At 42.2% G+C, this 72089-nt stretch overlaps 1 protein-coding gene and 1 pseudogene across 1 annotated transcript; one reads left to right on the top strand and one right to left on the bottom strand.

Annotated features, from left to right (window-relative positions):
• Positions 1–5601: 5601 nt before the first annotated feature.
• LOC137882461 (scavenger receptor cysteine-rich type 1 protein M130-like) lies at positions 5602–13258 on the top strand. Its single transcript, XM_068724771.1, has 6 exons — positions 5602–5635; positions 9379–9702; positions 9796–10080; positions 12023–12352; positions 12953–13035; positions 13136–13258. Exons 1-6 carry the CDS (start codon positions 5617–5619, stop codon positions 13256–13258), a joined length of 1164 nt encoding a protein of 387 aa, XP_068580872.1. The 5' UTR covers positions 5602–5616.
• A 17473-nt stretch (positions 13259–30731) lies between these two features.
• LOC137882465 (NLR family CARD domain-containing protein 3-like) lies at positions 30732–48792 on the bottom strand (annotated as a pseudogene).
• Positions 48793–72089: the final 23297 nt, after the last annotated feature.

Genomic DNA, 72089 nt, shown 5'->3' with positions numbered 1-72089 from the left:
ACATTTCTGGTCTGTGTCTCTGCTGCGTTGGTGCTCAGCCCTCTGGTATCTTCGGACCGGGTAGCCTACCTTTGGACTACTGGAACAACAAAATGAGCTCACTCTCGTTCCGCCTTAGCTAGGCTAACGTTAGCATATGCAGACACCTGTAACGCCTGGAAGGGTGGAGCCAATCGGAGGCAGAGTAGGGGGCGGGTCTTCCCACAAGGCATTGTGGGTAGATGCGCCCAGCAAGTCACGATAGTCTTTGCCATCAAAAACGTGTCAAAGAAACAAGACAGCAGTCATTTTGTTCATGTTGTTGTCAGTGGATTCATTTGAGACTTTGTGGTGAGGAACAGACCGATTACATACAGAGCACATAGAAGTAACACAACCACACTGAGAGACAAAGGTTTTGTGTAGAACCTGTGCTATGGGCGGGAAGCTAGTGGCCCGGCCCATCCACAGTGATCTCTGTGACCCACTTCTGCATCCTGTCCCCTCCATGTACTGCCTGATAATAATCAAAATAATATGTTGTTATAATAAGTAGCAGTTAGCAGCATCGTGTTCCAGCCTTTGGGGGGGAAACACTGGAGACCCCTCACGGATGCAGCAAGCATAAATCACTCTTAAGGTTGTACAAGGAGGAAGCGTTTAGGAGAGGAGACAAGGACAGGTTTAAAGAGTCTAAGCACAGGTTCAGCCATGAGCTGAGAGATGCTAAACAACTGTACTCAGAGAAACTTCAACAGCAGGTCTCAGCTAATGACTGCTTCTGTCTGAAAGCTTCTCACACTGACGTATACTCAAGCAACACAATGCTTGTTGTGATTTTATGTCATGGTGGGTGAGTTGGAAGTGTTTGGATGTGTGCTGCTGTCTTTTTAACTTTGGACATTTCTCTGTTTTAGCCCCTCCCCTCAGGAAGCTCTGCCTTCTGAGGGGAGGGGCTAAATGAGAATTAACACATTATTGTCACAACAAATATGACCCTTTAATCTACTCTTCTGTGATTGGCTGCAAAGGAAGGAGACGTCTAATAAACATTCCTGTTTTTAAATGCAGGTTCAACTGTCTGAATATAAATGTAAAAACATCCAAATAAGTTTTGATGAAAATTGCAAATACATTTAAAAACAAATATTTGTGTATTTTTTTATATTTACTTCAATAAACAAATATGTGTCTATTTCTCCAGGACTCCAGGCTGAAGGAAATCACACATCAACAGGTGAATAGAGAAAGAAAAGAGAAATAAAGATTTAATGAAGCAGAATCAGAAGTCAAGTTTGATATTTTAATAATTATATTTAGTTATTTACTGACGACTCTCTTGTTTCTGTTCAGAACCTGTCAGGTTGGTGGGAGGAGCCAGTCGCTGTGCAGGAACACTGGAGGTGAAACATCAAGGAGAGTGGAGATCAGTAGATTACTATGACTGGAGCCTGAAGACAGCAGCTGTTGCCTGTAGAGATCTGGACTGTGGCTCTGCTGTTTCTATCAGACAGAGAGAGGAGTCCTCAGAGAGATCTGTGTGGAGGATCAACTCTGACTGTGTTGACTCTGGATCTGCTCTGAGAGAGTGTTTAACATCAGGTTCCTCTTCCTTCATCCTGGATCTCACCTGCTCAGGTAAGCCCATCAGTGACATCATCTATGTAGCACCCCAACACTCTATAGAGAGTAGACCTAAGTTACCCTTTAAACTGGAATGATGGGGTGTTTGGTATCCTAAGGTAGCTACCACCAAGGTTTACCTGATTTGGGTGAAATTTAGATTATTTATATTACGCTCTAAATAAACTTAATAAACTGTCAAACTTAATAGATCTAAACACTTAGACCACACTCTATTTTAAATAACTGACCACAGACAACTTTTTGGGATGAAAAGGAAATGAAGGTTTACTGACTGCTTTTTACAATGTTCAAATCATATTTACGATTTCGGGGGACAAGAAACAAAACAGCAATAACTCAAATTAGAAACCTTTTAACATAAGAAATAGTACTTTCTGAAATAATATGAAACCAAAAGTTAATAAGTAAACAAATTGTTTGGACAAATATATAAAAGTGAATTATCTTCTATCAACACAACTTAAATGTCTTCAGCTTTCTTTGTGAAAACCCCTATTCCCTTTATTCACTTCTTCACTACAGCAGAACTCAGTGTATAACAGAATAGTTCAACTTTAAACACACATGGGCCCACACACACTCACTCACACAACAATAAGAAAGCTGCAGGCCTGTGGAGCTCGGGTGCGGTGATGCCTCCTGAATCCTTATCCTCAGCAGAGCAAAGACACAGAAAGTCTAAAGTCACAGTTCAGCTTCAGTCTCGGAGAAAACAGTTTGTGGTCCAAAAAATGAAACACGTTGACAGCGGAGGTGAAGACCACGGCGGTGAAGTCCTCCTCAGGAACACACCAACAGTCCTTTCTGGTCAGCAATGGCGTCCTCTGGTCCAGTGACTCAGCAACTTTTACTCTTCACAGACAGCCTTGAACAAAACTCTCGGCTAAATCAACTGAGATGAAGCAGTAAATGAGCAGTGCTGTCCACAGCTAACAGTTTCCTTATCTAACCTAAACATTCACCAAGCTACCTCCCCTCACATGTGTGAGGAATTTTAAGTTTTAAAGCATTCCTAGTGCTGGATATTATGTGTCACAGTGTGGTTACTTGGGAAGTGTTAAACCAAGGTGTGGTCATTGAATGTATATTGAGTCTGTGATGGGGGTTTGAGGAATGCCAGGAGGTGTCAATCTGCGGGGGAAGAGGGTAGTTCACTGAGGTTTCTGCCCAGGACAATGGGTCAGGATCCAAGGAGGAGCTCATTGGACTTCAGCCAATTGTGGAACTGATCGATAGGTTGAGGAATGTAACTCTGGGGGGACAAAGGAGCTGTTTGTCCCCTGAGAGAATCAGACTTCCTTCATACCATGGGGCAGATACATCTATCTGTCCTGTGGTATGAACGGGGTCTCATATTTCTTGAAATATTTTACTGTCGATAGTGTAATTTGGTTTGTAATTGTATAGCTTCTGTTTGTTATTAAATATCTTTTGATTTGATTGTAAATCGGAACCAGCTGGTTATTTGATACGACTCTGTTGACGAAAAGTACAGTAGAGAGCGTGAGCTGCGGCCTTCCATAGCGAGAGAGGTAGAATCCCAACACATGTCTCTGCATTCCTCCTGTTCTCTATTCATTTCTCTCTCTGCGTTTCTTTTCTCTTCGCCCCGCCCTCTCCTTTACCTACAACCAATTACCGCAGGTGAGGCTGAATGACACCTAGAGTAACCAATCAAACAACAAAGCTCAAACTGAAGGCACTATCGGTGTTTTTTTATTTTTTAACTCTCACTTAGTTTAACCCATTGTTTGCTGTCAAATATTGTTTAGAGCTGTTTATTTCAACTCCTTATTCAACTATTTACATCCTACTTTATTTAGGACTAAATGATCTTAATCCCTCAGTTAACCACTTTCTCTTTATTAAACTAAATTACTTTCAGGTTGATTTCCTTACTGAGTTATTTCATCCAACTTTATTAGGAACTAACTTGTTTTAATAGATAACTTTTACACCAGGGCTTCATCTATGCGACAATCTACTTCCTATGTTGTGGTCCAGTCCCTCCCTGACTACATCCTGGGAATCTGTGTATAAAACACTCTCTGAGGTGCTCTATCCCTTCATGAGTCTTCACCTGTCTCTTCCTTATTCGGTGTACCGTTAAATTCTCCATTGTCTGCTTTCAAACGTGACTTTTCTGCATGTTTAACTCTACTGGCTCAGCACCTGGTGTTGCTGAAGTGGAGACATGTTTCTTCATCAAGTTCAAGGCACATCTTCTGAGGTGTGGATACTTGTGTTCCATCAGTAAGTCCCATAATTCTTCATTCATGCCAGGTGTTTCCCTTGATTTGATCTTAATGTAAATGTGCAGTGAGAGAATCTCTGTCTCAGCAGCAGAGCTGTCCAGGTGGAACACTGATACTATTTAGCTCTCAGTGAAGCTCTTCTGATGTTCTCATGTTGCTCCTCAGAGATGTCAAGCTGCACAATGTCTTTGCCCTGATGTTTCACTTCTGTCTGCATGTGAGGAAAGTTCACAGCGTTGAAGCCTACTTGACAGCAGTTGTGTCTTTTAAACGTGTTTCCTTCACTGATCCTGTTGATGACATGTTCATCAGAATCCTGCAGCTCTAAATCAGCTTCGTTGAACAGTAGAGGGAGATCTGTCACAAACACTGAATCCAGAAGCCACTGGTAGTCCTCTAGCTGTGCATCTTCTGCATGTGATGAAAGATTCAGAAAGTCTCACTGAATGTCAACAACAATGTTCCTCTGCTCAGCATCTTACATCAGTGTGCAGCAGTAGGTCTCTGTGTTCAAAGCCCTTCTCCTCCAAGTGAGTCCAGAAGACCATTCTCTGTAGAGTCCTGGTCCCAACACAACTCACAGTCTTCAAGGCAACATCCCTCCCTTCTTTCATGTTGAACATCTTCACCACAACGCTTGCTGCTGAATTCTACATGATAATAAAGGAAGTAGAGGAACATTCTCTCTGTTAGCACAACATGATGAACCCAGTAGCACTAATCCGTCTCTGAGCTTCTGAGCTCCGTTTCATAATGCAGCTCCAAAGTGTCCTACTTTGGTAAGACCACGCTCACATTGCAGACAAGACAGACGCTGGTTGAATCTCAGTAAACATGAAAAGAATTCTCCTCCAGTCTGACTAAATATGTTAACTTTATGATCTTTGATATTTGTGTTTTGAGCTAACTTAGCTAGCTGGTTATTGCTTATTATCATTATAAATATGATTGACTTATTGTATTATTTAATTGAATCTCTGAATCATTGTTTCATGACATCTTGTTATTTAGTGTCTGGTGTCTTTTCTCTCTCTCTCTTTCATCTTCTATCATCTCTCCAGACTCTGTCAGGCTGGTGAATGGGACTAGTCGGTGCTCAGGCAGACTGGAGGTGAAGTCTAACCAGTCTAACCAGTGGTGGACCTCAGTGTGTGAAGATGACTTTGACCAGCAGGATGCAGAGGTGGTCTGTAGGGAGCTTGGCTGTGGGGCTCCTTCAGTCCTCCAGGGGGCGCTCTATGGAGAAGTGGAGGCTCCAATGTGGACCAAAGAGTTCCAGTGTGGAGGCAATGAGTCTGCTCTGCTGGACTGTAGAAGCTCAGGCTCAGATAGAAACACCTGCTCACCTGGCAAAGCTGTTGGACTCACCTGCTCAGGTAGAAGAGGAGCTGCAGCTTTGATCTGGTTCATTTCTGTTCTACTGAAACTCACTTTGTTCTTTTACTGACGACTCTCTTGTTTCTGTTCAGAACCTGTCAGGTTGGTGGGAGGAGCCAGTCGCTGTGCAGGAACACTGGAGGTGAAACATCAAGGAGACTGGAGACCAGTACATTACTCTCTCTGGACCCTGAAGGAAGCAGCTGTTTTCTGTAGAGATCTGGACTGTGGCTCTGCTGTTTCTATCAGACAGAGAGAGGAGTCCTCAAAGAGATCTGTGTGGAGGATCAACTTTATCTGTGTTCACTCTGGATCTACTCTGAGAAATTGTTTAACATTATATTCCTCTTCCTCCATCATGGATCTCACCTGCTCAGGTAAGCCCATCAGTGACATCATCTATGTAGCACCCCAACACTCTATAGAGAGTAGACCTAAGTTACCCTTTAAACTGGAATGATGGGGTGTTTGGTATCCTAAGGTAGCTACCACCAAGGTTTACCTGATTTGGGTGAAATTTAGATTATTTATATTACGCTCTTAATAAACTTAATAAACTGTCAAACTTAATAGATCTAAACACTTAGACCACACTATTTTAAATAACTGACCACAGACAACTTTTTGGGATGAAAAGGAAATGAAGGTTTACTGACTGCTTTTTACAATGTTCAAATCATATTTACGATTTCGGGGGACAAGAAGCAAAACAGCAATAACTCAAATTAGAAACCTTTTAACATAAGAAATAGTACTTTCTGAAATAATATGAAACCAAAAGTTAATAAGTAAACAAATAGTTTGGACAAGTATATAAAAGTGAATTATCTTCTATCAACACAACTTAAATGTCTTCAGCTTTCTTTGTGAAAACCCCTATTCCCTTTATTCACTTCTTCACTACAGCAGAACTCAGTGTATAACAGAATAGTTCAACTTTAAACACACATGGGCCCACACACACTCACTCACACAACAATAAGAAAGCTGCAGGCCTGTGGAGCTCAGGTGCGGTGATGCCTCCTGAATCCTTATCCTCAGCAGAGCAAAGACACAGAAAGTCTAAAGTCACAGTTCAGCTTCAGTCTCGGAGAAAACAGTTTGTGGTCCAAAAAATGAAACACGTTGACAGCGGAGGTGAAGACCACGGCGGTGAAGTCCTCCTCAGGAACACACCAACAGTCCTTTCTGGTCAGCAATGGCGTCCTCTGGTCCAGTGACTCAGCAACTTTTACTCTTCACAGCAGGGACGTGAGGTCAGGGGACAAGTAAAAAACAAATAATGCTAAAATAAAATAAATATGAATATTTCTCTACTGATCTGTGCTATAAATGTAATTTCTGTATGATTCCAATCATTTCAAGCCTTTTTATAATCTAAATCTCTGAATGATGTCATGTCCTGTTCAAACAGAGGAGACAGTGAGGTGAGACAGTGACCAGCTGTTCCTCACCTCACTGTGAATCCTCACTAACTGGGTTGAGATTGTGTCTTTTTCTGTCTCATTGTTTGTCACCACTGTAATATCTGTAGACTCTTTTATTAGATGTCCTTTCTTTACATAGAATAATGTGTTTCACGTCTGTGTAGAACATGTTTAGTGTTGATCTGACATTAAACCGCAGTGAAAAAGCACAGAGAGGCAAACAGTACCTCTGCCTCACTGAAGGGGGCGAGAGAGAGCCCACGGGTCGGTTTATGTTGTTCTGTCGTTGCTCTTCTTCTACACTTCTCTTCTTCTTCTTCGACACTTCTCTTCTTTTTCTACACTTCTCTTCTTCTACGCTTCTCTTCTTCTACACTTCTCTTCTTATATTTTGCTTTGACCACAAGAACGTAAGATTCAATATCTAAGCTTAAAAATGTCTCAAAAAACAGTGAATTATGACCAAATCAACATCAGTTCATCGCCGGACAGGTAAAGTAACCTTTTATGCGTTTGTTGTTCTCTTTATACATCCTGGTTGTTACGCAGATTTTCGCGGGTGGCGCCCGCGAGCGCTCCGCTTCTGAAACGCTCCCGGTGTAATCAGATATGTTCCTTACCTATGTGTGTGTAAAGAATGCTGATATGAAATATGAAAAACAACCAGTAGTCAATGGTCAAGCTGCCAGTTGAATGGTGATGGAAGCTTCTCTATTGGGTTGATATATTTGTAAATCTGACTTCTGTAGAGTCAGAGCCTCACCAGACACGAACCTCACCGCACGTCACTGCTTCACAGACAGCCTTGAACAAAACTCTCAGCTAAATCAACTGAGATGAAGCAGTAAATGAGCAGTGGTGTCCACAGCTAACAGTTTCCTTATCTAACCTAAACATTCACCAAGCTACCTCCCCTCACATGTCTCTGCATTCCTCCTGTTCTCTCTTTATTTCTCTCTCTGCGTTTCTTTTCTCTTCGCCCCGCCCTCTCCTTTACCTACAACCAATTACCGCAGGTGAGGCTGAATGACACCTAGAGTAACCAATCAAACAACAAAGCTCAAACTGAAGGCACTATCGGTGTTTTTTTATTTTTTAACTCTCACTTAGTTTAACCCATTGTTTGCTGTCAATATTGTTTAGAGCTGTTTATTTCAACTCCTTATTCAACTATTTACATCCTACTTTATTTAGGACTAAATGATCTTAATCCCTCAGTTAACCACTTTTTCTTTATTAAACTAAATTACTTTCAGGTTGATTTCCTTACTGAGTTATTTCATCCAACTTTATTAGGAACTAACTTGTTTTAATAGCTAACTTTTACACCAGGGCTTCATCTATGTGACAATCTACTTCCTATGTTGTGGTCCAGTCCCTCCCTGACTACATCCTGGGAATCTGTGTATAAAACACTCTCTGAGGTGCTCTATCCCTTCATGAGTCTTCACCTGTCTCTTCCTTATTCGGTGTACCGTTAAATTCTCCATTGTCTGCTTTCAAACGTGACTTTTCTGCATGTTTAACTCTACTGGCTCAGCACCTGGTGTTGCTGAAGTGGAGACATGTTTCTTCATCAAGTTCAAGGCACATCTTCTGAGGTGTGGATACTTGTGTTCCATCAGTAAGTCCCATAACTCTTCATTCATGCCAGGTGTTTCCCTTGATTTGATCTTAATGTAAATGTGCAGTGAGAGAATCTCTGTCTCAGCAGCAGAGCTGTCCAGGTGGAACACTGATACTATTTAGCTCTCAGTGAAGCTCTTCTGATGTTCTCATGTTGCTCCTCAGAGATGTCAAGCTGCACAATGTCTTTGTCCTGATGTTTCACTTCTGTCTGCATGTGAGGAAAGTTCACAGCGTTGAAGCCTACTTGACAGCAGTTGTGTCTTTTAAACGTGTTTCCTTCACTGATCCTGTTGATGACATGTTCATCAGAATCCTGCAGCTCTAAATCAGCTTCGTTGAACAGTAGAGGGAGATCTGTCACAAACACTGAATCCAGAAGCCACTGGTAGTCCTCTAGCTGTGCATCTTCTGCATGTGATGAAAGATTCAGAAAGTCTCACTGAATGTCAACAACAATGTTCCTCTGCTCAGCATTTTACATCAGTGTGCAGCAGTAGGTCTCTGTGTTCAAAGCCCTTCTCCTCCAAGTGAGTCCAGAAGACCATTCTCTGTAGAGTCCTGGTCCCAACACAACTCACAGTCTTCAAGGCAACATCCCTCCCTTCTTTCATGTTGAACATCTTCACCACAACGCTTGCTGCTGAATTCTACATGATAATAAAGGAAGTAGAGGAACATTCTCTCTGTTAGCACAACATGATGAACCCAGTAGCACTAATCCGTCTCTGAGCTTCTGAGCTCCGTTTCATAATGCAGCTCCAAAGTGTTCTACTTTGGTCAGACCACGCTCACATTGCAGACAAGACAGACGCTTGTTGAATCTCAGTAAACATGAAAAGAATTCTCCTCCAGTCTGACTAAATATGTTAACTTTATGATCTTTTGATATTTGTGTTTTGAGCTAACTTAGCTAGCTGGTTATTGATTATTATTATTAGTATATAAATATTATTGACTTATTGTGTTATTTAATTGAATCTCTGAATCGTTGTTTCATGACATCTTGTTATTTAGTGTCTGGTGTCTTTTCTCTCTCTCTCTTTCATCTTCTATCATCTCTCCAGACTCTGTCAGGCTGGTGAATGGGACTAGTCTGTGCTCAGGCAGACTGGAGGTGAAGTCTAACCAGTCTAACCAGTCTAACCAGTGGTGGTCCTCAGTGTGTGAAGATGACTTTGACCAGCAGGATGCAGAGGTGGTCTGTAGGGAGCTTGGCTGTGGGGCTCCTTCAGTCCTCCAGGGGGCGCTCTATGGAGAAGTGGAGGCTCCAATGTGGACCAAAGAGTTCCAGTGTGGAGGCCATGAGTCTGCTCTGCTGGACTGTAGAAGCTCAGGCTCAGATAGAAACACCTGCTCACCTGGCAAAGCTGTTGGACTCACCTGCTCAGGTAGAAGAGGAGCTGCAGCTTTGATCTGGTTCATTTCTGTTCTACTGAAACTCACTTTGTTCTTTTACTGACGACTCTCTTGTTTCTGTTCAGAACCTGTCAGGTTGGTGGGAGGAGCCAGTCGCTGTGCAGGAACACTGGAGGTGAAACATCAAGGAGACTGGAGACCAGTAGAAGACTCTTTCTGGAGCCTGAAGACAGCAGCTGTTGTCTGTAGAGATCTGGACTGTGGCTCTGCTATTTCTATCAGACAGAGAAAGGAGTCCTCAGAGAGATCTGTGTGGAGGATCAACTTTATCTGTGTTCACTCTGGATCTACTCTGAGAGGGTGTTTAACATCAGGTTCCTCTTCCTCCATCGTGGATCTCACCTGCTCAGGTAAGCCCATCAGTGACATCATCTATGTAGCACCCCAACACTCTATAGAGAGTAGACCTAAGTTACCCTTTAAACTGGAATGATGGGGTGTTTGGTATCCTAAGGTAGCTACCACCAAGGTTTACCTGATTTGGGTGAAATTTAGATTATTTATATTACGCTCTAAATAAACTTAATAAACTGTCAAACTTAATAGATCTAAACACTTAGACCACACTATTTTAAATAACTGACCACAGACAACTTTTTGGGATGAAAAGGAAATGAAGGTTTACTGACTGCTTTTTACAATGTTCAAATCATATTTACGATTTCGGGGGACAAGAAACAAAACAGCAATAACTCAAATTAGAAACCTTTTAACATAAGAAATAGTACTTTCTGAAATAATATGAAACCAAAAGTTAATAAGTAAACAAATAGTTTGGACAAGTATATAAAAGTGAATTATCTTCTATCAACACAACTTAAATGTCTTCAGCTTTCTTTGTGAAAACCCCTATTCCCTTTATTCACTTCTTCACTACAGCAGAACTCAGTGTATAACAGAATAGTTCAACTTTAAACACACATGGGCCCACACACACTCACTCACACAACAATAAGAAAGCTGCAGGCCTGTGGAGCTCGGGTGCGGTGATGCCTCCTGAATCCTTATCCTCAGCAGAGCAAAGACACAGAAAGTCTAAAGTCACAGTTCAGCTTCAGTCTCGGAGAAAACAGTTTGTGGTCCAAAAAATGAAACACGTTGACAGCGGAGGTGAAGACCACGGCGGTGAAGTCCTCCTCAGGAACACACCAACAGTCCTTTCTGGTCAGCAATGGCGTCCTCTGGTCCAGTGACTCAGCAACTTTTACTCTTCACAGACAGCCTTGAACAAAACTCTCGGCTAAATCAACTGAGATGAAGCAGTAAATGAGCAGTGCTGTCCACTTAGTTTAACCCATCGTTTGCTGTCAATATTGTTTAGAGCTGTTTATTTCAACTCCTTATTCAACTATTTACATCCTACTTTATTTAGGACTAAATGATCTATAATTGTTTCCATAATAAAAGTTATTGAGGGAAATATTGGATCATGGAAAGACAAATCTTTCTCATGAATGAAGAAAGTTGTTTGTGATCCTTTTGTTGTTCAGACTACAATGAACATCAATTTAAACCAGATGAATCAGAAAACATATCAAATATAAACTAGAGTTTAATCTGTGCTCTGTCTTCACTCTGGTGTGAAACTGTAGTCAGTCAGTCCGATCAGCTGCAGCGTCCAATCACATCACTGACGAACAGTAAGGGGCCCTTAAAACACTTCCTGGAAGCCTGTTCTCGTGCGTCCTCGCTCATGGCTCCTCGATTCTCGATCCTCCGAGCAGGAATAAGAGCTTTGGGTCGGCCGTCAATATGGCGGCGCAGAACAACTTCCGGTTCAAGCGAAGAGCGAGGAAATGACAACTAAGAGACTTGGGATGTACCTATTGGTCGCTGTGTTTCTTGCACCGCTGAACAAGTGCCATAAAGGCTGGAAAAGCTGCGCCGGTTAATTCTCAATTATATAACGGTTTTAGGTCCAGGGTCCGGATACAACGACGTCTGGGTCCGGATCCGGTCCGCAGTCCACCTATTAGTGACCCCTGATCTATGACATCATCTCTGACAGCAATGTTTCCAGTATGTTCCTTCCTCTGTCACAGTGACAGTCAGTGGGTTTGCATTGGACTGAACTGTAAAGTTATCCTGGACAACGACATCCTGAAGTGTAGAGAGGTGGGCTTGTTTCTGGAAGCTTCAAAGCCTCCATAGACTACTGAGCTCCACCTGGCAGGACACACCTGTCTGTCTCTCTGTCTGTCTGTCAGACCTGTGACATCACGTCCTCATTCAGGGTCCATCTTGTTCAACGGAGGGTAAACGTGAACTTTTATCATCTCTCTGTGTTTACAGACCTGCTGCTTCAGCCAATCATCTCTGTGTCCTCCTCAATGTACGGGGTCTCTGAGGCCCAGCAGCAGGGGGCTCGGGCGCTCAGGCGCTCCACCTTCACCATCCTCTGCTCCATCCAGCCACAGTACCCACGAGGCTTCTTCCAGCTCACCTTCACCTCCTCCAACTCTGCACACAACTACACCCAGCCAGCTGTCAATCACTCTGCCCACTTCCTGTTTCCTGCTGCAGAGCCCGTCCACCAAGGAAGCTACAGCTGTGTTTATCACCTCTATGTTTTTAATCATACCTTCTCCTCTGAGAGCCGTCTGCTCTCCATCACTGTCTTGGGTAAGCTGACTGTTTACATGCAGGTTTGAAGATGATTGGTCCAAACTGACTGAAGATGATCAGCTGACCACAGAGTCCATGTTGTTTTTGGAGTGACACTGTGACTCCTGTCATTGTGTTACACATGTCATATAGTAACCAAACCTAAACAAAGTCCATCAAAGACAACAGCTAACAATCTACTGTAGGACAGAGCAGGTTTGGTTACCAGGATAACTCTGGTTCTCTGAGAACTGAAGCAGTTTCTGACGTGACCAATCACAAAGCTGCACTGCCACCACATCACTCATAACACCCCTCAGCCCCCAACTCGCCATTTTCAAGTGTAGTTCCTCCACCTATCAGAAGCAAGAAGGGCGGTGTGCTCCGATACCTCACTCAGAGAACCAGGGTGATCCTGGAGACCAAACGTTGAGACGTCGTTAATGATAGCAATTATGTACGATAGGTCCACTTCTTCTCTAACGTCTGTGATTCAAACAGTGAACATGAAGTAAACATGGAGAGTAATACGTGTCAGTGATTGTAGGTTTCAGGGTCAATGGAGCTGTTGGACTCATGATGTCATGTGATGTGATGACTGTCCATGTGTTTCTTCAGATCCTTTACCTCTGATCATCAAATCCATCGTCCTGCTGCTGACTCTGCTGGTGGTGAACGTTGCCCTTTACTTCTACTGTAAGGTACTGACACACGTCTGTTGTTTAGACCAGCGACTGAAATGAAGCTCTCGCTCTGTGTTCAGTGAACTGAAGACAGGACTGTGCTGTCATGTCTCTCCAGGCCAGCAGGGGGCGGATGCCGTGCAGACAGAAGAACACTGAGCTGGATCATTATATCCTGGGTGTTCCTGCAGCTGAAGAAGAAGAAGAAGAAGAAGAAGAAGGAGCTCAGGGAGCAGAGTAGCTCTTCCAAGGAGCTCCTCTCACATCCAGATGATTTCTAACACACAACCACCATCAGCTCCCTTTGATAGCATGTTCCCTTAAACCAGAAGGCTGAATATGATATCTCATTATTACAGCCTGTCTTTGTTACTCTCAACAATGTGTTGGTCTCTCCATACCTTCTGACTTCCTGTCTGTGGCTCTCAGCTCCAAGCCCATTGGTTCTTGCTGAAGACGTGAATCTTTAAAAACACCTCACAGATATAAAGTTTCATTTAAATCTAGACTTGAGAGCAGGTTTACCAGAGTCCAAGCAGAAACCAAAGACTATCAGGATCAATGTTAATGTGATGTATTAGAATAAACATGACCCATTGACTTATATCTTCTACATTCTGTAGAACGATACTCAATGTTGACAATCTGTTGCTGTTTGTCCTTTAAAACATAGAATGAACTTCATGACTTCACTTATTGTAGTGAGCAAGATTTTGGCAGCAGGACAACATTTAGCTAAAAGATATTCATAATAATACAAATATGAACAGCGTCCCGCTGTGATCAGCCCCTAAAACCTAATTTATTTCTCTTTCACAAATGTTACTATTTTGCTCATTGTTGTACTTCATGATTTTACTTCATTGTTGTACTTCATGATTTTACTTCATTGTTGTACTTCATGATTTTACTTCATTTTGTATTTAAGGATTTTACTTATTTTTTTCATAATTAAGGCTTTTCTTATTTCGTTAGAATGTTGTTATTAAGGATTTTGATTATTTTTTATAATTAAGGATTCTGCTTGCATCATAAGACAACTGTAATTTTAGATTTTGCTTGTTTTTTTTATAATTAGAGGGTTTTACTTAAAACATGCATTTTGGTTAATTTTGTAATTTAGGATTTTACTTATTTCATAAGAATTTTGCTTATTTTGTACTTCATGAATGTAAATAATGTTGCAATCAAGGCATTTACAATTTTTGTAATAGTTAAGGATTTTGCTTTTTTCATAAGAACTTTGTCATGGATTTAGCTTGTTTTTATAATTAAGGATTTTGCTTATTTCGCAATAATTTAGCTAATTTTTGTTCCTCATAAATTGAGTTAATTTTGTAATTAAGGAATTCAAAAAAATTATAATAAAGGATTTTGCTTAAATCATGAGCGTTTCGCTTGATTTTGTAATTAACAAAATTACCTTTTTCATAAAAATGTTGCTGATTTCGTACTTCATGAATTTACATTATGTAACTAAATATTTTTCTTATTGATAAGAATGTTGTAATTATGGGTTTTTCTTATTTCATAAGAACTTTGCTTATTTTTTTTTACTTTTTTAAAGATATTTAGTCAAAATAATAAGAGATTAAGTTAAAATGATGTGATAAGTAGTTTTTATTTATATTGTTCCCAACTTTCACAATCTACTTTTTCTATTTTCTTGGAGAAGTTTGTCATGGAAAGCTAAAGTTTTGAGTTAGACGACATCATGCCGGACTTGATGTGAAAATGTTCCTCTTTTAACCTCGCTTAGCAACAAGGGTACGCAGTGGTAGAGCTTGATATCAGAGAACAAAGAGACTCTTAAGTCTGTTTAAAACCTGTATTTATATCTTTAACACCTTTGATTCACTTTACAACAACAGAACAAAGGGACATTTAACAGGTTTTTTTCATCTAGACCACATAAGACCAGGTCTGGGTCAGAACCCTCTTGATGGAGACTTAATAAACCTGGTCTGGATCAACAAAGAGACTCCTAAGTCTGTTTAAAACCTTTGATTCACTTTACAACAACAGAATAAAGGCGGTTTCATGGTCTTTTCTGAATGTAACTGTGAAGCCTGTGAAGCTGCTGTTGCTCCGTCTGTCCACACGATAGCGATGTTCTCCAACACGTGAAGCTGAAGCAGCTGATGAAGAACACAGAGTTCACACAGGTGACATGAGTCACTTCATTCAGTGGTTAACAGCATCCATCAGCCTCAGCTGCTCTCTGCTCACTGATCATGAGTGAAGGTTCAACACATCACACATCAAATCAGTCACTTTGTGGAGGACACTTCACGGTTCATTCTCTTCAAATGTGACGGCTGCTTGTGATGAAATCCTTCTGCACATTAATGTGTGTATCTGTGTTCACTAAGAAACAAGAATCCAATGAAAGTCGTTACAGAATCCTTGATGTACTTCTGGAAACACACCAAACATCTGAAGCTACATCAAGGTCACCAAAGGTCACTTCATCTGTCCAATCATTTTAGTTTTAGGTGGTAGAATTTCAAATAATTCATTGACAGAATATGAATCGGCAACTTCTTGATGATATTACTGATAATAATAAAGTCATTTTTCAAGAAAGAAAATCCAAATATTGCATTGTTTCACCATTTCAAATGTGATCATTTGCTGCTTTTGTCTGAATCAAATATATTTTGGTTTTGGACAAACAGAGTCTGAGGAAACTATAGATTTTCAGTTAAATTTAATTTATTTTGTATTGCCTATATCACAAATCACAAATCTGCCTCAGAGGGCTTTACAATCTGTACACATGTGACATCCTCTGACCTTTGACCCTCACATCAGAACAGGAAGAACTCCCCAAAAAGCCTTTAACAGAGAAAAGAGGAAGAGAGCTTAGAGACAGCACCAGAGGAGGATCCTCTATCAGGATGGACAGAAGTGTGAGAGATGTCATGTGGACACAATGAACAACACAACAGAGTTACAACTCATTCAATGCATATGACAGAACATATTCATATCATGAGAGTAGTGAGTGTAATGATGATGGAGAGATTATGACTACTAATAATAACAGCAGCAGTGGATATAGTAGAATAACTAATAATAAAACCAGTAATGGTATTGGTACAAGAAATAGAAATGTGATAATAATAATAATAATACTGATAGTAGCAGTGGGTGTCAGCAGGACCAGGGTCCAGATAAGACCACGATCCATGGAAACCTGTGAGGAGAGAAAGCACCAAGACTCCAGAGAAGAAGCAAAGTGAGTCATGTGAATTAATGGAGCATGAATTCATACAGAAGGAGAGAGAGAAGAGGAGAGAGGAGCTCAGTGGATCCTAGGAAGTAGTCTGTAGTAGTCTGGGTCTACATGACTCTAAACCTGAGGGCTAGGGTTCATTTTGGTGAAGAGACAGTTTAAGAGAGTTGGGGATCACTAGTTTAGACTTCATCAACTGGCCCGGCCTGAACTTCTTTTCCAGGAGGTTTTGAAGAACTTCTGCTGGGACCGGAGCCTGGCTGGACCGGTCTGCATCTCAGAACATCAGTGGCCACTAAATTCAAAGGTAAGCAGAGCCTTTATTTCAGCTGATTCTGATGGTGTCTGGGTGCACGACTCCACCCAGGTGAGGCAAATCAGAGTGTTCCTTGTATTACTGGGAGGATTCATGTGGACAGCAGTACATGCCTCTATGCAAGGTAAACCACGAGCAACCTTTAGTGTAGAACATCTAGAGGGGTTATGAGGAAAGGTCGTATTTGAAAGCGGTGAAGACAGATGATATTAGAATAGTGGCGTGCGTAGTGTGACGACCCTCCTCCTCCAGACACTAGGTGTCCCTGTTGTGTTTGATTATCTGCTGCAGGTGCTGATTGGAGGCTCGTCAGCAGGATGAGCCTCACCTGAGCCGGCTCGGCCTTAAAAACGTCTTCATTTGGCAGCCTCGCTCTCTGGGAGAGGACCTCCTTTAAGGCACCAGCATCACACTGTTCTTTGGCTTTATAGGATACACTGCCACACACGTCACACACGCACTTCAGAACTGACAACTCATACCTACCTTTAGCATCTGTTTCATTGGTTAATAAGGTCATAAAATGCTTTTGTTAGCAGCCAGCTCGCTCGTCTCTCTGTTTGCTCTCAGTCTGTGAGCCGGGCTGTGACAGCAGATAAAGGTGTGCAGTTGTCAAAATGTGTGAGTTTGTTACAGGGGTGGATTGGCCATAGGGAGTACCGGGAGTTTTCCCGGTGGGCCGGTCAGTAATGGGCCGGCAGTGGCTGACCTTTTTTTTTTTTTTTTGTTGTATGTAAAGACGCATAAGAGGCCCAGTGGCCCTATGATAGGCCCAGTAGTCCCGCCCACGCATTTTCCAGACCCCCCCTCGTCCAATCACCTTTAATGATGAGCTAATGACACATCATTAGCAATCTGTGAGAGAGAAGAAAAAGCAAAAATGGAGAAAAAACGGAAAGGCGGTGAAGAAAAACTGAGGGAAAAGAAAAAAAAAGCTCTCGCAACTGATGCTGCTAAGAGCAGAAATATAATAAACATGTTTTCTGCTGCGGGGGCCGGCGGCGGTGGCGTAGCCTCTGGCTCCGGGGCTTTGGCTGCGCCGGGCGCGCCGGGTCCCTCTCAGGAGGTGTCGTCGGACAGTGAAAGTGAGGCTCCCGCTGCCATGGTGGTACAGGAGGGGGAGGAGGAGATTGGTGGTGGTGATAGCAGGTGTGTGTGCTAGCTAACATGTTGTGGATAAACACTCATTCACTAAATGTTCAGAAACGTTGTCTATGAACTTTACTTGACATAATAGATAGCGTGTGGTGTGAATCTAGTTCTAAAGTGTTGGAAAATGATATACTATCCTGATTAATTAACCACTATTTTATGGTGGTGTGGTTTGAGCATGCAGATCTGCTTTTTCACAATTTTTATCATTACAAATCAGGTCACCAGAGTTAAAGTGTTTTAAGTATCAATACACTTTCTTCAAGCCCACTGTCCAATTTGTTCAAATATGCTTTACCTATTGTTTTCTGTCAGTGTTTATGGTTTATTGTCCTTGCTTTTCTTTTTTTGAACACTTATTTATGGACATTTTCAGATTAAATTACATCAAATAAGAGACAAGCAGACAATGACCCATTTCACATTATACAGTTAAAACTAATGAAACACTGATTAACTACTGTTACAATTAAACATCTGCATACATATTAGGGGTGTTCAAACATATTCCGTACTATTTCTCTACTTTTCACGTCCAGGTTTGTGCCCAGTACATCATCTCTCTCACCAGAGACCCCAAGCCCACCCATTGATTATTTCACCCGTCCCAACCCAGACACCCTTCAGCTATTTTTTAACCATCACCCTCAACAATCAACAAGTAACCCCAAATGGCAGAAAGTTTTCCGCTGCGAGGACACTTCGAAAGTGGCTTTCATACAGTCAGGGACGCCACGCACTGTTTTGCTTCGTTTGCATGGCATTTGCCAAGTCCACTGACAAAAGTCAATTCATTACAGGAATGACAGATTGGAAGCATTATGGGCAGCGCATAGAAGAGCATAATGGCAGTAAGGCACACAAGGATTGTGCAGAAGCCTACATGCTACAGGCTTGCAAAGCTGACATTAGGAGTTTGCTTGCTGGCAACCAGATGTCTGCTCACAGAGAACAAGTGAGAAAAAGGCGGCAGGTTCTGGAGCGTATAGTGGACGTAGTTAAAATAATAGGCAAGAGGGGGCTTAGCTACAGGCACCAAGAGAATGAGGCAGCATACACTCTTGAAGATACCACTCTAGATCACGACAACTTCTTAGAGATTATTCTTCTCCTCGGAAAATATGATGTCATCCTGAAAGAGCATCTCAGCAAATGCATTGAGCAGAGCAAGCAATTACATCAATCTGGGGCAAAAGGTAGAGGGTCCCTTGTCACATTCATGTCCAAAACCACAGTCAATTCGGTCACAGATACAGTCAAGCTACTCATTCAAGAGTCCATTTCTAGTGAGATTCAGGAAGCTGGCATGTTCTCTGTGCAGATTGACACAACACAAGACATAACCTCACAGGATCAATGCTCAGTTATTCTGAGATATGTAACTGATGTTGTTAATGAGAGGCTCATTGCTGTGGTCAAGTGTGAGAAGTCTACTGGACAGCACTTTGTCAATCTGCTGACAGAGGTGATGGACAAACTGAAATTGGACATGACCTGGTGCATTGGGAGTGCGACAGATGGGGCATCTAATATGCAAGGTCCATATAAAGGATTCTCCACTCTGTTGTCCTCACAGTCCCAAAACCATGTGCATGTGTGGTGCTATGCACATATTCTGAATTTGGTGCTCTCTGACACAACTCAGTCTGTAATTGAAAGTGGCTCACTGTTCAGTCTCCTCAACGACATTGCTGTGTTCATCAGAGAGTCATACAAGAGGATGAATCTGTGGGAGATTGAAAGCCAGACCAAGAGACACAGACGGCTCAACACAATTGGAGAGACACGGTGGTGGGCCAAACACAAAGCCCTGAAGAAATTCTTTGGATTCTTTGGCAATGCTGACAATGCTCTCTTCATCGATGTGGTGCTCACACTGTCAGCCATAGAAGAAGATGACACCATGAAGTCACCAGTACGGGTCAAAGCCAGAAGCTACATAGAGGGTCTGCTCAGGTATGAGACCATACTGACAGCTCAGCTATTCCTCAAGATATTTGAGCATTCAACACCCCTGTCAAAATATCTGCAAACAAAAGGGATGGATATCATCAAGGCCCATGCAATGGTTGTGACAACACAGGACAGTTTGAAGGAGATGTCAAGAGACTTCCAGTCAGTTAAGGCAGCTGCAGATGCATTTGTTACATGGGCAAACGAGAGGTTCAAGGAACAGGACAAAGACACAGAGCTCACAGTGGAGGCTGCACTGCCACTGAAGAGGAGAAGAAAGGTGAAAAACATGCGTGGAGAGATGGCTCATGATGAAACATTGTCTAATGCTGAGAGAGCATATGAGGTACATGTGTATAATCAGATCATGGATACAGCAGTTGAGGTCATCCACAGGAGGTTTCTCTCTCATGGCACCCTGTACAATGACCTGGCAATTCTGGACCCCAGAAACTTTCCAGAGATCAGAACCAATGGTCTTCCTCAGTATGCCCTCCAAGAGCTCAGTAAGTGTCTACTCAAGTTTAACAACAAGGCAACTGCAGACAACCTGCAGTGTGAGCTGAAAAATCTAGCTAGACAGTGGGACAGACTGAAGGCTTCACCACTGGAAGAGTACATGTCCAGGACAGCTGATGAAAATGATGAAGAGGAGGTTGAAATACTGCACAAAAGCTGCACTTCCTGCAAAAACTGTCCACTTTGCTGCTACCAGATACTCAGCCAGTTCAACCTCCTAACAGATGCATATCATCTCATCGGACTTGGATACAAGTTTCTGCTCACTCTGTCTATCACCCAGGTGGCCTGTGAACGTACATTTTCAACTCTGAAGTTCATTAAAAGCAGACTCAGGAGCACACTCTCACAGGACCACTTGGAGGCTTTCATGTTGATGGCTACTGAGAAGGACGTCCTCATGCACCTGGACACAGACACTGTGATCAACAGAGTGGCAGAGAAGACTGCACTGCTGACTAAACTGCTCATCTAATAAGGTAAGACAATAATAGTATTACTTTTATTGTTATTAATTGTTCAATTTTTATTATCCAACCATCTCTGATTGAAAATACTGTAAAGTGACTCAATCTTTATGTCCCATGCTCACTCTCTCTCCCTCTCACATAGGCCTTAATTTGTTTGAGGTGTTGTTCTCCCTCTTCTTGTTGGTGTTCAAGGGCCAGGGAGCATTTCTTGATCCAGTGAGTATTAAAATAAACAATGTCAAAGATGGTTCTTCTTTGGGTAGTGTTCCCATTCATTGGAACATGGTGAATATTTACAAAACAGTTGAAAACACCTGTTGTGCTGCCTAGAACCATGTAAACAAAACCTTGGATAGATTTGCACTTTTTATTTTAGATTGAAGATCATGCAATGTCATAATTTCACTCAGTCATTAGCTCTCTCTCTCTCTCTCGCTCTCTCTCTCTCTCTCTCTCTCTCTCTCTCTCTCTCTCTCTCGCACACACAGGTTGCCTATTTGTTTGAGGAGATGTTCCCCGACCTGTTTATGAAAAATCTGTTTAAAGCAGGCAGTTCATCAAGGACCAGAGAGTATTTTATTTCATCTGTGAGTATTGTTGTAAATGAGTATATTAAGTACTGGGTTGTTAATTTACTAATTGTAATCAGTACAAATCACAAAAATAATGTTGTCTGTCTTTCAATTTCATATGACCTTGCTAATCACAGATGGTTTTTGAAGACAGATATCACATTCACTTCAAAGAGGTGCACACCTGGGCAGACAGCCACACAGCCACACAATCACATATGAATCAACCAAGAAGATGGTTGAAACTGGTTGAAACTGGTCCAAACCTTCACTCTACAATGTGAGAAAGCTGTTTGTCACAGTGAATAAAAGACAGCGACTTAGAGTCAGAGCTCTGAGCAGCTACGAGACTCATCACTGATAAAAATAAACTAAGAAATAAATGAAATAAAATAAATATATATATATATCATTTAGTAAAATCAACAAATATAAATGAGGTAAAATGAGGCACAAAGGTGCAAAAACGGTATGATAGAGAAAAACAGGGAACAGGAAAAAAGAGAAAGTGAGAAAAGACGTGAAAATGAAGGAACAAGTAACTTGTATCTCCATGTGAATTTGTCGGAGAGAACAGACGACACTGTAGTCTTCCAGAGACCACGACCAGAGCCTCGTCCGAATCCACTTCCACCTCCACCGTACCAACCCGATCCTGCCCTGCCACCGCACAATCCACTCAACCCCTTCAGCACGCCCCTCCAACGCACTCCTGCCGTGCCTCGGCGCCCCCATCCACATCAGGCATCGCCATCGGTCCGGTGGCTTCAGGCGATCTCCTCGGGTCGCCGGACTCCCGGTGGACTCCCGCACACACCAGAGCAAGTAAGATGTATGGATTAACCTCTGATCCTGAGATAGCTGATATCTATCCTCTTACCGCCGTAGCTCCGCTGTCACAGCATCTTTTTTTTTGTACTGCTGGGTAGCTTAACCTATAAAAATATATTAGGTGATTTTTAATATGTAATATTTAGTAATCTAAATCTGCAAAGCAACCAGTAACTAAAGCTCTCAATGAATGTTGTGGAGTAAAAAGTACAAGCTTTCCCTCTGAAATGTAGTGGAGTAGAAGTATAAAGTAGCATGGAATGCAAATACTGAAGTAAAGTACAAGTACTTTTAAATTGTACTTAAGTAAAGTTAGTAAATGCAATTAGTTCCACTCCACAACTACATATAGATTATACATACAAAAGATTCATTTTTTCCTAAACCTGTAGTTCTTAATGAGAACTTTTACAAAGGTCAATCTATATCTCCATTCTATGTAGAAAGACTTCATGTTAATAATGAAATAACACAAAATTACATTTATAACCATTGTGTTTGGCCCAAATAGTTGAATATCTCCAAACCTCAGGAAATCACACACATTTGATTCCATTATTTTTGGATCAGCTGTTCTTCTGTGGCCGAGAGTACCTCAGTTTATTTCACCTCTTTAAATGAAAGACCTGCATAAAAAAGGAAAACTACATTTTAACACTTAGTAAGCAGATTTTAAATAGATCAACGTGAACATAACTGCTACTATGCTGATGCAAGTATCAACATAGTATCATTTATTTTGTTTTTAATGTGGCCAAAGAAATACAAGCCCTGATCAGCATTTGAACAGTTTAGAATCAAATGTGTTCTGTTATCTTTCATTCATTTGATGCTGGTGATTGAAAAACACTTTGACACATCTGTTATTAAGACATTAAATACAAAAAAATGATTACATTTTCTTACCCCACATTATAATTGGTAGTGTAATCTAAAGTAAACTAAATGCAGTTGTACCTCGATGTTTTTTCATGGTAGAAGTTTTGAGGGCTTCCTTTAAAGTGTTGAAAAGCTGTTTTATGCTCAATGCTTGTGTCTCAAACAAATTCAAGGAAATGCTGTGAGCTTTGCTGTTCTATGAAGTAGAAACACGGGTCAAAACTATAAATATATCATACTATGTTTGCTTCAAAATAACTTCAAATTGCTACCTCTGCCAGGTCTGGAGCAGTAACAGGACTCTGGAGGAGTTGATGCAAAACAAGGCTGGTATAAAAAATGTCACTGGACATTTGTAAACATATTCATTTTTAGTTTTAGTTTATATTTAGCCAAAGCAGTGTACATCTAAATAGCATGTAAAGATCAAATGTATGGCTTACCTGATGAGTTTATGATTTGTGTCGATATGTTCCGAGTGCAGAGGACCCTGAACTGAATACGTCCTTCGTGTGACACACCCCATCCTGGTCATTCTTGAGAGGACACCAACAGAGTCTACGCCATGCATGGATGAAGACGCTCTCTTCCACTGGACACGGTGGTCCATTGCCTGCAGCATTCCTTTCATCATTCGGCATCCTACCTGTGGTGCCCTGGCTTTTGCTGACCTCACAAAATTGTCTAGTTCTTGATCACTTAGATATAACTCTATTTTTCGATATTTTCGCCTCTTTTGTGACGGATTGTTGGATGAGACAATAAAGAAGTTGTTTGGATACTAGAGCGAGATTAAACTTATTCAAAGTGATGTCAAGTTCTGCACGTTTGGCCAGCTGTTTGTGGTACTTGAGAAAAATACAACGAAACACTGATACTTAGTACAACCACTTACTTGAGTGTGTTGTTGGACTTGATGAGCTCCTGGATCAGCATCTGTCTTCTCTCTGAGTCTGTGAGCATCGTCCTCACAGTCGTCCTGATCTCACCGGACGACTTCTTGTCCAGCACAGTCAGATCTGAGGACACATGGAGAGTCATGTGACGGAGTAATTCCACCAGAGCGAAAGTAAAGTCGAGAGGCAAACGTGCCAGAAAACACTCTGCACAATGTAGCAATTACAGCCTGATTAAATCAGAGAACCGTAGGAATTGGAAGCGTTGACTCTCACCTGAAATATTCTTATTCTGTACAGGATCTGCTAAATGCACCGGCTTAAACCCGTGATGCTGCAGAAGTTGATTCACATCCTCCCACTGGACCTGCTCCTGCTGAAACACACTCACAACCAATGAGCACACAAACACCACAGAGCAACGTGGACCTGTGGAAGAAACCGGAGCTCTGAAGTCACCTGGAACTGCCTGCTAGTCTACAGATAAACATACGTCTTATTGCTGCTTTGTAAATAATGAGTTGTCCCGCTGTCCGTGTCCATTTCTAAATGTCCTCTACTGCAGCACACTTCAATCTGAACACAGCTTTCTGAGCCTCCTGTCACAACCGACCGGTGATCAGGTGTCTGCAGCTCCTGCACCACCACAAGTGATGACAGGCGGTGTATTCTCTGATGAACACAGTGATGGTATGGTGCTGATGGGGACTCACCTGGTCCATGTTTCACCGCACTGCAGGAGAGAACCGGTATGTGTTAGAGTTCATGGAGCTTCAGTGAGATCTCATTCTGGCAATGAATTCAATGAAATGCTGAACTCCATTTAAAAATCAGCAATTTTAGGAAGCCGAGCTGTTGTGAACAACACACAGACACACATTAGAAATAAAACCATTCATGAAGTATTCTGGTATATTCGGCATACAAGTAGCCAACCAAGCGAGACTTTGAACTCTTTAAATAGCAATAAAAGGCCACATTCTGAATGGCAGCGGTGACGTCACCTTAGATAACGTAACGCAAGTAGTTCTTTAGCTCGGCTAGCTTCAGTAGCTAACACGGTAGCGTTACCACTCCATGTTAGCTGTGCATTTGTTACTGGGCTGGACTTTGGAGGTGACAGGTCCGGCTTTATTTACTCGGTAAGTTACCACTTGTTGCTGTTGCCGTTACCGGGTACCGAGTTTTCTGATACTGCACAGCAGCAGCTGGTGGACAGCAACAGGCGCTACGGTTTACTCACTCCACGTTCCACCGACACGCCTCTTCCGTCATTCAAACAAACGCTCTGTGACGAAATCGTACCAAACCAATGGGATGAGGCTGTTTGGGTCTTTCACCAATTGCCGTTAAGTCCCTAAGAATGATTTGTTTATGTGATTCGGCCGACTGATCTGATTGGTGGAAGGTGACTTAATTAATTAATTAATTAATTAATTAATTAGACTATAAGGGTAAGCTGTAATAACTGATACATTGGACTTTGTTGAATGTTGCCTTGTGCTCATTAAAACACTTCCCGCTGGTTGCTACTCCAAGAGCTCCGTCTCTTCTCTTCATTTTCGCTTCTACATAATGGCGCCCAACGTGTGTTCGAGTCGAGGCCGAGGCATCTCCACTTCTTCAGCCATCCGACAATCACGCTAGAGGCCACATATCAGGTAGGAGATTTCATATCTCATCCTTTATTTTTGTATAACGTGATTCTCGCTTGTGTGACAGAGTGGGGGTGTCTGGGGTCCCCTCAACGGAATCCACGCTCTTTGGCGGAGGAGGAGAGAGGCCATTTGGTGTTAGCGGATAAAAAGAACAAAACAAAAATGTGTTAAAGTTATTCAATTTGATCTCCAGCTGAAAAAAGAGAGCTCTCTGTATCGAAGGCGTGTGCGGCAATGTGTTGGCCGGACGCCTGGCTATGTGGATAAGCTAAAACTCGGAGCGCTCCGTGAATCTCTCAAGCTCAAGAGATTTTTTTTTTGTGTGCTAATGATAAAGCAATTTCTGTAAAAAAGGGTGAAGAACTCCAGTAGGAGTGTGATAAGTAGGTCCTAATAACTAACTCTTGAGCTCAAGAGAAGTGAACAAGGACTGGCATAGATTTACATATGTTAAACTAGATAACAGGGAATCTGTTAAGAGTGGTTTCTGTCTCAGGCAGGAAACTACGCTGACAAGAGACTCAGAAGTTTTGTGCAGAAATCTAATGAGCAGGAAAAGCAATATCTAACTAATAGACAATAAATAATAATACAGTTTTGAAACTTGTATTTGGTACACGGCCGTGAATGACTGCAATCATACTGACATTACTGACAAAGCTACCGTAAAGGAGAGACTGATAAAGGGAAGAGACAAAACTCCCTGTTAAAAACCCTGTGTAAAGATTAATGAGCCTCTGGTGTGGAAAACAGTCGGTGAAACAAAGAGGACGTTTATAACTGTGTGACAAGCAGCCCAATAATAAGGATATCTCTTTAACAAAAGAGTACAAGCAATTACAAATAAAGTTTACACATTGTCAAAGCCTGACGGTAGAAAAAGAAGAAAAAAACCTGAACAAAAACTGACTGACAGACTGAGACCGCTGACTACTGATGACCAATACACCCGGGTGGCTTTGCATGATTATGATCTTGATGTCTTCAGGGTGGGTTGGGACAATCATCCTTTAAGGACAGAGCAACATCTGTCCCCACAACAACTGTGGACCATCGGACTCCTCCAGAGTCCTGTTACTGCTCCAGACCTGGCAGAGGTTATCTTGAAGCAAACATAGTATTATATATTCATACTTTTGACCCGTGTTTCTACTTCATAGAGAAGCAAAGCTCACACCATTTCCTTGATTTGTTTCAGACACAAGCATTGAGCATGAAACAGCTTTTCAACACTGTAAAGAAAGCCCTCACAACTTCTACCATGAAAAACATCGAGGTACAACTGCATGGTCTTCACTTTAGATTACACTACCAATTATAATGTGGGGTCAGAAAATGTAATGTTTAGTTTGTATTTAATGTCTTAATAACAGATGTGTCAAAGTGTTTTTAATCACCAGCATCAAATGAATGAAAGAGATAACAGAACACATGTTATTGTAAAGTGTTCAAACGCTGATCAGGGCTTGTGTTTCTGTATTCACATGAACAACATGAAATACCTCCACTGTGTACTTGTTAACACCAACAAGTATACAAAGAAGGTGTTTTAAATGTGTATTTGTTGTGACTGACAACAGTGAAGCCACATGTCAAATGAATGAATGAATAAATCCAATAAAGTCTCGTTGAAAGATTTCATTCCAAAGCGTAACTTTTGATTGTCTTTCATGAACGTTCAACACTGTTTTAGTGTTTATGGAACTCATGTATTCATGTTGAAGTATTACAATGAGATGTGTTTCTTTTGTCAGAACACAGAGTATTAGAACAGCAGCAGTTTGTGCTCAACGTTGATCAAGTGTACATTGAAGCTTTAAGAACAGAGGCAGTTAACAGCACGGTCTACACATTGTTCAACTCTGGGCCCAGATGAAAAGCCTCCATCAGAACCTTTCTGAAGCGGACCTAGGACCTCGTGTGTCCTACAGGTAGGACAATAGTCTTTGCACGTGCTGACGCAACAGGGTAACGCACACTGTGACGATCAAAGTCTGCACTGCAGTCGTGTTGAAGTTGAGCATCACAGCAGAATCCTTCTTCTCCGGTGGAAGAAGTGGGACGTGACCTCGGCCCGCGATCCACTGCACAAACCTTGCAGGTGTGATGGATTGAGGGCCGTCTTGGTCCTCTTCATGCCCCTGATCTTCAGCTATGACGCAAAGAGAAGAAAACAACTACAGTCATGTGACAGTTTGAAATGTAGTTCTCCTTTTCTACTGCAGTGCAGGTCTTTACTTTAAAGAGGTGAAGTAAACAGAGGTACTCTGGGCCACAGAAGAACAGCTGATCCAAAACTAATGGAATCAAATGTGTGTGATTTCATGACGTTTGGACACATTCCACTATTTGGGCCAAGCACTATGGTTGTAACTGTCATTCTGTGTCATTGTGTTCTTCACATGAAGTCTTTCTGCACAGAATGGAGATGTAGATTGGCCTTAAAACCGTAAAAGTTCTCATTCAGAACTACAGCTTGAGGTTGCGGTGACGTCATCGCCCTGAATGGCAGCCTACAGCGATAATAACTACTACGCCCCGATAAACAACCACATGTTACGTTTTTATAGATAATATTCCGGCTGGTCAGTGGGGCGACAATGGGAAAAAAGGACACAAACAGAAAAAGCGTGATTGGAGAAAACACAAAGAAGAGCTCTCACGTGACCAAGATGGAGGAGCTAATGCTAACTCTCAACCTCAACTCAAGGTTCAACCAAAAGTTCAACCAAAGTTCTGGAAGAAATACGGGACTTTCACAAAGACACAAAACATCAGCTAAATGATGTTTCCTCCGAGCTGGACAACGTCAACCAAACAGTAGCAGAGACGGAGACGCAAATCTAAAGTGTGGAAGATCAGTTCAAAACCTGGAACAGGTGCTCATCAAGATGATACAAGTGATCAACAGCAAAACTAATGACTGGACCAAGAAGGGAGGTCACGTGGAGAGAACTTAAGGGTCTCTAATGTTCCCGAAGGAGCGGAGGGGTCGTCTGTGGTTAACGCGGGACACGCTGGAGATCCCCCCAACCACGGACCTGGGTGTTGAGAGGGCGCACCGGGCGCTCGCCCCCAAACCCACCGGTGACAGAGAAGACGAGCCACGGTCAACAATAATCAGATTCCACCGATACGAAACCAAAGAAGAGATTCTGCGCAAGGCCCGGGGAAAGAAACGAGCGCTTCTGAACGAGAGACTAATATATTTAGACCAAGACGATCCCCAACGGTCCTGCAGAACCGTCAGAAACCTTGTGAAGAGAAGCGAGCTCTAGCTCAACCCAGGCTCATCTAGCAGAGACCCCACCCCAGAACCACATCTGTTGTTCTGTTCCTTCACGTATGTTTCTTTGTTCTTGCTCGTTGGGATCAGTTCAGTTCTGTTGCGATAAGCTTGCTGATACAATGACAGACACACACACACGTATGGTTAGTGACAAAGTCAAACTGATCTCTTTCAATGTCAACGGGCTTTTGAATCCAATGAAGCGCAGAAAAATATGATCTACACTGAAGAAAGAACAAGCTCATGTGTCATATTTACAGGAAACCATTTCAATGACTGAAGAGAATGGGCTTCACTGATGTCTTCTTCTCATCATATGAGTCAGGACATCGGAGAGGAGCTGATGTTCTGATCTCAAGCAAACTACATTTAGAAAAAGTATTTCAAATGGGAGACAAGGAGGGCAGATCTATTCTGGTGAGGGGGAATAGAGATGGAATCCTGTGACTCTGTCTGTTTAATATATATGCACCTCCAGGAAGAGATCTAGGCTTCTTCCAAAACATCACCAACATCATGAACCAGAAACAGAAGGCCTCTTGATGTGTGGGGGGCACTTAAATATACACCGACAGCCAAAGTTAGAGACTCCTCCAGTAGGACGACTCATGAAAGGAAGTCCATACATGAGAAAGTCAACACACGTTTTGAGGAGGTTGGTTTAGTTGACGTGTGGAGACCTTTTTCCCAACAGACCAGATTACACAGATTATTCTTATATATATAAAAATATAAAAACAATCTATCAGAATGAGCGATCACTTCAATGACATCACTACATTTCTGCTAATTTCAGGCAACGTAAACAACAGACGAGCAACTAAACCACAGACATGCAACTAAACCACAGACGAGCAACTAACCCACAGACAGGTGAGTGTGTACCTGTGTGATATGAGGTCAGCTCCTTCTCGCTCAGACTGTTGCCGATGTCGCCCACGACGGCGGCGTGGTACGCCATCTTGGGCTCGTTGACGTCGGCTCAGTCGTCGACAGCGAAGACGTTGGAGAAACCTGGAACCTGCAGGTGATCGTTCACCTTCAGAGCTCCGTTATCGGCCAGACGGCCGGCCGTCGACGGGAACAGACCGCCGATCGATACGGTGATGGATTACCTGATTGTGATCGGAGGCTGAAATGAGACGTTCGTCGATGAGGAACCTGCTCTGTAGACGCGATGTCTCGTGCGTCCCGAAGGTGGCGCTGCAGGAAGCGGCTTTACATCAACGTCCTCAGAGCATTTCATGCCGAGACGTCTCACTCTGATCCGTGTTGATGGACACATGAACACATACTGCCCTCTAGTGGCCTCCACTTCAAACCACTCCACAGACAAGCACCAGAGTACAACACTCAAGTACCGTACTTAAGTACACATTCAAGGTACTTGTACTTCACTCTCGTCTTTTCTTTTCATGTCAATTACTTCTGCTCCACATTTATATTAGAGGAATGTTATTGTTATTAGAAGTATGATGTTTAGTTATGAATGAAATGTCCCAACAGTTTGAAGAAGAACAGCTGGAACATGAGTCCTTTAATACAATAATAAAACATTTCTGAATGAAACTAAACAAATACAGGAAGTGTTTAAATGAATGAATATTAATGAGCAAAATAAACTAAACGTAGAACTAATTATAAAATAAATAAAACATGAAACCACTCAAAGATTAAATAGAATTATTATGAAAACAAAATAAAGTGTTAAAAAAATGATAATAATATAAACAACTATATATATATATATATATATATTATCATAGTAATCAAAGAAAAAGTTTAATAAATTAAATAAATGAAAAAATAACTAAATTGATCAGTACACTGTAGTACTTTCTCTCGTACTGCAGTACACTGTAGTACCGCTCCACTACTCCACCAATCACAGCTCCTCGGGGGAGGGCTCTTGTGGTGCCTTCAGGTGCTGTAGGAAATGTCTTATATGAAGGTTTTTATTTGACAAGTTTACAAATCAAAGTCACTGAAGTGACGACATGTTTGAAACAATATGAAACTAAACACGTTTAACATGAAATATCAATAGAACAACATTAAAGATCAAGTTGATGAGATGAAGTTAAAATGTGAATGAACTCTGTTATTGATGACTTCCATCACTTCAGATGTTTGAAGTCCATCATCTATTTGTCTGTAATGTGAACACTGATCTTTGATCTTTCTTCTTCTTCTTGTCAACTACTTTTTCTTCTTCTTCTCTTCTTTTAAAAGCGTCACATTTAAAACACGTCACATGTGAAAAGTCACTCATCTCTTCACATGTGAAGTGTAAGACAACACATGTACAACAACATCTACTGAAATACTTTGAATGTAAACTACTTCAAACAAACTCTCTCCAGTGAAGAAGCTCATGAGATGCGGTTGAAAGCTCTGGTAAAGGTCATTTAAAGGACTTTGATTAAAGACGTATTTAGATGTGATGAAGTCAAATATCACATGTATCTATTTGAACATTCTATCTCCTCTCAACACTTAAAGTTCTCTTGAATAAATGTGTTTGGATGAAAATGAAAAAGCTCTTTGAACAACATGAACACATTAAAGGTGTCATGAAGTTTGTGTTCTTCTTGTTGGTAGAAGACGAACAGACTCATGGACACTTTGAGTTGAACATAAGGAGACGTGTTTATTCCACTTCAGAGATAGTCTTGATAAGAACACATCTATGTTCATGTTGAGAGAAGAGAGGCTTGTAATGTAGTGAGAGCTGCTCTCTCCGGGGACAAGGAAGACATGATGTTCTGTTTGGACACAGAAGATGTAGGACCTTCAAGAATGAGAGGAAGCTTGTTGAAGTCCATCACTCTGTTCAGAGGATTGTTTCATCAACCTCTAGCCAGACTGGACAGAGAACACTACAAACAGAACCCTGAGGAGAAACTCCTCCCACATTCTGCTGACTGACATCAGCTGTGTGTGATCCTGAACACACGGAACTATGTGGGAGAACGTTCCTCTAGAGGAGGAGACTCTGCTCCTACAGAGAACACAGAGACACTGAGGAACCAGAACCAGACCAGAACCTGAACCCAAACCCAGGATAAAGAGGTTCAGTGAATGTGGTGTTGAAGGTGTGGAGGTGGATCAGTGTGTCAGAGGAGACTCTGTAGAAGGACAGAGAGCCAGCAGGACAGTCCACATACACTGCTACTCTACCAGAGGAGGAGGAGGAGGAGGTGATGGGTGTTTCTGTCTTATTGTAAAGGACACAGTAACCTTCATCAGAGCACTCCAGACTCCAGGACTGATCATTCCTTCCAAACACACGGTCTTAACTGTTTCCTTTCCTTCTGATTCCTCTGTAACTCACTGATATATTAACGTCTCCTCTCCACTCGACCTCATAGTAACAGAGACCAGTCAGACCAGTTCTACACAGCAGCTGAGGATAGTAGTCAAACCTGTCTGGATGATCAGGATATGACTGATACTCCTCCACATGTGTCACCTTCCTGTTGTTGTCAGACAGTTCTAGTTTTCTGTTCACTGTGTTTGTGTCGAGTGTGAGTTCACAGGAGTCTGATGGAGAGAACAAGACACAATACAGCTGCAGTTATTAATCTGTTTAATGATGACATCAGAGATGTGAATGAGTGATGTCACAGTTTGAAGACGCTTTGTTCTCATGAATCAAATTCAAAGCACACTCACACTTCCTCAGACCCGGTCTGAACCATCGGACTCCAGCAGGCTCCGCCCTGAAAGGAGGAGGGGGGTCAGAGCAGCACGGACACATGGACATTACATCCTGTCATCACAGAGCTTTGTTCTTCATGTTCACATGGAGCACTTATGATTCATCAGGATCTCATGTTCTTTGACGTCAGAGGAGCTTCTTGTGATGGGCCCATGACGACGGCTCATCCCGTTCACTTATTCATGATTTATTTAGGGCTGCGACAACCAATCGATTAAAATCGATTATTAAAAGCGTTTGCAACGAATTTCATTATCGATTCGTTGTGTCGCGCGATTATTACGTCACTCAATAAGTCTGAGATGTTTGAGTATAAAACAAAAGTATAGTTGAGCGCGGAGCAGAGCGGAGGTAGAAGAAAGAGCATCGGAGACACGTAACGTTGTTCTGAAACACACGGCGGAGGAAGAGAAGTCAGTAGGACCTAAGTCATCAAGGTGTGGAGCATTTCACACTGAAGACATCTAAAAGTGTGTTAACTGCAAGATATGCAAAAGAGACATGACACGGGATCACCACGGTGATGATTCATCACCTAAAACGTGAACATGTTGGAGTCCTTGATGAGGAGGAAGGAGTTCAACAGCAGGTCAGTCACTACAGAATCCTACTGTTGTTCTGTTTGAAGTGAGGAACGTAACGTCCCTCCAGTAGCTCTCCTGCTGTTTACTCCTCATCAGCTCCACGAGTTAGCGTTAGCTCCTTCATAACGGTAGTAAAGCAGGGGTCAGTGACGTGCGGTGAGGTTGGTGTCTGGTGAGGCTCTGACTCTACATCAATCAGATGTACAAACATATGAACCAATAGAGAAGCTTCAATCACCATTCAACTGGCAGCTTGACCATCGACTACTGGTTGTTCTTCATATCAGCATTATTCACACACACACACACACACACACACACACACACACACACACACACACACACACACACACACACACACACACACACACACACACACACGCACACACACACACACACACACACACACAGTACATGTTTGATTCCACAGGGAGCGTTTCAGAAGCGGAGCGCTCGCGGGCGACACCCGCAAACATCGTGAGGTTCCGCGATAATCTGCGTAAGAACCAGGATGTATAAAGAGAACAACGAACACATAAGAGTTACTTTACCTGTCCGACAATGAACTGATGCTGATTTGTTCATAATTCACTGTTTGTTGAGACATTTTTAAGCTTAGATATAGAATCTTACATTTTTGTGGTCAAAACAAAATATAAGAAGAAAAGTGTAGAAGAAGAGAAGTGTAGAAGAAGAGCAACGACAGAACAAGCATGAACCTGACCCGTGGGCTCTCTCTCGCCCCCTTCAGTGAGGCAGAGATACTGTTTACCTCTCTGTGCTTTTTCACTGCGGTTTAATGTCAGATCAACACTAAACATGTTCTACACAGACGTGAAACACATTATTCTATGTAAAGAAAGGACATATAATAAAAGAGTCTACAGATATTACAGTGAGACAGAAAAAGACTCAACAGTTAGTGAGGATTCACAGTGAGGTGAGGAACAGCTGGTCTCTGTCTCACCTCACTGTCTCCTCTGTTTGAACAGGACATGACATCATTCAGAGATTCAAATTATAAAAAGGCTTGAAATGATTGGAATCATACAGTAATCACATTTATAGCACAGATCAGTAGAGACATTAATATTTATTTTATTTTATCATTATTAGTTTTTTACTTGTCATGATGACAGGTGAGGCTGTCTCCCCTGACCACACCTCCCTGGCAGGGCTGGTATAGTTTGCAAGACTAAAGACACGTTTTTATTCACTCGCCTTTTCCCCGCCGATTCATCGATTAATTGAAGAAATAATCGTCAGATTAATCGATTATTAAAATAATCGTTAGTTGCAGCGCTAGATATATTATTATCAGGATTATATTGAGCATCGTCATCATTTCACACTCAGTCTCCTCCACCAGTCAGTCACTGAATCACATGTTTAAACCTGCATCAGCTGATTTCTTTGTCTTAGACTAGTGAACAAGTAGCCAATTACCTGTGAAGTCTCTGACATCTAAACCCAAAGTATGGCCGACCAACGTCAAGTCTCCCTTCAGTCGCTCATGGACGCAATCAGCCAGTGTAGACCAGACTTAATACCACGGCTTGAAGCTTCTACTGGACCATTGATACGGAGCTGATGTTCATTATTATCTATGATATATTATAATATAAGAGGTAAACACCAAACCACTGCAGCACAACAAAGAGTCAGCTGACGCTCCAACATTGGTATCGTTAAAGGTCCAGAAGAGGCAGAAGGCCGGGATGTCGTTGGGTTTGTGCAGCAGCTGATCCTACACCTCTTGGGTCAGGAACACTTTCCTAATCCCCCGGTACTGGAGAGAGCTCACTCAGCCCCACAGAGAAACCACAACACAAGCTCAACTGGTCCAAGGCTAGTCCTGGTAAGATTCCTGAGTTTCAGGAGAAAGTTCAAACTCTTCAGCTCTCCAGACAAAAGGGTGAGCTCCTCATCAACAACACCAGGACCCACTTGTACCCCGACTACAGTGCAGAGAGTTTGAACACATCAAAAGGAAACTTGTGGACATGAACGTGGACTACTCGCTTCTCTATCCCTCTGTTCTTCACATCAACTGTGGAGAAGAAAAGGATGCAGAGGACTTCATGAAGAAAGTGGAGAGACGTCGCTCTCAGGTTAACTTCAAGCCATATGTGAACCAACAACCTCATGGTTCAGTAGACCATTCACTTTAGACCCTCCCTCTTTACTTTCTGTTTCTGAGGTTTTTAAATGATTAGAGTAGAAGTAGAACAATATAGAGCATCGGATGCTGAGGGAGAAGAGCAGCACACTTGATGTTTAAGTGCAGCAAAGTCAATGAGAACATATACGCACTAAACATATAAGGTGTGTGTGCATGTGTGGACTTCACTAAGTAAGAAAAGGGCTTGTTGATCAGCCACTGAAGAACAAGAAGAGCAAGACTCCATACTGACGTCAAACTTCAGGAGAAGGACCCGGTCCTCTCCGCTCTCACTAACATTCAGTCCTCTCTTAGCGAGACGGATGTCCGCTTCCTGGTTCTGGAAACCCGCTCGATTCCGGGACATCTACGGCCGCAGCAGCCGCTCCACGCCGCTAACACGGTGAGCTACTACGGAAGCCGGAGCGCTCTCTATTGACGTCATGCCGCATAGAACACTGGGTAATGTAGTCCCCACAGCTCCATCTCAAGTCATTCTTTCCACCTGTAGCTACAATTTCTCCTCAGATCAGGAATCAAATCCTCGCAGGTGATGACGTCAATTTAATTAAATTCTGCTGCGTTCAACTCGTCTCGTGTCAAGAGATGAATAAACATAAACCTGTCAACGGCTCAGAACTTAATAAACAACTAGAAGAACATCCAATCGTTGTTTAGTTCATTATTTAATAACTGGTCTAGTTCAAGGTCTTCTTCCAAAAGTGTCCACGTCTGTAAAAACCTTTATCTGCTCTGAAGAACCAGAAGTAGTGAACAAGTATTGGTCAAAGTGTTGTGAAGGACACATGACTGGGCCTCATGGTAGTCCTCCCTCCTTCATGTTCTGCATAATGCATAGGTACAGCTTTTAGAAAGTACTCTGATATATAAATAAAATAATAAATGACGGGTCTGATAATATACTCTCAGCCCCTCATGATGACAGCGCTCCAAGCATTAATAGCTCATACCTTTATGTCATGCATTCCATCTGTCACAGTGGAACCTTCTCAGCATCAAATGGTGAGATGAACATATCTCAGTGTTTCATATTGCTGCGTTATCGTTGGAACGGCATCTCGTTCTACAACTATACAGAAACGTCAGTCGCTCTCGTAGCTCCTTCTGTTGGTTTTGGGGGAATCTACAACGATCAATGGTTTGCAGACAGCTAGCAAAGAATGGGCTTTTATTGTGCTGTTAAGAATCCTGGAAATCCAACCTTCTCCCATCAAAGCAAGTGTTGCAGGTATTCAGTTCATTTAATGTGCAGATCCCTCAGTGTGTAGCCTGCTCGGGACCTCTTTCATTCACCTCCTGTTCAACGGCTTAAAGAAGAGCATCCAGGAAGCAACGATAAGCGTCTCCTCTTTTCATTACCTTTAGTGCACAAACTGGTGTCTCCATGCAGGCTGGGGTGTTCTGGATCATGCATAGATTCATGACTGGAGACCGTGTTTTTCACTGCTTCATGGGTTCCTCTGTATGGTGAATTCACAACCAGCTCGGACTCTATCGACCCTTTGCATGATCTTACTATCTCTGACATTATCATAGATGCTCACATGTACTCCATGTACCTCAAACATTTAAAAACTGACGGGGAAGGTAAAGTTAGAACGTCGTTATCTCACTAACTAACACTGCATCTTGTCCTCTATCTTCCATAACCTGGTACCTTCAACGGCGCCCCGGTGCGAGGCAAGACGAACCCTCGTTTCTGACCGACAAAGAAAAGCCACGTCAAGGTCTGGCTTTACCACCGACTCCGTCTCCTCTGCAAACGAGGCGGACATCCTCCTCAGCTATACACCTCGCACCCCTTCCTCATCGGAGCAGCTGCCTCTGAGCCGCTCTGGTCCCAGCATCTACACTGGAAGCTCTGGGTCGCTGGTCCTCAGCAGCTTAGGAACTGAGAGTCACAGATGTTGTTCATTCTGTACACATGACACCTATTGCACTTCTGTCCATCCTGGGAGAGGATCCTCCTCTGTTGCTCTCCCTAAGGTCTCTTCCTCTTTCTCCTGTTAAAGGGTTTTTGGGGGAGTTCTTCCTGTTCTGATGTGAGGGTCCTGGGACAGAGGATGTCGTATGTGTACAGATTGTAAAGCCCTCTGAGGAGAATTTGTGATTGTGATTTTGGGCTATACAAAAATGAATTGAATTGAATATAATTGCAGTTCAAAAAGATATGAGCGCTACCTTGGAGACTACCATTAGTACCCCAATGCATGATAATAAATGAAAATAATAAGTTCATAAAATGCTGCTATTGGAAGTGGTTGGCTGGGTTTCACTGGAAGATGTATGTAGTATGACCTCTTTGGGATGCATGCTTGCTCCTTTTATTCTGAACATGATGTCTGCAGAGGTCTGCAGCATGCTTGCTGCTACACATAGATTTCCATAGTCCGGCTGATGCTTCACACGGGCGTGAAGCATCCGTGTGAGACTTGCCGTTGGGTTTCGCTGTTGCTCGGTGCTCCCCGTCTTAGCTTGGTAGCTGCTGGCTAATCCAGGGAGCATTCAAAGAGCGGAGCCATCATCGCCAAGTTTAACTGCATTTCCATTTGTTGCAATAAATGTTTAAAATCTATGACGAGAGTGTTCCTGACTGAGGTAGCAGAAAGAAGAAGAAAAACCTAGAGGCAGAATTACTAAGTTGTGAACAGATGCACAATCATCAACTAAAGAAAACTATGAACAAATGAGTGTTGTAAGGGCTGCTTTTAATACTTTAATCTCCCAACAAACTGAGAAAGTATCATTTTCTAAACAACAAAGGTTGTATGAATATGAGAACAAACCAGGAAATTTACTCTCTAAACTTTTAAGTAACCATAACAGCCATAACTCTGTCTCATGTCTGAAAACCTCGAGTAGAAAACGTTTTAAATCTGAGGAGATTATTTACTAATTATTACAAATCACTTTATACATCACAAATACATAAAAGTGACTCTCAAATAAACAGCTTTTTAGAACATTTAAACCTACCACAAATTAATAAACAACAACAAGAGGCTTTGAATAAGTCAATTACATTTACAGAGAGAGAGGAAGCTGTAGACGACATCCCCTCTGGAAAGTATTTAAAGACAGTTTTATTCCACTCTTTAGTCAAATGTATGAATATTCCTTCCTGAATCAAAAACTACCTGAATCAACACAGTCTTAACACCAAAGCCAGGTAAAAACCCAGAGGAACCTTCCTCATACAGATCAACTAGTTTGCAAAGTGTGGAAAACTAAATATTGTTAAAACTTTTAGCTAAAAGACTGGACCCCATCCTACCCACCATCATCGGCCTGATCAAACAGGATTTGTGCAAGGTCGTCATTCCTATACTAATTTGAGGCGTTTATTGGGGGTCATTCGATATGCCAAAAACAAACCTCTAGACTCTACGGTGGTCTCCTTAGACGCTGAGAAAGCGTTCGATCCAATGGAAATACTGTATATGTTCAGCGTTTTGTAAAGTTTCTCTCCGAGTAACACATTTATAAGTTGGGTAAAATGACTGTACACCTCTCCACAAGTAATGGTTATGGATAACGGTCTCACTCGTCAAGGTGGTCCACTGTCCCCGTTTCTGTTTTCCACTGCCATTGAACCTCTGACCGAGGCTATTAGAACACACCCACATATTAATGGTATTAACAGTGGGAAAATGAAGCATACTATGTCGTTGTATGCGGATGATATACTGCTATTTCTCTGCAACCCTAAACAATCGATTCCCTCTGTGCTAGAAACAATCAATGAATGTAGTAGTCTCTCTGGCTGTGAGAGCCACATTTTCTGTTTCGATTACAAATAATATTTTCTAAATTTGCTAATAGATTTGTGTGATCTAAATACATTCCGTTGACTTATGAATGGATGTTAAATTCATATTCTGAATAATAATTTTTTCTTTGGGAACTATTGTTATTAATCAGATGAGGATCAGCTGTGATAAGAGGAAGGGGTGGGACTGAGTCTCGGGTTGTTTCCTTTGTGTAGAATTGGGCATCGGGACAGTCTTTGAACTCACGCTAGAACTCGCTTTAGAACTCACGCTAGACTTATCAGAGTTATCATTTGGACTGTTATACATGTGAGTCGATAAACGTCTGCAGCCACAGACCACTGCCTGTGTCCCCCTAGAACTTTGGTCCAGTCCTAAATAAACCTCTTTGGGCTCTCACACACCATGTCCACAATCAGCTGTTTGTTCTTCACTGAGCGTCTGTGGCCGACTGTCACCTGTAGTTTCAACAAGTCAACTCTTATCAGCCAGGGAACTGTCTCTCAGTGCAAAACAAACCACAACCAGGTAAAGCTGAACTCCTTTAAAACAGCAAAACATTCCTATTGTGATGATTTATCAAGACGTTTGAAACAGATTGTTTCTTTGTCTGTTTGTCTTTTCACAATAATGTCTGGACTAAAGGACAACACACACTGGTGACAGGTGACAAAAAAAAACAACCCATCAATCTATTGTTTGATATGAGCCCACAAACCTGCAGTGTGACTACGTTGACACATGTCAACCTAACGTGTCAGGATACACCACTGTCCCATTTTGTAATGTTGAAACAAGACAACGCTCCAGAAAAACAACAGTTTCATCACCTTCCCTTCCTGTTTGGTCTCATCCTGGCTACTGTTCCCTGACTACTTCTGTCTGTATTGATGGTCTGATGTGGGACACAAACAGTTTGATGAGTCTCTGGTAGTTTGAGGGCAGCTTGGTGTGTCAGGGTCATATTAACCAGGCTGACAGTGTGACAGAGAAAAAGTTTCCATCTATACCTCCTCTATCAGACTGATTGTCTGTGGCTGCAGCAGGTCTCTTCATACCTGAGAGTTTCCAGTCTCCAGTGTGGATCATCCAGTCCAGCAGACAGCAGCTTCACTCCTGAGTCTCCTGGATGATTGTAGCTCAGGTCCAGCTCTCTTAGATGGGAAGGGTTGGAGCTCAGAGCTGAGACCAGAGAAGAACAGCCTTCTTCTGTGATCAGACAGCCAGACAGGCTGCAAACACACAAAACAACACACGTGTCACATAATCTGAGGGAACTGTGAGGGTTGGAAGGTTACTGCAATATTGAGATACTGTCGGCTACTGTGGGGTTACATTAACATTGTAACTGATTGTTTTCTAGTCACTGCCAAACACTGATAACATTACTGATAACTGATATAACAGCAGAGTGAGAAAAAAAGAAAAGACTATTAAACGTGTTTAAATGATATATTTTTTAAATAATGGAAACAAAATAAAGACAATTGATTTAAAACCATGCAAGCAAAGACACAATCGTATGCAGGTTAAGAGTTTATCCATTAATGTAAATCAGGATTAAGGTGGTCATCAGTGGAACATTTGGATGAATCCTGACCTGAGAGTTTCCAGTTCACAGTGTGGACTCGCCAGTCCAGAAGACAGCAGCTTCACTCCTGAATCATGCAGGTTGTTTTTACTCAGGTCCATCTCTCTCAGACAAGAGGACTGGGAGCTGAGAACTGAGGACAGAGCTTCACAGCTTCTCTCTGAGAGGTTACAGTCACTCAGTCTGAAGAAACAATGATGAAGAAAAAATAAGCAATAAGTAGAAAAGATAGCAGCATATTTAAGTTATGATATATGAATCTAACTCTCTCTGTACTTACAGAGCTTTGTGGGAGGCTTTGACCACTGGCAGCAGCCTTAGAAGAGCCTCCTCTGAAGCAGAGTATTTCTTCAGGTCAAACACGTCCAGATCTTTTACTGATGTCAGTAAGATGAAGATCAGAGCTGACCACTGAGCAGGAGACAGTTTATCTGTTGAGAGACGTCCTGAACTCAAGGACTGTTGGATCTCCTCCACTAGAGAACGATCATTCAGTTCATTCAGACAGTGGAACAGATTGACGCTTTTCTCTGGAGACACATTCTCACTGATCTTCTCCTTGATGTACTGGACTGTTCTCTGATTGGTCTGTGAGCTACTTCCTGCCCGTGTCAGCAGACCTCGTAGGAGAGTCTGATTGGTCTCCAGTGAAAGACCCAGGAGGAAGCGGAGGAACAAGTCCAGTTGTCCATTTGGACTTTGTAAGGCCTTGTCCACAGCACTCTGGTAGAGACTTGTTGATTTGCCACTGAACACTTCAAACCACCAGGAGGTTGTTTGTTCTTCTGACAGCAGATTGACTCCAGAGTTGATGAAGGTCAGATGGACATGAAGAGCAGCCAGAAACTCCTGAACACTCAGATGGACGAAGCAGAAGACCTTGTCCTGGTACAGTCCTCTCTCCTCTCTAAAGATCTGTGTGAACACTCCTGAGTACACTGAGGCTGCTCTGATATCGATGCCACACTCTGTCAGGTCGGATTCATAGAAGATCAGGTTGCCTTTCTGCAGCTGATCAAAAGCCAGTTTTCCCAGAGACTCAGTCATCTTCCTGCTCTCTGGACTCCAGTGTGGATCTGTCTCAGCTCCTCCATCATACTTGACCTTCTTCAGTTTGGACTGAACCACCAGGAAGTGGATGTACATCTCAGTCAGGGTCTTGGGCAGCTCTCCTCCCTCTCTGGTCTTCAACACTTCTTCCAGAACTGTAGCAGTGATCCAGCAGAAGACTGGGATGTGGCACATGATGTGGAGGCTTCGTGAGGTCTTGATGTGGGAGATGATCCTGCTGGCCTAGTCCTCATCTCTGAATCTCTTCCTGAAGTACTCCTCCTTCTGTGGGTCAGTGAACCCTCTGACCTCTGTCACCATGCCGACACACTCAGGAGGGATCTGATTGGCTGCTGCAGGTCGTGTGGTTATCCAGAGGCGAGCAGAGGGAAGCAGTTTCCCCCTGAAGAGGTTTGTCAGCAGCACATCCACTGAGGTGGACTCTGTAACATCAGTCAGGACCTCATTGTTGTGGAAGTCTAGAGGAAGTCGACACTCATCCAGACCGTCAAAGATGAACAGAACCAGGAACTCTTCAAACCTGCAGATTCCTGCTTCTTTGGTTTCACTGAAGAAGTGATGAACAAGTTCCACCAAGCTGTACTTCTTCTCTTTCAGCACATTCAGCTCTCTGAAAGTGAATGGAAATGTGAACTGTATGTCCTGGTGGTCTTTGTCTTCAGCCCAGTCCAGAGTGAACTTCTGTGTTAAGACTGTTTTCCCAATGCCAGCCACTCCCTTTGTCATCACTGTTCTGATCGGTTCCTCTCTTCCAGGTGAGGCTTTAAAGAGGTCTTCTTGTCTGATGGTTGTTTCTGGTCTGTGTGGTTTCCTAGATGCTGCTTCAATGTGTCTGACCTCATGTTCATCATTGACCTCTGCAGTCCCTCCCTCTGTGATGTAGAGCTCTGTGTAGATCTGATTCAGAAGGGTTGGGTTTCCTGCTTTAGCGATCCCCTCAAACACACACTGAAACTTCTTCTTCAGGTTAGATTTGAGTTCACGCTGACAAACTGCAGCAGGAAGTCCTGAATGAACACACAACAAAGAAGATCAGTGAGTCAAAGAATAGATTTCAACATGTCATGTCTTCAAAGAATGAGTCTATGAATATATGTTGGTCCATCTCTTGAGACTTTAGTAAACGTCCCATTTATACAGCATGTTAAATCTTTAGAGAAATCCTCTTACTGCTCTGCAGACGGTCAGCCAGCTCCTCCTGCTTCATTCTCCTCAGGAAGTGCACTGTGATCTTCACAAATGCCTCTCTGCTGCTCCTCCTCTGCTCTTCATCCTCACCGTCCAGCACCTCCTCATCCTCCCTCTGACTCTCTAAGCATTTTGGGTAATCTGAACTCACAACCTGCTGGATCTTCTTCAGCTCGTTCTTCACAAAAGTGATGATGTTCTCCTCCAGTAGCTGGAACAGAACATTCTATGAATGACACAAACTAAAACCATGGAACCAAACATCAGATCCATGTTGGACAGACTGACGATCCACTGGTCTACAAAGTGCAGCATGGAGATGATTGTGAACAGAATAGATGTAACAGTAGTTGTACATGTACAGACCATGAATATGGAGTCCAGTGTTTGATGCTGCTGGGCAGACTGACCTCTGGGAACCTCTGAGCTCTCCTGGTCCTCTCTGTGGAGGAATCATGAAGAATCAGCTCACATTGTGTTTGTACCATTAACACAAATACAACAAGTAGTTAAAGATGTTGTGTTCTGTCATGATTGATCACAATGAAAACCAGATGCAAAACAAATTCTCATCTCTGCTTTTATTGGACAGTAAAAGTTAATTATTGGCACCTTCCACCTCTAGATACAACTACAACATTACAGTCATTTAGCAGATGCTTTTATCCAAAGCAACTTACAATTCAGTATCTATCTACACACCGTAGACGCAGCTATGGGAGCAATTTTGGGGTTAAGTGTCTTGCTCGAGGACACATTGACATGAGACTAGAAGAGCAGGAGCTGGGGATTGAACCGCTGACCCTCTGATTGAAAGGCGGCCCTGCTCTCCACTTAGCCACGGTCACCCCCAACTAGAATTACTTCTGATGTGATACTTGTTCATATTTGGTGTAGTTTCTATTCTACCATTGTGTTGTTAGTCAGATGTACCAAGACTTCATACTGTTGATCTGTCACATCACTGAAACAAAGGGTCTGTATTTGGTTTTGTCCACAGCACCATTGGGGAGACTTCCTCCTCCGAGTCTTTCTAGTCTCCAGACCTCTGCAACTAGAGTTAGGATTATATCCAGAATGCTATTTCCTGTCTGATGTAAAACCTACAACAAGTAGTTAAAGATATTGTGTCATGATCATAATGAGAAATGAGATCATAATGACAGATCAAAGACTATAAATGATAGACGACCAAAGTTGTATCTGTGTATCAGCTAGTCATCTGTTTCATCTGTTTTAAAAACTTACTCTGGGTCATAAGAACGGCGTCCATCTTTGAAGTTAATCAGACCGTCTTTAGACCGATCACTCTTCATGGACACACAGCTGGGTTCAGGAGACTTTTCTCTCTGCTGCTGTGAACTGATAGAAACACTGACATTTACTGAACATACAATCTTCATATCTCTGCTTTCACTGGACGGTAAAAGTTATTTCAATTAAAGTATGTCTTTGGAACATGTCTTGCTTATGTTCATTCAACATGGGATACTTGTTGTATTTCCTGCAGCTTTTTTTGAACCAGTGTGTTGTTGGTCAGATGTCTGAAGACTTAAGACTGTTGACCTGTCACATCAGTCATGTATGTGGTTTGGTCCTCTCCTGTCTGATAAACTAACATCCATGTTCTCCTACACGGCTTCTCTAAACCGGCTCCCAGCCTCAGCTCACATCAGCTCCAGACTCTGGTGCTGGTCTACAGGGAAGTGTGGTCTCTCCTCTCCATCCTCACTCTGTTCTGGTCCCACAGTGGTGGAATGAAGTACTGAAGTCAGGACAGCAGAGTCACTGACCATCTTCCACCACCATCTGAGAGCCATCTGTCACACGACACCTCCACACAGCTGATGTACATCTCATGTCTTTAACACATTAAAACGTAGCTCTCTAACACACTTTCACTTGTTTACTTGAGAAGGATGTACTTTCATGTTCTCATGACATGTACCTGAAGTTCTGGTTCAGTTTGACTGCTCTGATTGTGAATCACTGGACTGTAATGAACTCTGTCCCTCATTGGTTATCTGAACTCAAACACACTGTCCTGGTTGTAGTCTGGACACACATTCGGTAATAAACCACTTCCTGTTTCATCCAGGAAGTGACCAATCACTGACGTAGTTCTGGTTTTACTACTTCTCGTTACTTTTCAGAAAGCAGGACAAATAGCAGTATCATCACCGGTCCACTCTTCTTCACAGAGTACTTTAATATCAGCAGTAGAAGACCAGTTCTACTGGGAAGCTGTCAGCTACATGTTAAATGTAATGTATACTTACTCTGCAGAAGAGACTTCTCCTCCTTTAAAATCAACGCCATGTTGGTGTGACTGGTTAGTCTCAGGGGACACAAAGCTGGGTTCAGGTTCAGGGCCAGGGGACTCTGGTCTCTGATGGATCCTGGCACACAGAGAAAGACCAGCAGGGAAGCTAATTCACTTTTTAGTCTTCAGTCTCAGCAGCTGTTGTAAAAACTATCAGCTCTCAACAAGAGAAGGATCAATACATCAACGCTTTATGATAAATAAATGTCCTCATAAGAACGTGTGTGAGTGCTGTGAATGTGAAGGTTATGAATAAAGAAGCTGTCATTATGTGACACGTAGCATCTTCTAGCACCGCTGGGATTTGAACCGATGACGTTTAATCAACAAGGTTCACACTGCACCAAGAAGCTGATGCCAGACACAGAGATGCACATCTACAACAAACTATGATATTACTGTAGATCAACACTTTAATGTACAAGTACAACAAGAACTACAATGATCCATGATGATTCCTCAGAGCTCAAGATGTCGTCTTGAAACGGTTCAAAACCCCAAAATATTCAGTTTGCAGTGATTCAAAGAAGAGAAACAGCTGATTGTAGAAAGATGAAGTCATCACATTGAAGAGACGAATGAATGAATGTTTGCTTGAACAATGTCTGAAGTGTGAGTGAATGATTGAAGCCGTTCATCTGTCAAACAAGGTGAACAAAGTAATGAGTGTGAATGAATCCAGCTGAACATGAAGTCTGTTGACTGAGTGTAAACCTCACTGACCACCAGGGGCTCAGCAGCTGAGGTAGAAACATAAAGCTCCACCCTCTGGACCTGAACCCTGAGCCCTCCTCCTGTCACTCTGTGGTGTGTTCAAGTGCTCTCTGTTAATAACACCGTCACACCGCTGGGTCCACAGGGTGAACGCGAGGACTTCAGTCGTTGTCGTGGATACAGCGTGACGTGTGTTGTGTTGAACCTGTGATCATCTCACAGTTTGTCTAAAGAGCTCCAGTCAGCATTTGAATCAACAACTTTATTTAAAATGTTCAGTCTGCTGCTTCAGACAGTGAAACAGACACATGATGTCATTCATAGTAAATATAGAATATCAATGAATAACCTCTTCACACAGCTCATATTATCGTGACATGAAGCCCTCAGCTGATCCTCTTCACACTCACAGATGCTCCCATTTGTTTCTGTTCAATGTGAAGAAAAACTGTGACTGCAGATAACAAAGAAATGTACATGATGAAGCTCAACGTATCAACACAGCAACATCACAAACAATCACTTTAATAACTCACAATTATTAGTTCTTGGTTCTAACATCAGTGAAGTATCGAAGTCTGAACTGAAGTTCAGTCTCAGGACTAGTTGCAGAGAAACAGATCTCTGCAACTAGTCTCCAGATCTCTGCAACTAGTCTCTAGATCTCTGCAACTATTCTCCAGATCTCTGCAACTAGTCCCCAGATCTCTGCAACTAGTCTCTAGATCTCTGCAACTAGTCCCCAGATCTCTGCAACTAGTCTCCAGATCTCTGCAACTCGTCTCCAGATCTCTGCAACTACTCTCCAGATCTCTGCAACTCATCTCCAGATCTCTGCAACTAGTCTCCAGATCTCTGCAACTAGTCCCCAGATCTCTGCAACTAGTCTCCAGATCTCTGCAACTAGTCTCCAGATCTCTGCAACTAGTCCCCAGATCTCAGCAACTAGTCTCCAGATCTCTGCAACTAGTCTCCAGATCTCTGCAACTAGTCTCTAGATCTCTGCAACTAGTCCCCAGATCTCTGCAACTAGTCTCCAGATCTCTGCAACTAATCTCCAGATATATGCAACTAGTCTCCTGATCTCTGCAACTAGTCTCCAGATCTCTGCAACTAGTCTCCAGACCTCTGCAACTAGTCCCTAGACCTCAGCAACTAGTCCACAGACTTCTCTGCATACATTGGTTCTTCCTTCATAGACTGATCAGTTCAACATAATAACACACTGTCATTGAGTTCATGAAGTTATTAATTCAGTCAATGTTCAAGAGAAAGAGCAGAGAAACAGTAAACATCACGTTAGTAAGAATGAAGATGTTGAAGGTAAAACAGGATCAAATGTCATAAGAAGTGTTGAGTGTGATACCTTTTCATGTTGCTGATCAGCTGCAGCCACCTGATGAAGACAGACAGACGGGTTCATCATTAGTCTTCAGTCTCATTTGATTTGTGTCTCATCAGGAAATCAGATGTGTTTCTGCATGTAGACTTTAAAGACAGCCAGCTGTAGCTTCAAGGATCTGTTGTCAGATCAACGCTGTGCTGTGGACTCATGATCAAAGACAGGAGGTCAACACACGAACCAACAAAGAGCAGCTCGCTTGTCATCGATTCAAGTTCCACTTACTCAGTTTATCCTCATGGACTTCAACACTCTGGACCGGGCCTGTGTGGTACAAGAGTTTTGTGTTGATGCGAGTGTGAAGATGATGAAATCCTCTTCTTCTTCTTCATCAGTTCTCAGTGTCTTCAGGCTGCTGTCACACTCCAACACTGTAATAAACCAGTGTGAAGCTGCAGCACTCAGTTCAAAGATCAGCTGCATCATGTTTATAGGACTTTATATGATATGTGTTAAAGTTTAACCCACAGCATCTTCACACTGGAACAAACCTGAGAACATGAAGCTCCTCCTCACTGACAACATCAACACTCAACACTGTTACTGGCTGTAGAAGAGGACATGGATTCACCTCCAGAGCTGTGAATGAAGCAGCAGGAAGGGTTCATGTTGTAGACCTGGTAGAGATCAAGTCCATCAGAGGTTCTGCTCCATTTAAAGCACAGAGATATGGACCGTTGCTGTCTTCATGTGTTTGTTAAAGTGATGACATGTAGTCATTCAGACAGAGGAGACTTTTACATAGACCTCACAGCTTCATTCACACATGAACCTTTATGGAAAGTGTTGAAGAAAATCATCATATAACTTAGAATTAAACTAAAGCCACGGCCTGATTCTGATATCTCAATCCAGTTGAATAAACAAATGTTTCTCAGAAAGTATGAGTGCCTGAGAGTGATAGGTCGTGGCGTCCGGGAACTCCCAAACATTTCCCGGCTAACGAACAGAACGTCCTGTCAACATATTTTGGTATAATGGTCTCGAAAGAACTTGACCAAACTAGGTATTAGGCAAGGGAGGCCAGGAATGATTTGTTTATGTGATTCGGCCGACTGATCTGATTGGTGGAAAGTGACTTAAGGGGGGTGAATTAGACTATAAGGGTAAGCTGTAATAACTGATACGTTGGACTTTGTTGAATGTTTCCTTGTGCTCATTAAAACACTTCCCGCTGGTTGCTACTCCAAGAGCTCCGTCTCTTCTCTTCATTTTCGCTTCTACAAAAGAGACTCAGTGGTGCTGGGCCGTGTGTTTGATACCTGGGCCTTCAGTGCTGTCCTCCTACAGCTGAACCTCCTCCTAATGACCTCATCATGACGCCACAGCTACGGTAGCATTTGTTTGCTGTACAAATGAAGCTCAACACGTACAAATACACTAAGTGCAGAGTGCAGATCCATGAATACGTGACGGGATGCTGCGTCATTAACGGACGATGAACAGAGTCAGAACCAATCCGGCAACACTAAGACGCTAAAACAGGAATTCATCCTCACACTGAAGATCAGCATTCAGATATGATTCACATCAGAGGAACAACATGAAGCACATCATGAAGACAACTCCACAGAAACACCGAGTTCAACTGAACTTAACACTTCAACACTGAAAGCTAAAGAGTGTTTAGACTTCTGCCGCTTCACGCGTGTTCTTGTTGCTGTGCCACGACTAAATGTGTCCCAGCGCAACACAGGACACAACAATAGTTCCTATCACATGAATCCATATTCATAAAAACAAGTTGTACAAATAATAATATAGAAACAAGCATATTAAATAATGACAAACATAATATGTATGGCAGGTAAAGCTACTGCAGTTCACTCACCAAAGCTGCTGTTCACCATTTAGAGACAAAGTCCATCCTCCTGTCTTTGTTCAACTGTAGAGTGTTTCCTGAAGGCCTCGGGCCTCTCTTCTACCTAGAGACAGAGAGCAGGAATCTGATTGGATAAAAGCTCTGATTAAAACGAGCTGGGCTGAGGGATCGTTTCACTTCCTGTTTACATCCTGCTGAGTAGCGTCATGAATATTCACACGTCATAATATTAGTGTTTCATATTACTGATCTTCAAACTCTATAGTAACTGAAGTGATCAAAGAGTCAAACATGTTGAGTTCAACAATGTGGTGGAGTAGATCATCTCCTCCACATCTTTTTATAAAAGTAGCAGAAAATGTAAATTATAAGATAAAATACAAAAAACACAAAAATGTACTTTGGTACAGAAGTTGAGTAAATATAGCATGTAGTCTATGAAGTCCTTTATCCAAAAATAAAAAGTTCATCAACTACTTTATGAACTACTACGTTTTTTTTTTATCTCTCATCAAAGTTAAGACAAAATGGCTGAAACTTGTTCTCTGGAAGGAACTTTGACGTTAGATCACACAAGAAGTACACAGTAAAAGTACTTCTTATTATAGTTGATTGTAGTTTAAATACTACCAGTAGAGTTCAAATAATAGGCTCTTAAATTACTGTTCATGGGTCTCATTTATAAAACGGAGCATAAAATACACACTACATGTTTCAATACGTTCAAATGAGGAAATACACAAAACTCAAATAATATTCAGATTCAGAAAACATTGTGTTCGCTGCAGAACAAAGAGTCCTCAAAGAGTCCCTCAGTGGAAAGAGTCGCTCACTAACCTGAAGAAGAAGAAGAAGAAGAAGAAGAAGAAGAAGAAGAAGAAGAAGAAGACAAAGAAACTGCGACACCACGAGCTCCAGAAGAGAAACTAAAGAGAAACAGGAAGGGAGGGGCCGTCACGAGGACACCGGAAACAGTTCACATGTTGCTTTTCATATCAAACAACATCCACCTTATCAATCCTGTAGTAATATGAGATGAGATGTATATATATATATATATATATATATATATATATATATATATCATGTTAATCCTGCAGCTGCTGCAGATGGAGCTGAACTTTGATATTAAATTATTCACATAGTACACAGTAAAATACTTCATATTATATCTGACTGTAGTCTTAATAATAATTAAAGCTGCAAGCAGCATTGATCGGGCCCTCGCAACTACGCGCACATCGAGGATACCGGCAGGACTCTGGTTGATGCAGTCATGCATTTCCGTGACCGTCATACACTGCGTGCACGAGTTAAATGATATTTCTGTGTCAACCAGCAGCGTAGCAAGATCATGTTGCCAGGCATTATACCTCAAATGTTTTGAGTTTACTCCGATACAATCATAAATGTAAGCCTGTTAAGATCATTAAGAAAATGAATGTGCGTGAATGCGCTTCAGTGTTTGTAACATAACAGACTTGTCAGTTTACTGGGTGCAGTGTCCTGCTGATTGTATTTGGACTCACATGAAAGTTAACAGAACAGTAGTGTAATTTGCTTTTACTTGAACACTTTAATTTAACACTGTTTTCATTTTAAGCTCTTCTCTAACTTTAGATTGTAGTGTGAAGCATTCATTGCAACATTTATTCTAATTCTCGAGTAGAAGCTCTGGACTGATCATTTATACTAATGCCCACTGACATGGTTTGAGAACCACTGTTGTCTAACTTTTGCTCTCCAAGCATCTTAGTTTGCACATATTTAGATCAGAGAAGTCTTTTTCTCATGGTGTGTCCACAAACCCTTTTATTAAGTTCAGTGTTCGGGCCGCTGTAATTATAGAATCCTGCTTACGTCCGTGGTTGCCAGTAGGTGGCGCTATGACTATGAGTTAATATTGGCATGCAGATGTCCTAAAATCATGACAGTAATCAAGCATGTCAACTTTGGGACAGTTTTGACAAAGTACAGTTGAGTTACAACAGCTCGATGGATGATGGCGAACCATGTAAAATGGCCGCTACACCAAGTCCATGTTTGATGAATTCTAAACTTTTAATCACAAAGGTCTTTAGATTGTTCTGACCAAATTCTAAGCTGATCTGATTAATTACCTAGGACTAGTTTGTAGTACAGCACCTGGAAATGGGAAAAATACACGAGAAATTCATACAAAATTAGAAATGGCTGACTTCCGGTTGGGTTTAGAGCATGGACCCCTACGACTTTTTTTTAAATCCACATGTGATACATCTGCTTACCAAATGTTATACATCTAGGTGAAACGTACTGCGAGGGCTGCATCGTCAAAATATTGTAGGGGGCGCTATCGAGCCGAGTTGCCACTCTGAAGCATTAAAATCACATCAGATAACTACATTCAGGATTTTAAATGTGTGTGACAAGTTTGATTTTGTTTTGAGTATTTTTAGCCCCTCAAAAACACCTTTGTTTTTCATGGCGAGGAATACGTCGCCACGGCAACGGCATTTCACAAAACAACAAGCTTTGAGTAACTTTTAATCACAAAGGTCTTTAGATTGTTCTGACCAAATTCTAAGTTGATCTGATTAATTCCCTGGGAGGAGTTCGTTAAAGTAGAGCGCCTGGAAATTGAAAAAACGACACTAGAAATTCAGACTAAATTCAAAATGGCTGACTTCCGGTTGGGTTTAGGGCATGGCCCCAAGAGACTTTTATTTAAGTCCACATGTGATACATGTGCCTACCAAATTTTGTTAATCTATGTGAAACGTACTGCGAGGGCTGCTTCGTCGAAATTTTGTAGGGGGCGCTATTGAGCCGATTTAACACTCTGATTGAATAAAATCATATTATAGAACTACATTTTGGCCTTGTGATCTGTGTGTCAAGTTTGCTTGTGTTTCGAGCTTTTTTAACCTCTCCAAATGACCATCGTTTTTCACGGCGAAGACTGCGTTACCACGGCAACGGCGTTCGACGAAACATCAAAAGCTTAGAGAACTGGCATTATGAACTTCTTACATTTGTGTGGAACAAATTTGATGTTGATCTGATTTTCCAACTAAGAGAAACAAGCCAAAGTATAAAGACTTTAACTTACTGTTGCCAGTAGGTGGCGCTATGACTATGATTCAAAATTGGCTTGCAGATGTCTTCAGGCCTGGAGTTTAATCAAACATGTGAAATCTGGTAAAGATCTGATGATGCGGAGTCGAGTTACATCAGTTTATTCGTTCATGGCGAAGGATCGAAATTCGCAGAGCCGCCACGTCGCCACGCTTCGACAACTTCCTACAATTTTCACATTGAAGCATTATCAAGGTCTTAAGGCTTTTGTGACAAAATTTGAGAGGGATCCGATTAATCTGTGAGCAGTAGGGTGTCAAAGTACACAACCTATGACTTCCTGTTGCCACTAGGTGGCGCTATTACTATGATTCAAAATTGTCATATACATGTGTTCAGGGTCAGGATGTTATGACATATGAGAAATTTGGAGGAGATTAGGCAATGTACAGCTGAGTTACAACAACTTCCTGTTTCATGGCGAATGTTGTTTTTTTGCCGCCACGCCACGGACACATAGTTCGATAACTTTTTGATCTTTGAGTATCGTTTCACTGCCAAGGTCTCAAGAGCATACTGACCAAATCTGAAGGCAATCGGGTTTAATCTCTAGGAGGAGTTCATTAAAGTACGGCGCCTTGAAACGGTCCAAAAACGTCATAAAATTCAAAATGGCCAACTTCCTGTTTGGTTTAGGATACACCTCCTTTTGACTTTTTTGTTCGTCCCATCACGTTCCACATACATACCAAATTTCATACAGCAAGGTGAAACCCAAAGTTGGGGCTACTCTGTAGGGGGCGCTATCGAGCCAAAATGTCATGCCGCAGCTGGACACCCCAATAATACTGGAATTTTCACCACGATTGAATTTTGTGCCAAATTTCAAAAGATTCCCAGTATCCCAAGCACCTCCTTTTTGCGATGAAACTGGTACGATAATAATAATAATAATAATAATAATAATTAAAGCTGCAAGCAGCATTGATCGGGCCCTCGCAACTACGCGCACGTCGAGGATACCGGCAGGACTCTGGTTGACGCGGTCATGCATTTCCGTGACCATCATACACTGCGTGCACGAGTTAGATGATATTTCTGCGTCGACCAGCAGCGTAGCAAGATCATGTTGCCAGGCATTATGCCTCAAATGTTTTGAGTTTACTCCGATGCAATCATAAATGTAAGCCTGTTAAGATCATCAAGAAAATGAATGTGCGTGAATGCGCTTCAGTGTCTGTAACATAACAGACTTGTCAGTTTACTGGGTGCAGTGTCGTGCTGATTGTATTTGGACTCACATGAAAGTTAACAGAACAGAAGTGTCATTTGCTTTTACTTCAACACTTTAATTTAACACTGTTTTCATTTTAAGCTCTTCTCTAACTTTAGATTGTAGTGTGAAGCATTCATTGCAACATTTATTCTGATTCTCGAGTAGAAGCTCTGGACTGATCATTTATACTGATGCCCACTGACATGGTTTGAGAACCACTGTTGTCTAACTTTTGCTCTCCAAGCATCTTAGTTTGCACATATTTAGATCAGAGAAGTCTTTTTCTCATGGTGTGTCCACAAACCCTTTTATTAAGTTCAGTGTTCGGGCCGCTGTAATTATAGAATCCTGCTTACGTCCGTGGTTGCCAGTAGGTGGTGCTATGACTATGAGTTAATATTGGCATGCAGATGTCCTAAAATCATGACAGTAACCAAGCATGTCAACTTTGGGACAGTTTTGACAAAGTACAGTTGAGTTACAACAGCTTGATGGATGATGGCGAACCATGTAAAATGGCCACTACACCAAGTCCATGTTTGATGAATTCTAAACTTTTAATCACAAAGGTCTTTAGATTGTTCTGACCAAATTCTAAGCTGATCTGATTAATTACCTAGGACTAGTTCGTAGTACAGCACCTGGAAATGGGAAAAATACACAAGAAATTCATAAAAAATTAGAAATGGCTGACTTCCGGTTGGGTTTAGAGCATGGACCCCTACGACTTTTTGTTAAGTCTACATGTGATACATCTGCTTACCAAATGTTATACAGCTAGGTGAAACGTACTGCGAGGGCTGCATCGTCAAAAAATTGTAGGGGGCGCTATCGAGCCAACTTGCCGCTCTGAAGCATTAAAATCACATCAGATAACTACATTCAGGATTTTAAATGTGTTTGACAAGTTTGGTTACGTTTTGAGCATTTTTAGCCCCTCAAAAACACTTTTGTTTTTTGTGGCAAAGAATGCATTGCCACGGCAACGGCCTTTCACGAAACAACAACCTTTGAGTAACTTTTCATCACAAAGATCTTTAGATTGTACTGACCAAATTTGAAGTTGATTTGATTAATTCCCTAGGAGGAGTTCGTTAAAGTAGAGCGCCTGGAAATTGAAAAAACGACACGAGAAATTCATACAAAATTCAAAATGGCTGACTTCCGGTTGGGTTTAGGGCATGGCCCCAAGATACTTTTATTTAAGTCCACATGTGATACATATTCCTACCAAATTTCATACATCTAGGTCTAACGTACTGCGAGGGCTGCTTTGTCGAAATATTGTAGGGGGCGCTATTGAGCCGACTCTTCACTCTAGAGCAATAAAACCATAACATGTAACTAAACTTTTGGCTTTAAATCTGTGTGCCAAGTTTGCTTATGTTTCAAGCATTTTTAGCCCCTCAAAAGCATCTTCGTTTTTCACGGCGAAGACTGCGTCGCCACGGCAACGGCGTTTGACGAAACATCAAAAGCTTCATGAACTGGCATTATGAACTTCTTACATTTGTGTGGAACAAATTTGATGTTGATCTGATTTTCCAACTAAGAGAAACAAGCCAAAGTATAAAGACTTTAACTTACTGTTGCCAGTAGGTGGCGCTATGACTATGATTCAAAATTGGCTTGCAGATGTCTTCAGGCCTAGAGTTTAATCAAACATGTGAAATCTGGTAAAGATCTGATGATGCGGAGTCGAGTTACATCAGTTTATTTGTTCATGGCGAAGGATCGAAATTCGCAGAGCCGCCACGTCGCCACGCTTCGACAACTTCCTACAATTTTCACAATGAAGCATTATCAAGATCTTAAGGCTTTTGTGACAAAATTTGAGAGGGATCCGATTAATCTGTGAGCAGTAGGGTGTCAAAGTACACAACCTATGACTTCCTGTTGCCACTAGGTGGCGCTATTACTATGATTCTAAATTGTCATATACATGTGTTCAGGGTCAGGATGTTATGACATATGAGAAATTTGGAGCAGATTAGGCAATGTACAGCCGAGTTACAACAACTTCCAGTTTCATGGCGAATGGTGTTTTTTTGCCGCCACGCCACGGACACATAGTTCGATAACTTTTTGATCTTTGAGTATCGTTTCACTGCCAAGGTCTCAAGAGCATACTGACCAAATCTGAAGGCAATCGGGTTTAATCTCTAGGAGGAGTTCGTTAAAGTACGGCGCCTTGAAACGGTCCAAAAACGTCATAAAATTTAAAATGGCCGACTTCCTGTTTGGTTTAGGATATACCTCCTTTTGACTTTTTTGTACGTCCCATCACGTTCCACATACCTACCAAATTTCATACAGCTAGGTGAAACCCAAAGTTGGGGCTACTCTGTAGGGGGCGCTATCGAGCCAAAATGTCATGCCGCAGCTGGACACCCCAATAATACTGGAATTTTCACCACGATTGAATTTTGTGCCAAATTTCAAAAGATTCCCAGTATCCCAAGCACCTCCTTTTTGCGATGAAACTGGTACGATAATAATAATAATAAAAAACATTAGAATAACAATAGGTCCTCCGCTCCGACTACGTCGGTGCTCGGGCCCTAATAAATAACAGGATCTTAAATTATTCTTCTGTTCCTCCCAAATAACTTACGCGATCCTTTACTTTGAAATCCTGACCGGAAGTACTCGTTGGAGTGATGTGCGGTAGCTTTAGGGCGGACGATGACGTCATACTGTACCCACTAAACTTCACTTTAAATCCATTTGTGTTCAGCTGACTGAAGAAAAACATCAAGTATTTCTGTTACTTCTTCTCGCGAGACTGAACTCAAACGAGACTTTGGTTCCGTCACGAGGAGAGAAGGAGCGACACGCGCACTGAAGACCTTAGGCTCGTTCGAGATGAACTGCGCCTCGCCTGGAAAGCAGACGAGAGCAGGCGGAAGAGAAGGGAGCGGGGACAAAAAACTGCGTTCAAGTCGGACAGTTTTCAGCCGCCTGCTGCTTCTTCTTCTTCTTTTGTTTTTTTATGGCGGTTGGTAAACAGCTTTCGGGTGCATTACCTCCGCCACTGATGTGGAGTGTGGACTAAGGACTCTAATACGACAACTGAACGAAAATAAATACTGTACATATATACACACATACATATACCTATATGTGTGTAAATAAATAAAGATATGTATATACAAATATATATATATATATATATATATATATATATATATAGACAAATACAAAAGTAATTATTTTTTTCTCACATTCTATTCATTAGTCTGGTTGACTCTAAATAATCCAGAAAGAGTTTCCAACATTTGTCACTAAAGCTTTTCTTTAGTACATTAATGATATTCTCCTCTCCATCTCTCTGACTCGTACAGTTATACCATATAATATATGTTATATATATTATATACATTACCTATAATGACAATAAAACATGGTCCACACCAGGCACGTGCACAGACATTTTGGGGGGCAGGTGCTCAAACCAAAAAAAAGGGCACCCATCGCCAAAATTATTTATGAAATTAAAAATAATAATAATAAATAAATAAATAAAAAACACAGTAGGATATTTTCAACTTATATATTTATTGTTGTTAACAAACTAACTCAAATTATCAAATTGATAATTACTTGGTTTCTACCCGGAGTCATCTCCGCTCCCTCTCCCCTGCTGATCTTTCCTCTTCTGTCACCTCTGATCTCCCTGACCCTGAATCCTTCTCTCTCCTATCCCCTGATACTGCTACTGATCTTCTCCTCTCCACCCTTACTTCTTCTTTGGACAAACTCTGTCCCTTCACCTCCAGGCCTGCACGCCCAACTCCACCTGCCCCGTGGCTGTGGGACTCAGTGCGTACTAATAGACGGAGCCTAAGAGAGGCTGAGTGTAAATGGAGAAAAGGCAAACTCCCGGAGGACCTTCTTAACTTCCAAGCTCTTCTTTCCACTTTTTCCTCCTCTCTATCTACGGCTAAAGCTGCGTTGTTCCGCTCTAAAATCCTAACCTCTGCTTCCAATCCTAAAAAACTCTTTGAAAAATTCACTTCACTCCTCCAACCCCCACCCCCTCCTCCTACTTCCTCCCTTCTCCCTGATGATTTTGCCAACTTCTTTGACAAGAAGGTAAACGATATCAGATCCTCCTTCTCTCAGCCCCTCTCTCCCTGTCCAATCCTGCCCCCACAGCTCTCCCTCCCATCTCCACGCCCCATCTTACCCTTTCTGGCTCCTCTCTCCCCTAACGAGGTCCTCAACCTTGTTACGTCTAACCGCCCCACCACGTGCTCCCTTGACCCGATCCCTTCCCCTCTTCTTCAGTCTATTGTGACTGAACTCCTTCCTTTCCTCACCCACCTCATCAACACATCTCTTGTTTCAGGATGCTTTCCCACGACCTTCAAGACCGCCAGAGTCACCCCCCTTCTGAAGAAACCATCACTTGACCCCTCTGATGTCAAGAACTTCAGACCGGTTTCTCTGGGTCACTCGACAGAGACGGCCCTCCTTGCGGTGACAGAGTCGCTTCACGCCGTGAGAGCTAACTCTCTCTCCTCTGTCCTGATTCTCCTGGACTTGTCTGCGGCGTTTGACACTGTGAACCATCAAATCCTCCTCTCATCCCTCGAGGGGATGGGCGTCTCAGGCTCTGCACTCTCCCTGTTTGCATCCTACCTGACGGGTCGATCCTACCAGGTGACCTGGAGGGGGGCCGTGTCGGAACCACGCACGCTGACTACGGGGGTTCCGCAAGGGTCAGTCCTGGGCCCCCTTCTCTTCTCGCTCTACACAACATCTCTGGGTTCTGTTATTCGCTCGCATGACTTCTCCTACCATTGTTATGCCGATGACACCCAGCTGGTCTTGTCATTTCCCCCCGGTGACACCCAAGTGGAGACGCGCATCGCTGCGTGTTTGGCCGACATCTCGAAGTGGATGACGACACACCACCTCAAGCTCAACCTAGACAAAACCGAGCTACTGTTCCTCCCGGGGAAGGGTTGCCCGCACCGGGACCTGTCCATCACCATTGATGATACCGTGGTGATGCCAACTCGGACTGCGAGGAACCTGGGTGTGACCCTGGATGACCAACTGTCATTCTCGGCAAACATTTCATCCGTTACACGCTCCTGCAGATTCCTGCTCTACAACATCAGGAGGATTCGTCCCTTCGTGACTGACGAGACGGCGCAGGTTCTCATCCAGGCTCTTGTCATCTCCCGCCTGGACTACTGCAACTCTCTACTCGCCGGAGCCCCGGCGTCGGCCATCAGACCTCTGGAGCTTGTCCAGAAAGCTGCAGCTCGCCTGGTGTTCAATCGCCCCAAGTTCTCCCACACAACTTCCTTTCTCCGTTCTCTACACTGGCTACCTGTAAGAGCTCGCATCCAGTTTAAGACTCTGGTGCTAGCCTACAGGGCAGTGAAAGGAACAGCTCCTTCCTATCTCCAGGCCACGGTCAAGCCTTACACCCCCGCCCGACCACTTCGCTTTGCTGCCTCGGGGCGATCGGTTGCCCCGTCGCTCAGAGGTCCTGGCGGCCGATCGACCCGGTCACGGCTGTTTTCTGTCCTGGCCCCACAGTGGTGGAATGAACTTCCCATTGACGTCAGGACAGCGGAGTCACTGCCCATCTTTCGGCGCAGGCTGAAAACCCACCTCTTCAGGAAGTGCTACCCTGAGCCTTCCACTTAGCGCTTATTGTTTTCATACTAGCTTGTTGCACTTATTGTATTCGTACTACTTATAGCACTAACTGTTTTTCTTGTTTCTGCCCTGTACTTTGCCTCTGAGTTATGCTCTGCTTCATGCTCTTAGATGCTTGTTTGGAAAAGGAAATGTACTTATGACTTCTGGTGACTAGTAGTTCTTTTGATTACCAATGTTGAATGCACTTATTGTAAGTCGCTTTGGATAAAAGCGTCTGCTAAATGACTGTAATGTAATGTAATGTAATGAATAAATAAATGAATAACAGGCAAAAACAGACAAAACAAGGCCATATTGAGCCAAATGCAATCAAAAAATAAAAAATAAAAACTCTGCTCTGAATAAATTAAAGGATCTTCACAGGAGCATCCTCCTTGGTGCCATCTCTTGGAAGATTTGTATGACTTCACTGTGATTTATTTCGATGTCTTGCTCAATGGCAAGCAGGAGAAGGTCGGAGAGTCTTTCTTCCCCACAGAGACTCCTGAGCTCGTTCTTGATTATCTTCATTTTTGAAAAGGATCTTTCCACTGAAGCTGTTGTCACTGGCAGTGTTGCATAGATCCTTACCATCTTCACAAATGTGGGAAAGATGAGCTGGCCAGTGTTCTCCTCCATAATGGCAAGGATTTCTTGCAGGTTCTTTGAGGGAAAGCTGGAGTGGAACACCTTTACCTCTGTCTTCAGCTGGTCCTCATTTTCCTCATAGAAGTTGCAAAGAACATGGACAGCTTCCTCTGCCTCTGGGTTTGGGGTGCTTGTCCAGTTGGCACACACTGTTAGAGAGTGGAAGGACCGTATGAGTGTGCCAGTTGGACTTCCTGTGATGCTCCCATGGAATCTCCTGTTGAGCTCCGCAGTCAAGGTATCAATAAATGTGTAGTACACATTCTTCCTGTAGTATGACTCCACAGTCAATCTCATAACTCACTTGCGATGCAGTTGTGCTGTGTTGGAAACGCACTGGCACTTTCCGTTTCCTCTCCTGACCAGGCACAACAGTAGGTAAAGGAATGTTGAGAGCCTCTGCCTTCTCTGACACACCTTGAAATATCTCAGCAAACTTCTCCTCAGACCTCAATGCTTGTATTGTGTGAATTACACCATCAATTAGCTTGTAGGCTGTGGAGTGGTCCAGGCTTTCTTCTTGCAGAGCGTTTGATGCAAGAGCAGTGACTTCAAATGCTGGGGTGGTGATTTCCATGCAGAGGATGAATGCGAAGTTAATCGCATTTTTGTACATTTTTGCATCTCCTAGGGCCAGGTCAGGTGGATTTCTTTCACAGATCTCATTGAGGAGCATCATTATTGCTTCCAGATTTCTCTGAAGGGCCTTCAGTGCTTGTTCCCTGCAAGCCCAACGGGTATCTGACAGCCTCTTGACCTCCACAATGTGTCCCCCTGGATGCAGTGACTGCTGCAATCTAACTAAAGCAGCATGGCGCTTTGAGGAGCCACTGCAAAAGGCATACAGCTTCTCCACGAGGTTGAAGAAGGTCACAAAGTGCTTATTTGACTTTGAGGCTTCCACCAGGACCAAGTTCAGGCAGTGTGCTTTGCAGTGCACATAGAGGGCCTTCTCATTGAGTGTGCGTATTCTGGCTTGAAGACCTTTGTACATGCCACTCATGTTGGCTGCTCCATCGTAGCCCTGGCCATACATGTTTTTCAGCTCCAGACCATTCTTCTGTAGAAGGTAGACTACAGTATTCTCCAGCTCCTGGCCTGTTGTTGTATCAATGTTGCAAACTTCAATAAATCTCTCCTTTATTTGCTTTTGATGTAGATATCGCATTACAAATGACACCTGTTCTTTGTGGGAAACATCGGTGGTCTCATCCAAGAGAATAGAGTACATTTCAGCTTCTTGGATTTCTCTTTGGATCTCCCTCCTGATGCAAGTACCCAGTGCTGTGATCAGGTCATTTTGGCTTCTGTTTGACAGCAGTGACACCTGGGGCCTTTTCTTGGTGACTTTCACTCTTCCAATATTTTCTGTATGCATCTTCAGCACACTGTCATAGCGGGAAAATAGATTCACGAGTTCCAGAAAGTTACCACGGTTGTTACTTGAGTTACTCTCATTATCACCTCGGAATGCTAGTCCCTGCCTTGCGAGATACACTGTGAGATCTATTAACCTGGTCAGTATCTCTCTGTTTGTCTGCCTCTCTCGCTCTCTGGCTTCCACTCCCTTTACATCCGATACATCAAATGAAGTCTGGAGTGCCTTTTTTTTGTAATTGGTCCACCTCACCATGCTTGTCATGTGGACCTCTGTGACAGAGTGCTGCTTGATTTTTTCAAGAGCAGTATTTCACTTTCTGATCCCATTTCTCCACTCCTTTCTGCTTTTATATCTATCTTCAGGTAGAAAAAGCAGACAACTGAAACAATGCATTGAATCAGAACTTGGGGAATACTCCAGCCACACATTTCCAGAAAACCAATGCTTTTGGAATGACCGCCCTTCAGCATTTTTGGGGAAAAAAACCTCTGGTTGACAAGGCCCTACACTGCAGCACATAGCAATGTAGCTCTCATTGCACCTGATGTGAAATGTCTCAACATGGGACGGATCTGTAGGATATGGCATGGTGGCTATTTTTTAAATTGCATCCTCACTTTCATCAACAGCTCATCAGCGGCGGGGGCTTGTGAGCGCCGCGGAGCATGTCGGGGCGAAATTCTCACAAGAACTCAAATAAATGCCCCGTCAGATATCAAAACACATTTGGGGGGAATTGATGACAGAGAGAGTAATTTTTATTCTTAAATACTGATGAATGAAGAAAAAATTGGGCTCCAGTAGAAGGGGCACTTTTCTCATTCAGGGCAAAAGGGCAGGTGCTTGAGCACCACTAGGGGTCTATCTGTGCACGTGCCTGCCTTTAACAGTTGTGTGCTGATTGATGAGACCAGCCACAAACGTAATCCCACTTCTGTTAGCCACAGCTTCCATCGTAGTACAGTTTTGACATGAGTACACACACACACACATAGACACACATGTATAGAGTGTTTGTATATATATTTATATATATATAAATATATATATAGATATATATATATATATATATATATATAGATATATTTATATATCTATATAGATATATATATCTCTCTCTATATATATATATATATATATAGAGATATATATATTTATATATATATTATACAAACACTCTATAAATGTGTGTCTGTGAGTCTCCAAAAGTGAGTAATCAGTTCCTGCGTGGGACTTGAATCATCTTCAGTGACAATTGCATTTATTGTGAAGTTCCAAATCCAAGAAGTGCATTGGCCAATCTTTTTCTGCTTTCCACAGAAACTTTGGACTTTCAATCCATCTCTTTTGAACCAAATGTTCAATTTTCAGTCCCCTTGAGGCGTCATCTGCTGGGTTTTGTGCTGTAGGAATGTATCTCCACTGTGAAGTGTGTGATGTCTCTCTAATAGTTGATATTTTGTTTGCAACAAATGTTTGGAACCTTTTGTCCTCATTTTTGATGTATTTTAGTACTGATGTACTGTCAGTCCAGAATTGTGACTTCTCCAAAGGAAGCTGTAGCTCTGATTGTAGCATCTTGTCCACTTTGACAGCAAGAGCAGCGGCTGTCAGTTCCAAGCGAGGGATAGTCACTTGTTTTAATGGAGACACCCTGGCTTTGCCAAGTATGAAAGCAACATGTACTTTGTTCTTGTTGTTTTGCCTTCTGATGTATGTTACAGTTCCATATGCATTTTCACTGGCATCAGAGAAATGATGCAATTGAGCAGATGCTGTGTCTCCAAAGTCTTTAGGTTTGAAGCATCTACTGACCTTGAAACTTTTCACTCTTTCAAGATCTTCCAACCATTTCTTCCATTTCTGTTGAAACAATTGGGGCAGTTTGCAGTCCAGTGTGAAGCAGTCAGTATAACAGATAGCACCTACAAGTACGAAGCCGTGGTTCACAACCAGAGAGCGGAGGATTGTTCACCCCTAGATGGGAGTGAGTGACTGCCCAAAATGACAGAGTTCAAGTATCTCTGAGAGAAAACATTATTCACATAGTGCTTCTTTTCATCCAGTTAGCTGGGAACACAACTCAAAAGACTTTGATTGTGTGGAGGAAGAGCTAACACTGGGGGAGTTGTACTTATTATCCAATTTACTGACAATTCCTCTAAGTAGAGTTTTATTGTGTGGAGTAAGCAGGAATAAAGAATTGTGTTACCGCCCAGTTTCGAACGGGGGACCTTCTGCGTGTGAGGAAAACGTGATAACCACTACACTACGGAAATGACTTTTATGCATGTGCCCAGGCTCATGCAACATTCACACTTGATTGCAAACATTTCAGATGCCAGACAACATGATTTCTGAATGGATTCAGTCACAGCTGCTGTCTCATTGAGTGACAGTAAATGTCGACTAAACTGTGAAGTATTTAAAGTTAAAAAGCAATGTTAACGTGTTTAATAATCACTCCTAGTGGTGGATATAATGTTATAACATGTTTGTTTGGAAAAGTGTTAAATCATAAAAGTATAATCATTCTATGTATCAAACTATAAAATACAGTTACTGAATGTTTTGAGGGAAAGAGAGAAACCTTTGAGACGGGCTTTTCAGATCCGAAAACAACTGTATGATAATGTGATGAGTTGGGTGAGCCGACTTCAGGAATGTGAGGTGTGAACAGTGGGGGAAGGAGATGTATTGATCAAACAGAGATGTAGATGAAGACAGCCCTAAGAAAACATGGGGGTCGGGTACATGTTGTTTTATGAGGAGGAGGACAGGTCGGACCAGAGGACACTATTCAGACATTATGCGGATCACTTAGACCAATGGAGAGCATTGTCCGAGGACAGGAGGAGACAATCGGATTTCAGCCAATCACAAAGCTGATAATGGACTTTTGAAAGTAAACTACTGACTTTTGGGTATAAAAACATTGTTCGGAGAGATGTTATTCAGTTCTTGGCGATCCTCTTTACTGTAAACTGATGTTTGTAGGCCGGTTAGGGGGGGGGGAGTCTTTGAACTCGGTTTCGCAATTCCTTACTGTCGACAGTGTAATTCAGTTTGTAATTGTCTTTTAGCATTTGTAAATTATAAATACTTTTTCGTTGTAAGCCGGGTGACTTTGTTGCTCAAACAACAACGAAAGAGCGAGAGGTCCGCGGCCTCCTGCGAGCAGAGGTCTCACTCCACCACAGAACGCTGAGCTGAAGTCCACAAACAGAACCCTTGTCCCTGGGGAGCCGAGGTGTTGCAGCATGTGGTGCAGTCCCATGTTGACTGCATCATCCAGCGACCTGTTTGCACGGTAGGCAAACTGCAGGGGGTCCAGCAGGGGCCCTGTGAAGCCCTTCAGGTGGGTCAACACCAGCCTCTCAAAGGATTTCATGACCACAGACGTCAGGGCAACGGGCCTGTTGTCATTTAATCCTGTGATGGAGGATTTCTTGAGGACCGGAATGATCGTGGAGCGTTTGAAGATCTGGGTGAAGATGGGGGCCAGCTGGTCAGCACAGACTTTCAGGCAGGAGGGGGACACACCGCCTGGACTCGGAGCCTTCCTGATCTGTGAAAGAGCCGACTCACATCCTCTTCACTGATCCTCAGTGCTGGTGGGGGGTCGTTTGGGAGAGGTGAGGAGGAGGCAGGGGGTGTAGGTGCTTGTTGGATGTCAGAGCAGTTGAGGGGTGAGAGTGGACTTATCAAACCTGCAGTAGAACACATTCATGTCGTCAGCCAGTTGGTGATTCAACTCCTTAGTCAATGCACCGTATGTATTGAACTATTGATGATGATGATGATATCTATAACTTATTCTACGATTAGTTGTTAGTCTTTATTTTATATTAAATGTGAAAGTCCATAGTCGTCAACAAGCTGAACTCGAGGGCAGCAGTTTAAAAAGTCAAATCATTCTTCGTCTGACCACTTCTCCTTGACCTCGATGGAAAACGTCATGAGGTCAGATGAGAAGGAGGATTCATGAGGACAGGCTACCAGTCACAAAGGTTTATATGATACATATTTAGTGACATGATTGAGTGATGGAGAGAGAGTTATGAAGAGGTAGGAACATATACAGTGATACTTCTATCTCCTTTTAGGAAATAATATATTTATTTATGTTGTTTATGAGTATTTGTTTATTGACAGTTTGATATATTTACTGTTCATTTTATTTTGTATTCTTGTTTTGTTTTACTTAGTTGTTACATGTTCAAAATAAGAAGTAAAATGAAGCTAAAAGGCAAATCACACAGCTACAGTGCGGCGCAAGATATGAATAAAAAGTATCAAATTCATATTTCCAGTGTCAAACAGAGAAGTCTTAGAGAACTGAGAGTTGGAGCAGAGCTGCAGATTGTTTCACATTTGTGGAGCATAAAAAGTGAATGCTGCTTCTACTGGTTTAGTTTGGACCTGAACCAGATCCTCAAAGTGATCCATCGTTTACATTAATATTCCAAAACAGCTGAAATAATAGTTTGATCACCTTTCTGTGTTAGATGTCAAATATGTGAGGACACACACACACACACACACACACACACACACACACACACACACACACACACACACACACACACACACACACACACTGGATCAGGACTCCAACAAGACGTTCTTGTATTTGACCTCTGAAAAGTGAAAGGCAGGTGTGTAAGTTTGACTCTACTGAATATCTTTGGCTTTTGGACTCTTGGTCGGACAAACGGAGACATTTGAAGATGTCACCTTGGACTCAATCTCAACAATGTGTGCTGCACTAAATACCACTCGTGTTTTATAGACTCAATGATTACTTTAAAAACATATGGATTCATCAACTATTCATATTATGCTTAGTTGCAGCTGTAATGTCTCCTCTGAATGACTCTCTGCTGATGTTGAAACATTTAGCGGAAATAAGAAGAGGAAGCTGACAATCTGATAGGAACATCTCAGCCTGGCCTGGTTGTCATGGAAACAGTCATAATCTGCAATCAGTCAGCAGCTTCTTGTGAAATTATAGATCATCAATGTCACAGAAACACAGTTCAGAAAGGTTTGCCAAAGTCACAGAGTGTAAATATCATCTTAAATGGACCGATTTAACATTTTTTATAACTTATTGAAACATTGCACTGAACCAACAAATGCAATCCCTGAATACATTCGTACTTCATCCTATTTGTTGCCAGACACCTGCAGCGCTTCTGCTCACACAGCTGAGCCACATTTGCCCTGATCGAGGTCACAGTTGAAACCCTGAGTACAGCTTCAAGATGGGCTTCACTAAGCCTGGACCTGTACTTGCATTTATTAAAGTTTCTCACACAGATATGTGCTTCCAAAAAGGCACATTACCCGACTGAACACTTTTGTCAGCTCAGGGAAGGATGGAGGTCATTCTCTCGTAAGTTGTCCAGTCATGTCTGGTTTTCCCTGAGCCTCTCTGAATTTAGCTTTTAGATCACTGTTGCACTGCAAGTCAATAAGTTTCATTTGCAACATACTTGGGACACTCTCCACATCAGCTGAGAAGGGGTCTGCAAACAGCTGGAAAGTGTCACGACGTGCCTTGAAGTCAGCAAAACGCTGATCAAACTCCTGCAGTAGGTTTTCAATAGCACAGGAATATTCATCACTGAATGAATCTGATCCTTTCTAAGGCAAACACGCTCTATGTTGACCTCTTCAGAACACACTATATTCACACTAGTTCTCAATATGCAGAAGTCATATATGTGAGTTTCAAACATTTAGATAAGTTATTTCATCGTAATTTAACAGTAACTTACTGGCAGCAGGGATGCCAGCAAGTTACTGTTTCTTTCGGTGCCGCTACCGTAATTCACTCTTACGATATCTTACCGTATACTGGATTACGGTATGTGATAGTAGGATAATTGGGTTTTACCATGATTTTTAAATGTTATCGTTTATTTACAAAGGGTAATACAACCCAGTACTTTTGCATTTAATTCCCAACAAATAAAAGAATAACAATAGACATTCAATACATCATTGTTGCAGTTTATTACATGTTTGCAAATAATAAAGGGACATTTGTACATCACAAAACACACAATGTACTGCATGTTTAGAAGAAAACTAATAAACTAATAACATCGTTAATGACCAGCTTAACTGAACTCATTCACATCAACAGTGTCACACTGAATTAAAATAGTATTAAGAACAGTGTAATAGAACTGCATCCCAGTCTAGCTTGTTAACAAGTCTTATACACATTTAAAGTTAATTTGAACTGCATGAACTCACACATGAATGAAAACAATATAGAGAGAGAACACCTTGAGGACTTGACTGCAGCGTCTGGCTGGTATCCTCAATCTCTGATGACGAGTGACTGGAAAACAAACAAAATACTAAATTAGAAACAATGTTCTGAACTTCTGGAAAGTTCTATGAGACATCCAGGATAAACACACTTAAAAGAAGCTTTGGGTGTGCAACTGTGGGTTTGCATGTGCCTCACATATGTTAACATATCAGTGCAAGTCTTTGCAAAAAGCTAATACAACAATACCATACAGTTTAAATCAACAGACATGCCTGTGTGATGAGCTCATTACGTTAGGTCAGGGGTCACCAACCTTTTCAAAACGGAGAGCTACTTCAAGGGTACTGAGTAGTACGAAGGGCTACTTGTTTGATACAAACTTCCTGAATAACAAAGTTGCACAGATCACCTTTTAATAATAATAATATATGTGAAGAGACTGTCTGATCACATGTCAATGTTCATTATTCCTCACAATAATTATTAACAATGATTGTGTATTTTGTTCAAAATCACACCTGTTATATTTTTGGACAAATTATCACTTCTAACATTTTTTAGGAAATCATTTTAACCGTCATATTGTCACACCTGTATGTCAAGTTCGGTTTTTGTCCTGTCTCCACGTTTGTCTTGTGACTTCCTGTTTTATTTTGGAAATTAACTCTCCTCTCGTTTCAGGTTCCCTGCCCTTCCTCATGTGTCACCAGTCTGATTGTCTTCCCTGATTCCTGATTGTCTCCACCTGCTCCCCCACTTCCCTCGTGTGTACTTATAGTCTGCGTCTCCCCTTGTCCTGTGCCAGTGTGTCATGTCCTTTTGCCTTGCACACCCGCCTCATGATATCAGCAAGTCCAAGCCTGAGTATTGTTTATCTCGTTCTCGTTTCTTGTTTCTAGTTTCCTCTGTAAGAGCGACCTTGTTTTGCATTTTGCCATTTTTGATCATCCAGCTCTTTGAGTAGAATCAGAGCCTTTTTATTTTGTAGCATTATACCTTCCTTGCGAAGTGATTTTTGGTTTGGCTTTTGCCGTTTTTTCTTTACTACTCTTTGAGTTAAATCGGAGTTATTAGTTCTGCTTTTGTAAGTTTGTTTTCCTGCCTCGCTAAAAGAGGTTTTGTTTCCAGGGATTTTCCTGAGCCTTTTTGTTGAAAATAAAAGATCGTCAGTTGAACCTTAACACCTGCGTCCGAGTCCTCATCAAGAGTTCCCTCCGTGACACATATCTTCATATCATGTCTCGTTTGTACCAACCACTACCGTTGTAACATTTTTTAACAAATCTTGAACTCTGTCCCATGTTTATACAAATTATCAGTTATGTAAGATAACAAAATCAACTCTTTCACATTTTTAAATGAATCCTATTACATTAATACTAATCACCAAATTGTGGGTAGTCTGGGTCACCTTTGCATTGCGCAATGAAGCCTGCATGCCGGCCCGTCATGGCGGGAGCCCCGTCTGTTGTCACCGACACCAGCTTTTCTAATGGTACCTTTTTCTCCACAAACAAACTAGTACAAAGTCTCGTCTATAGCCGAGGGGGGGGGGATCCAACCCTTTGAGGCGCGCGAGCGTCTTCGGGCGCCCGCGTTCAGACCTCTAGTCCGGGCCTTATCGGTCAGACTGCCTTGCCTCGCCTATATCCCCGCCACCCACGTGTTGTTGCGCCGCGGCCTGTTCCGAGGACTGACGGACCTGACGACGGGGTGCGCTCGCGGTGGGGGCCTCTGGGGCCGTGCGTCTGGCTCCAACGGGAAGCGCCCGCCATTCAGAACCTGAAAACCTAGTGCGGTGCAGCGGCCTCGTCCTTTTACAATCTACATTAATGCAAATGTTTTTGATTAAAAAAGAACAGCAACTAAAATTTTAGACGGAGCTCCATGGTCACTAGTGCTACTTTTGGAACATGCCTTGTGGGCCACTCACGTGGTGCCTGCGGGCTACCAGGTGCCCGTGGGCACCGTGTTGGCTACCTCTGCGTTAGGTGAAGAAATGAAGCTAAGACAATGGACCACAATGGACTAACGTTCGACACTAAAATGAGTTTGATCTGGTGTTAATGTTGCTCCTGGGATAACACACATGTAACGTTACCTCAACTGTTCATCGTCTTGAACACATATCGGTGATTTCTGGTCCCCTCTTCATTTTGATAATCGTCCCGTTTGCGGTCTTACAGTCGGTCCAATAATAGCACAAGTAAACACAAGTTAGGTTACCAACGTTACATTTTAACACTGTGATTGGTGATTAACTTTATTTACGTTAACTTAACTTGTATATGCTGTTAGCTAGCTAACCTTTCTAAGGCTAATTGAGCTGGAGCTAGCTAACATCACAGAGCTAGCTCCGCCAATATTACCAATATATTATTGGCCAAAGATATTCTACTGAATATCTTTGGCTTTTGGACTCTTGGTCGGACAAACGGAGACATTTGAAGATGTCACCTTGGACTCAATCTCAACAATGTGTGCTGCACTAAATACCACTCGTGTTTTATAGACTCAATGATTACTTTAAAAACATATGGATTCATCAACTATTCATATTATGCTTAGTTGCAGCTGTAATGTCTCCTCTGAATGACTCTCTGCTGATGTTGAAACATTTAGCGGAAATAAGAAGAGGAAGCTGACAATCTGATAGGAACATCTCAGCCTGGCCTGGTTGTCATGGAAACAGTCATAATCTGCAATCAGTCAGCAGCTTCTTGTGAAATTAAAGATCATCAATGTCACAGAAACACAGTTCAGAAAGGTTTGCCAAAGTCACAGAGTGTAAATATCATCTTAAATGGACCGATTTAACATTTTTTATAACTTATTGAAACATTGCACTGAACCAACAAATGCAATCCCTGAATACATTCGTACTTCATCCTATTTGTTGCCAGACACCTGCAGCGCTTCTGCTCACACAGCTGAGCCACATTTGCCCTGATCGAGGTCACAGTTGAAACCCTGAGTACAGCTTCAAGATGGGCTTCACTAAGCCTGGACCTGTACTTGCATTTATCAAAGTTTCTCACACAGATATGTGCTTCCAAAAAGGCACATTACCCGACTGAACACTTTTGTCAGCTCAGGGAAGGATGGAGGTCATTCTCTCGTAAGTTGTCCAGTCATGTCCGGTTTCCCCTGAGCCTCTCTGAATTTAGCTTTTAGATCACTGTTGCACTGCAAGTCAATAAGTTTCATTTGCAACATACTTGGGACACTCTCCACATCAGCTGAGAAGGGGTCTGCAAACAGCTGGAAAGTGTCAGCAAAACGCTGATCAAACTCCTGCAGTAGGTTTTCAATAGCACAGGAATATTCATCACTGAATGAATCTGATCCTTTCTAAGGCAAACATGCTCTATGTTGACCTCTTCAGAACACACTATATTCACACTAGTTCTCAATATGCAGAAGTCATATATGTGAGTTTCAAACATTTAGATAAGTTATTTCATCGTAATTTAACAGTAACTTACTGGCAGCAGGGATGCCAGCAAGTTACTGTTTCTTTCGGTGCCGCTACCGTAATTCACTCTTACGATATCTTACCGTATACTGGATTACGGTATGTGATAGTAGGATAATTGGGTTTTACCATGATTTTTAAATGTTACCGTTTATTTACAAAGGGTAATACAACCCAGTACTTTTGCATTTAATTCCCAACAAATAAAAGAATAACAATAGACATTCAATACATCATTGTTGCAGTTTATTACATGTTTGCAAATAATAAAGGGACATTTGTACATCACAAAACACACAATGTACTGCATGTTTAGAAGAAAACTAATAAACTAATAACATCGTTAATGACCAGCTTAACTGAACTCATTCACATCAACAGTGTCACACTGAATTAAAATAGTATTAAGAACAGTGTAATAGAACTGCATCACAGTCTAGCTTGTTAACAAGTCTTATACACATTTAAAGTTAATTTGAACTGCATGAACTCACATGAATGAAAACAATAAAGAGAGAGAACACCTTGAGGACTTGACTGCAGCGTCTGGCTGGTATCCTCAATCTCTGATGACGAGTGACTGGAAAACAAACAAAATACTAAATTAGAAACAATGTTCTGAACTTCTGGAAAGTTCTATGAGACATCCAGGATAAACACACTTAAAAGAAGCTTTGGGTGTGCAACTGTGGGTTCGCATGTGTCTCACATATGTTAACATGATACACAGAAACACAGTTCAGAAAGGTTTGCAAAATTCACAGAGTGTAAATATCATCTTAAATGGGTCAATTTAACAAAGACAAAGACAGCGAGAAAGAGACTCAAAACAACCAGAACAAGTTAAAAAAGCAACCCCAAAGAGACATAAACTGACTATAAAGAGACTCAAAACAACAACAAACTGTAACAAAATGACTACAAAGAGACATAATGCAGCTACAGAGAGACTCCTAACAACCACAAAAGCTTTTAAACAACCACAACGAGACGTAAAACAACCACAAAGAAACTCAAAACTACTACAAAGATACGTAAACCGACTAGAAATTGTTTAAAACAAACACAAAAGTTTTAAAACGACTAGAAAAAGACGTGAAACCACCACAGAGACGTAAAATGACTACGAAGAAGTAGAAACCGA

Source organism: Cebidichthys violaceus, unplaced genomic scaffold (genome assembly GCF_023349555.1).
Source record: "Cebidichthys violaceus isolate CVI_PGR_0920_01 unplaced genomic scaffold, fCebVio1.0.p SCAF_32, whole genome shotgun sequence".
NCBI lineage: Eukaryota > Metazoa > Chordata > Actinopteri > Perciformes > Stichaeidae > Cebidichthys > Cebidichthys violaceus.
The sequence above is the reverse complement of the archived record's forward strand: the minus strand, read 5'-3'. Positions and strand labels throughout refer to the sequence as shown.

Bases quoted from the DNA above. Each gene is read 5' to 3' on its own strand.
- LOC137882461 (XM_068724771.1), top strand. The intron at 12,353-12,952 runs GTAAGCTGACTG...GTGTTTCTTCAG, and splicing joins GCTCTCCATCACTGTCTTGG to ATCCTTTACCTCTGATCATC. The intron at 13,036-13,135 runs GTACTGACACAC...ATGTCTCTCCAG, and splicing joins CCCTTTACTTCTACTGTAAG to GCCAGCAGGGGGCGGATGCC.